General features: G+C 36.6%; 1 protein-coding gene and 1 long non-coding RNA gene across 2 annotated transcripts; one reads left to right on the plus strand and one right to left on the minus strand.

The window, feature by feature from the left end:
* The first annotated feature begins 12,195 nt into the window (after nt 1-12,195).
* Nucleotides 12,196-15,152, plus strand: LOC147530700 (putative choline kinase 2). The gene is made up of 8 exons (XM_086649108.1): nt 12,196-12,669; nt 12,932-13,301; nt 13,681-13,802; nt 13,895-14,090; nt 14,190-14,307; nt 14,400-14,447; nt 14,664-14,764; nt 14,924-15,152. The coding sequence occupies exons 2-8, from the start codon at nt 12,933-12,935 to the stop codon at nt 15,083-15,085; spliced, it is 1,116 nt and encodes a 371-aa protein (XP_086505234.1). The 5' UTR covers nt 12,196-12,669; nt 12,932; the 3' UTR covers nt 15,086-15,152.
* LOC147530701 (uncharacterized) lies at nt 12,693-15,878 on the minus strand. The gene is made up of 2 exons (XR_015227910.1): nt 14,539-15,878; nt 12,693-14,469 (listed from the first exon to the last, which is right to left on the minus strand). It is a non-coding gene; the product is annotated as an uncharacterized LOC147530701 (long non-coding RNA).
* Between the last annotated feature and the right edge of the window lie 56,211 nt (nt 15,879-72,089).

Here is a 72,089-nt window from a genome sequence, read left to right on the forward strand (position 1 = left end):
TTTGGGTGTTTTCTGATGTCTTGATCCATTAGGCTGCCAACAAGTTTACTAGACAACTTCGGATCCGCAGGTTTGAGAACAACATCGAGACAATCGTGTTTCGGTTCGTACTCTTTCAACAGAAACACAGATTTACATCCCAATGGTGCAACCGCATGGACTCTCCAATTACATCCGGGTTTGGAACAAACGGCAGTCACACGACCTGGTTCATTCTTGATATATTTGTAGTTGTTCTTGGTTGCAATGGTATATCGACGAAGAGCGTGTCGAAAAGCTTTGACACCACCGGGAAATATCTGCCCAATCTCAGTAAATATGTCGCCCCATGAATCACATACTAACTTCTTATCATTGGTTTGAGATGTAGAAAGTGACATATCAGTTTCCATACTGCAAAATTGAATAAAATGTTATGAAAATATCGTCAAATGTCTTAACAGGTTGTTTAATGTATGAACATTTAGTGTAATGTCGGGGCACCAAACAGAATGTACTGACATGCGTGGGAATGTTAAATTAACAAGGAGAATGTTTTACAATTATATGAAATGTGTGAGTTTATGTGAAAATGATGGATAACATTTTACTGAATGTTTGGAATATGTGGTATAATCAGGTGGTCCAAGAAGCAATGTCTGATCATTCTATCAAATGTTGGTCAAAGTGATGATTCCATAGCTATGAAACAAATGTGTTAACACATGATAAAGTACTGTTAACATGTAACAAAATGGTCAAAAATTTTAGTAAATGTTAACACAAACTTTAAAGCTGTACCAAAAACCAAAATAATGTACGGACAACGGAAGAACTGTACGGACACTTCAGAAACTAAGCATTAGACAAGAAGGATGAACAAGAGCATAAAATCTCATAAAAAAGAGTTTCATCATCAACAGTTACCTGGATTTATAGGAGAAGAAGATGGTGATTCGAACAAGTTGATGGCTGAAGCAGAGTCTAGAAACGAACAAGTTGATGGCTGGAGAAGATGACTCGATATGATGAATTAAGAAGAGGGTTTGTATCTCGGTTTGTGTCTGTAGGTGATGACTGAACGAAGATGATGAAAATATTAGAGAGAGAAAGGTGAAAACGAAGATGAGATTGAAGAGATGATGACTGTAGAGAGATGAAGGTGGAAAATAGAGTTTGTGTTTCGGTTTAGGTAGAGAGATAAAGTGAAACAGATTTTGGAGAGAGAAAGTGAATAGGATTTTTGAGAGAGAAACATATGATTTGTTAGGAGTTGTTGGATATATATATAGGAGGGCAAAAGAGGGTTTAGAAGAAAATATAATGTCTTAGAGATACGAGTTAGGCCCGGATTGAACATTGGGATGTGTATTTGGGTTTGATTTGAAATATTAGTTGGTTTTTGGGTTTTGGGTGGGTTAATAATCCCTATTGGGTTTTTTTGTATTTGAGCCCAAAATTTGGGCCTTTCATCAAAATTTTCTAATATAAAATAATAATAAAATTTTTAATTTATTCATAATAGTATATAAAATGTATGGTTGAGATCTATTATTTACATCTTATGGTTAAAAATTTAAAGGAAAAATTTGAAATGTTGTTAAAGTTTCGGATATCGAATATTATCCGATATCCATTAATACTATCAGATTCGGATATTGATTTATAATATCCGTCGGATAATTATCGGATACGGATATTCGGATAGTTTATCGGATTCGGATACGGATATGCCTATATTTGATCCGATAAGCTACCGTTTACAGGCCTAATTTTTGTGTAGCATTAAAGACTTCTTGGAGATTCTCAAGTTTTTATTGAAAATAGTTCAGTTTTACACTGAAGACCTCCGTTAACGATGTAGATAGTTTAAGTGAGGGTGAAGTCAGAAGAAAAATTGTTTGGATTGTGTATAGTGTGGTGGAAGAATAAAAAATGGTATTAAAAGAAGAAAAAACTTTTTTTTTGTTGAAAGAAAAGAAGAAAAACTTGTATCTTTTTTATGAAGAAAGGATGAAAAAGGATTTGGAGAAAGTGAGAAGAAGAATATCGAGATAAACTCAATTTAACATTAAAAATAGGAGTAGTTTGGTCACATACAAAAGTTTGCAACTTATTTGTGATGGTTTTTTTTTCTGTTAAGGGTAAATATATTAAGAACTAAGCATCCAGAGTGGCATTACAGTACATGTGTAATAGAAAATAGGGAATACAACTCCACACTTTTGATCTCTCTTTCCTTCTAGCCCGTTTAGCGAGTTTGTCTGCCCGAGTATTAGCGTTTCTCTTGATGTGATTTAGAATTTGGTACTTAGAGGATGACATGTTTTTCATTTGGAAACAAAAGTGGTCCCTACCATAGTCGAACTTTGAAAAAACCTTGTCTTTTAGTGAATTCCATGTCATTATGTCATCCTCTAAATTATCCTCTAAGTAACCATAGCATCTCCCGAAGTTTTATTGTCAATTATAATAGTGACATCTTCAATAAGGCAATTCCCAGGATTACAAGCATTTTTGGATTTTTCACACCCATAGTTTTCGTTGTGTATTTAAGTTAGAATAAACTTTTTTTTTAATTATATCTAGTAACTTTTTAAAAAGAAATTATATCCGGTAATGTGTAGTTAGAATTAGGCACATTCCAACATTTCTAAATTCTAGCTCCAATTGGGTAAAGTTAGACTTTTGCACGTGAAACTGTTTGTCAGAGACGACGACTTTCCCATATCCATCCCCAATTTCCACACTTTCCAACATTTCTAAATTCTCGGATGAATGGGAGGTTAACAATTTGTGTCTAATAAAATATCATTATCAACGTTTTAGTTGTTTTTTGTTGCAAGTCAACGTTTTAGTTGTTGGTGCCCAACAATATCACATGCTAAAAATTGAATTGCTTAGGAAGTAAGTTTCATTGAAAACAAAGTTCATATTCCCTATGAAGATTTCTATCGAAGATTTTCCCAAAGATTGACAAACGAAGAAAAAAAATAAGAGAGAAAAAAAGTAAAGGGAGGTTAGGATTAGGCTTTCATTGATGTGTAAGTGTAAATTAGATTAGGGAATTTGACATACATCCCCACTATTATATGAATATTAGGACTACACTTCCAATTTTTGAAAACTTTTGATATATACCCCCACCTGGACGAAAATCGTCAACTCGGAGTTAAGTTGGGTGTGTGCGGAACACACGCGCCAACCATGACGATTCTACCCTTTTGTAGTTGTTGAAATATTTTGAGAGATTTTGACATACACCCCCACTATTATATGAATTTTTGGACTACTCCCCCATTTTTTGAAAAAACAAAATTTTCTAATTTTCCTTCAAACGATCATCGTTTACCTTTTGTCTTATAAACTTATTCATCTTAGACAAACTAAAAGATCAAAGCGAAAGAAGTATTTGGGATATCAAGCAAAAGAACTTATTTATCTTATATGTCAAATTCTCCGTTTCTCATTACTTTCAGAAAGTTGTTCTTTCTTCTCTCTAAAGACAGGAACAACTGAAACCCCTTTCGTGATTGTCTGTTTCTCTCTCTAAAGGCAGGAACATCAGAAACCCCTTTGGTGATTTAAAATTTCTGGTTTTCTTGTAAAGAATACCTCTAATGGCAGAAGAAGGAAGGTATATCAGTCATCAGTAAGTTTTTTTTGTTGAGTATTTCATTAATGGCAGAAGAAGGAAGGTATGTCAGTTATTAGTAAGCTAATTCTTAACTTTTTTTAGTTGTTCTTATTAGAATTTTCATGAAACCCATTCTAGTACAATCCACCAAACAATTAAAACCACCACCAAGAAATGGTGCATCTACCTCCCATCTTTTCTATAGTTTGATATCTCAAGTAGTTATTTCGCTTTGATCTTTTAGTTTGTCGAAGATAAATAAGTTTATAAGACAAGAGGGAAAAGATGACCGTGAAGGGCAAATTGAAGAATTTTGTTTTTTCAAAAAATGGGGGTGTAGTCCAAAAATTCATATAATAGTGGGGGTGTATGTCAAAATCTCTCAAAATATTTTAACAACTACAAAAGGGTAAAATCGTCATGGTTGGCGCGTGTGTTTCGCACACACCCAACTTAACTATGAGTTGACGGTTTCCGTCCACGTGGGAGTGTATATCAAAAGTTTTCAAAAAGTGAGGGTATAGTCCTAATATTCATATAATAATCGGGGTGTATGTCAAATTCTCCCATTAGATTACAGCTAACAAAGAGTTACATTAGTAGTACATGAATAAGACTAAAGTGTCTTGTGTTGTTCTCTGGTTATTAATCGATAAGTCGATTTCTCTCTGTCTTGGCTTGATTTAGACAGAGTTTCCTTTCTCTAACTCATAGAGAGATAAACTATTAAGAAATAATGATTTATCAATATTCCTTCTTTCGGACTAACCGAGATTGGTGTTTAGTGTAGTCGAGGCAAGAATAAATTCTCTTTCCTTAAGACATTTTACACCCCCGTAACAGTACCAAACGTTAGGGTGAATGCCTTCGGGATACAACGACTAACCTTTCAGAATTTTAAGATGGTACTTCTATATTCTGAAAGCGGACGAACCTTTGTCAGTATTATGAGCTCTTTGACTAATGCGGATGATCTTCTAGATGCTTCGGAAATTCAGATTTCACTCGAGACTTCTTTCTTCCTTTTTCCAGATATTCTAGTCTAACCAGAACCTCTTGAAAATACTTCTTTAATTAGATATTCTAGGCTAACCAGAACCTCTAATTGTTAGAAGGGAAGAGAAGAAGAGAATGAATTGAATTGATATCCTAGACGACCTATGAAAAACTTCTTTCTTCCTTTTCTAGATATTCTAGTCTAACCAGAACTTCTAGAATTACTCCCTTAATTAGATATTCTAGGCAAACCAGAACTTCTAATTGTTAGGAGAGAAGAGAAGAAGAGAAGATAATGAATTGATGAAAAATGAAGTGAGTTTGGTTGGTATTTATAGGAATTGAATAGGTACATTATTTTGGGACACATCTCTAGAGTTTTGGGGACACACCTCTAGAGTTTTGGGGACAAAACTCTTGGTTTTAGGGACAAAACTCTTGGTTTTAGGGACACAACCCTTTGAGAAGAGTTGGTTATATAACTGGGATTTTCGGCCAGAATTTAGACCGTTGGATTTGCCTTGATAGCTCGGGTATAACAGCAGCCGTTAGATGGCTTGATCGGTACCGACTTTATCCCACGCGCTAGCCACGTGTCCGTCAACGGTGGGATCTTGCAAATTCCCGCTTCTGTCCTGACGCGGAAAGAACGCGGATCGTTCGATCTTCGCGGAATCCCGCGGACAGAACGCCAGCCGTCCAGATGCGGATGCGCGTGCGTTGCTTGAATGGTCCCTACTTTAACTTGTCCTCTTTGACGATTCAGACCCTGACTTAACCGTTTTTTCACCCAAACTTTAAACTCGAATTTCTCATTCATCCGGAATCGGATTCGAGTAATTCTTTGCTCTAAATTTAAGAGCTCGACGAGACGAACGCAATGGCCCGTTCGGTTTCTGAGTTTGACGAGTCGGGTCGAGCCAAAATTGGCTCCGATTCCAACAATCCCCCACATGAATGAAAATTCGAGGTTTACTATATACAAACATACTATACTGACATACTGACACTAAAAGAGCTCATATGCGGAACTTCGCTGCATCGGAAGAAGGTAGTCTTTCGACTTTGAACCTTTCCTAGTGAATAACTACAAGGTCTACAAGGACGGCAGTGAACTTATCGTCTTGAACTGAGTCCTGGAAATTGTAAACCTGAATAGCTATCACACAGCTAATCCCTTACCGACTTAGGTTCTCGGTTGTGTTCATTTCGGCCCTGAACAATCACGAATTCATGTGTGCTTTAGAGAAGTCGGCCTAGACGACCTTCCCACGGAACCGGCATCAATTCACACACATATAGGTTATCCGTAATAAGGTATCCTGCTATACCTCACGTTAGAATCAAGTTCTAAGTTTTCGGATTCATTAAAAGCTTAATGCTTAGCCTCTCAATGCAGGCAACACTGTTATCATCCTAGGAATGGGTAAGAGATAGAAATCTCTTACAGTGTTACTGTCGAGTCAGGATATAGCTTCAGTTGCCCTTTGAACCTAGATCGTGGGATCTCCAGTCATCTAGGTAAGGTTTCACCATGCCTTTACTCATTTACTTTAGGCGTTTTTGCCACATTCCCCTTGATGATGCAATTTTCAACTCTCTTGTTCACCCTTGTTCTTTACGGATCCGCCAGGTAACTTAGGATTGAGCATAATTTTAATTTATGCATTCCTTGAGAGCAATTGCTTTACGGTGCTAGTCTATTTATTTTGAATTCTCTAGACTTACCGTATTAGTGCCTACGCAACAACTACTTAGGTTTATTGCGTGCACTGGCTTCAATCACAAACAAATATCCTCCAGGAAGTTCACCTACTTCCTTTGCTTTCTCCAAAACAATGTATCCATCAAGGCCTTTAGGATTACATTGTTGATCCAGCTATGCACGTCTGCCTCTGAGGATTTTGTGATATCGTAGCCCTTAGTGGTTTGTCATATCCACTATTTTGTATCTGAGACTCGAGTGTTGTCCACATATCTTCATTTTCTTTTATGATATGTACAACCAATTAATACGAGTCTGCTCAGATACCTAAGAACTATTTGTTACTATGATAACTCTTTCTTGAATTTGTTCAAATTCAAGTATTTATGCTTATCGTGGTTTTTGAGTGGTTATTCTACCATTCTCTGTCTAACCATGCATTTTAGATTATCAATCATGAGCAACGATTCAATCTGGAAAAACATCGAATCATATCTTCTTAAACACTTTCTTATTCCTAACTAGTATTGTCTGTTCTTTTGAACAGATGATTCACGGTTGAATCTCGTTACTTAGTTTAGGATTAGGAAGAGAAGTTCTTTCCATTTGTGTTTTTCCAGATTTGTTGAGTGAATTGGACATTCACGTCATTACTTATATTCACACACTTGATTTCCGACTCTTGTCACAACTTAGTGAATATAACTATAGTTCTTAACTCAATGAAACCTTATTGACCAAACATTCTTATTGGTTAAATCTGGTTTCCGAGGTACTCTATAATTTCCCTCTTTTCACGTCCATATGACGTTGTATCTTAAGGAGAATATAGAGACTTTTATGCCATTTATAATTGGCATTTTGGTTCCTTTCGGTTCCCCCCACATTTCAAGAGTATTTTCTCTTATTCGTCTACTTGGGTGGAATTTTATAGTATCCATATAGAGTACTGTTCAGATATGTAACAATATCTGCCCCCACAGTTCTAAGGTAACCATTGGATTCTCCTCTTTGACAAAACTATTTCGTACACAATTTCTTTAGTGTAGTGTGTTTAGTTTTGTTCTATAACATGATGATTTATGATCATTAGAACCTTGAGATATAATACAAGGTGAGTTTCTCTTTTAACTCTTTCTTAAGTTATATGTCTTAATCATATATACTCCCTTGATAGATTTAAACTATCGCATGATCATCAAAGTTATCATTCCCTATTTTGTCCTTTATCGTCTCTAGATTTCGTTCATACTCTTGAATCGAAAATCTTACCAAGACCCTTGAATTTATTATTCGAGTCATGTCTAGACCGAATGATGTAATATTCAACTTTACGTTTTATCAACCTTAATTCTCTTGTCTATCCAAGAAGATTAGGTTGCCATGAGGATTTATAAGGACTATTCTGTAATGATACAGAACTAGGGACCTCCTTACAAAGACTTAAGGATTTATATAATAACTCCTGATTTCGAGATCTTTCAGCCAAGGTCCTTCCGTTTAACACATCTGAGGATTCCTTGTAATTCTTAGACAGGCCTAAGGACCTTCTAGAGAATTATTTACCGCCTGAATATGTTATACGAAATAACTTACTTTCTCGAAGACAATTTTAATTCCAGGATTTTTTGCATTCTCCGCCAACTTTGTATTCGAGAATGTTTCACGGAATTTTCATTATCTCAGACCGATGAGTTCTTTCGAACAGTTCATCGTCTCGTAACTATTTGTAATATTCTGTCGTTGACCTTGTCTAACCGTTTAGGTTTTGACATTTGTCTTGACATACTTCTCCGCTAACTTATGCGGTTGTCATCTTCGATTCGTCATCGAATTGAACCTTTAGGATCATGTATTCATCATTGATTGCTCTCTGTATTCTCGATAGACGGTTTCACACCCAGTATTTATGTCGATACTTGGTGGTCAAGGTGTCGCTTAGTTTTCCGATGTCTCTGTTATCGAGAAGATAATTTAAGAGTCATCAACTAAGTCAACATTTATGGTCGCCATGGGTTGAACCTTATTTCTGTTCATGGCTAGTAATAGATTTTAGTGATATACTTCACAAAATCCATCGAGATTAGATTGATCATCGATTTTAATCTCCACTGATCGAGTTTTATCCCTTCTAATGTTCTGTGCTTTCATTATACCAGACGAGTCGCCGTTTGATGAACTATGCCATTCTTGGCGTATATCTTGGCGAAAGGAGATTCATACTCTCCATCTCAGTCGTTTCTCAAGGCCTCAATCTTTTTTACAAAGTTGAGTTTCTACTTTGATTTTATAAAGCTCGAACTTTTCGATTGCTTCATCCTTACATTTTAGTAAGTAATATAACAGAAACAAGTGGAGTCATCGATAAAGGTAATGAATTACCTTTTTCCACCTCATGTTTGAACCGTTTTTAGGTTACAGAGTTCATTGTGAATTAAGTCTAAAGACTTGAACAACGCTTTTGTCATTTTTGACTATACACATGTTTGACATGTACGTCGTGAGTAAATTTCGATTTTCGGAATTTAACTCCAAGCTCATTAATTTCTTTAATGACTTATTATTCACATGTCCTAATCTTTCGTGACAAATATTGGAAGACTCAACAATATACGCATAATTATTAATTTTATTAATAATAGGTGCCTTCGGCATTACATGGGTAACATTTAATTGAAATAACCCCCCACATAAGTGGCCCTTTCCAATATACATCATTTTCTTAAATATGATAATGATATCTGACAGAAAGATTAGTCTGAACCCGTTCTCACTTAAAAGGGAACCAGAAATCAAGTTCTTTTGATTGTCTGGAGCATGGAGTACATCGGTCAAAGTCACCTCTATTTCGGAAGTGAATTTTAACACGATCTTTCCCCTTCCTTTGACTTGGGTGATCGAACCGTTTTCCTTGAATAAGGTTTCTCCTTCGGCTACCTCTGTATAGGAAGAGAATAGGCTTTTGTCACTACAAACGTGATGATTTGTCTTAGAATCGACCCACCATCTCTGGTTGTTAACCAGGTTATCTTCATGTGCCTCTGCACAGAGGTTCATCTTATGAAGTATATCAAACGCCTTTTCGAATTCAGTAATCATTAGACGGTGATTCCGATTTTCGGTGTCTTTTGCTAATGAACCTTGGTTATCGGCTTTTTCCCCTTGACTGTCATATGTGGAGCGACAATCTTTGGCTAGGTGGCCTCGCTTTCTACATTTGTAGCATTCGACAGGCCTTTGCCTTTTCCTCGACTTGCCTCTGTTTTGAGATGGACGCTTCTGCTTCAGAGCGAAGTCAGTTCCCTTGAACATCTCTGGGGTTTCCACGTATGTGGTGTTAGGCTGAAGAACCCGTAGGGTTGTTCTTGTTCTTGCCATTTTTTCTGAAACACACAGAAAATAACCCAGATCAAAATCTTATAACCAGAGAAATAATATATAAAATGTCTTAAGATTGTTGTTCTCTGGTTATTAATCGATAAGTCGATTTCTCTCTGTCTTGGCTTGATTTAGACAGAGTTTCCTTTCTCTAACTCATAGAGAGATAAACTATTAAGAAATAATGATTTATCAATATTCCTTCTTTCGGACTAACCGAGATTGGTGTTTAGTGTAGTCGAGGCAAGAATAAATTCTCTTTCCTTAAGACATTTTACACCCCCGCAACAGTACCAAACGTTAGGGTGAATGCCTTCGGGATACAACGACTAACCTTTCAGAATTTTAAGATGGTACTTCTATATTCTGAAAGCGGACGAACCTTTGTCAGTATTATGAGCTCTTTGACTAATGCGGATGATCTTCTAGATGCTTCGGAAATTCAGATTTCACTCGAGACTTCTTTCTTCCTTTTTCCAGATATTCTAGTCTAACCAGAACCTCTTGAAAATACTTCTTTAATTAGATATTCTAGGCTAACCAGAACCTCTAATTGTTAGAAGGGAAGAGAAGAAGAGAATGAATTGAATTGATATTCTAGACGACCTATGAAAAACTTCTTTCTTCCTTTTCTAGATATTCTAGTCTAACCAGAACTTCTAGAATTACTCCCTTAATTAGATATTCTAGGCAAACCAGAACTTCTAATTGTTAGGAGAGAAGAGAAGAAGAGAAGATAATGAATTGATGAAAAATGAAGTGAGTTTGGTTGGTATTTATAGGAATTGAATAGGTACATTATTTTGGGACACATCTCTAGAGTTTTGGGGACACACCTCTAGAGTTTTGGGGACAAAACTCTTGGTTTTAGGGACACAACCCTTTGAGAAGAGTTGGTTATATAACTGGGATTTTCGGCCAGAATTTAGACCGTTGGATTTGCCTTGATAGCTCGGGTATAACAGCAGCCGTTAGATGGCTTGATCGGTACCGACTTTATCCCACGCGCTAGCCACGTGTCCGTCAACGGTGGGATCTTGCAAATTCCCGCTTCTGTCCTGACGCGGAAAGAACGCGGATCGTTCGATCTTCGCGGAATCCCGCGGACAGAACGCCAGCCGTCCAGATGCGGATGCGCGTGCGTTGCTTGAATGGTCCCTACTTTAACTTGTCCTCTTTGACGATTCAGACCCTGACTTAACCGTTTTTTCATCCAAACTTTAAACTCGAATTTCTCATTCATCCGGAATCGGATTCGAGTAATTCTTTGCTCTAAATTTAAGAGCTCGACGAGACGAACGCAATGGCGCGTTCGGTTTCTGAGTTTGACGAGTCGGGTCGAGCCAAAATTGGCTCCGATTCCAACATCTTGAGTGGGGAAAACACTAAGGTTCCTAATTACTCTATATATAACCTTCCTTCAAATTTACAGTACGATATTTAGAAGTGTGGAGAGTTTGCCAACTAAGAAGTGAAATGGTGGAATGGAATGTGACTTAGTGAACAAATGAACAAATTGTCTGGTGGATTAGACGAACGAAAAAATTGATAGCGCTTTGACTATCATAGTATAAATGGGTAGGCTATGAAAGAGAAACACCCACATCTACTAGTAAATGATGTAACCATCAATCTTAGCAGTGGTAGACGCTATAGCGCTATAGCACTAGACTCAGCTTTGGTGGATGATCAAAGAGACAATAGTCTGATTCTTGGCCAACAACCCTTGGTATGAGTGATAGGAGGTTTAGTCTCCCACCTTCTAGGTCATGGGGTCGAGACACACTGACAATACAAAAAAAAAAACTGCTTCTTGCTCCTCCAAGAATAACTCAAGAATACACAATAACATATAATAGACTTATTATCTGAGTACCTGCTCACCCAATCTGCATCTAAATATTGTTAGGTTAATCCCACATTAGTTGTGGAACGAGCAGAGGGTGTGTTAATAAGTGTGGGAGAAACCTTACCTCTTGAACTAGCTTTTGGCGTGAGAGAGTCCCAAGACCACTCAACATTGGTATCAGATCCCGAGTAATAACAAGTCTCGGCCCAAACTGACGCCACAAACTGACTAACAACATAAGCGAAAGGAGCATCAACAACAACAGGTGGAATAGGACCAACATGAAAAATAGATATTTTACGTACATCAGAAAAAATGCATATAAACTAGGCTAGAGGGAGTCAAATTAGGAGAATTAATAGAAAAAAAAGGTTTGTAATACGACATGACAAGATACAATACATTTATGAGCAATTAGAGCATAAATCCTATAACTCTTAAAGAAGGAAGAAGAAGAAGAAGGAATTTTGAGGAGCATGACCTTTCTGTTTTTGAAAATGGACAAACCTTCGCATCGGAAGTTAGAATTTTGTTCGGGGTTAATCGAAAATATTCCCTTAGTCCTAAATTGTTTGTAATTGAAATTGATTAACACCCAAGTTTGCTATAATGCTAGAAGAAATTCAACTTCAAAGGTAATATTTTTTTTTTAACAAAAACATTAGTAAAAAAACCCAATGGAGGGTATTGGAGCATAACAAAGTCAAGAAGCCCAACCAGTAAACACAATTCGGAGTAGAACACCTCTCCTTTTCCGTCATATAATTGGTCACAATGTTGAAGAAGAAAAACGACTTGTTAATTTCTCTCTCTACACGTGTCATATACGACTTGGCATTTACATGCTGTTAATCTCTTTTCTCTCTCTATAAATACGGCAGAGTAGTTAAAGATTGGTTCGTTATTTCAAGTCAAACAATACTATTCGTCTTCTCTCTCTTTCTCTCTCTGAAAAAGAAGAAAATATCTGTGATTTCTGTTGACTATTGAAAACTAGGGTTTTCATTTTCAATACCAATCAATTCAATCAACTGGTTCTGGTTCTTTCTAAAGGTTCTTAGTTTCTGTTTGAGGTTCATTTCTGTTAATCGTTGATCTTCTTCTTCTTTTCTTTCTTCAGTTCAGGTAATTTTGATGTATAATTCTTCTTTTTAGGTTTTGGATGTTATAGTTATCTTCTTTAAGTTTAGGTATTTTTCTCAAATTCAGTATCTTTCAGAACAGAATTGAAGACCCAAATTCATTACTGAAAACAATTTGATTCTTTCTCAAGAAAGATTGAAGTTTTGTTTTGGATTTTTCTTTGCAATTTTTCTTTCAAGATTACTCAGTCAATTTTGAACAAATAGTTTTCTAGTTTGATTTATTGTATAATTTTCTGGCTCAGGATGGGTGAAGTGAACGATGAAATTGTGACGAACAACAATAGTACTGTAGCAAATAATATTCCAGGAGAAGCAACGAAAATCTTGCTATCGTTGGCTACTAATTGGGGTCATATCATCGATTCAAATGCGTTGGAGGTGATCCCTATCAAAGGTGCAATGACTAATGAAGTTTTTCAAATAAAGTGGGAGACGAAAATTGGGGAACCTCCTCATAAGGTTCTTGTTCGAATTTATGGAGAAGGTGTTGATATTTTCTTTGACAGGGAAATTGAAATCCGCACGTTTGAGTGCATGTCAAAGCATGGGCAAGGACCTCGTCTTCTTGGTCGCTTCTCAAACGGGCGAATTGAGGAATTTATTCATGCGAGGGTATAACGAATTGAATCATTTTTTTTTACTTGTGCACTGAATTTAGGTCCTTTTCTTTTGAATGTTCTCTGCAAATCCGAATGCTTAATATATGGTAGACTTCATAGTTTGTAGACCTTAGGATATTAGGATGCTAGTGTAGGCGGAATCTTAAACTCGGTCATGAGTTAACTCCCAAAGGGTTCACCCTCTCATAGAGGAACCTATGAAGAAATTTGAAGTTCGCTTTGCCAATTTTCTGCAGCTTTTGGGTTGGAAATACTCATCTTTTACTTTTTGTTTTGTTGAAGACATACTCGTCGTTTATTTGGAAGTGAAACATTATTATCATATACTGACTAATAAGAGATCTGGTTTGTTATATTTCCGGGTATTTCAGACACTATCCGCACCTGATTTGCGTGACCCAGAAATATCAGCTTTGATAGCTGCAAAAATGAAGGAGTTCCATGATCTTCAGATGCCTGGTCCAAAAAATGTAATCCTCTGGGATAGATTAAGGTACAGGAAGCCTATCCTAATCCCTAAGTATTAAGATACTCAATTTTTTTGGATGAATAGATAGTACTAAGCTAAATCGGCTCCTTTTTCAGAAACTGGCTTTCCTCAGCCAAAAGTTTGTGCTCTCAGGAAGAAGTTACAGAATTTAGCTTGGACATGATGGAGGATGAAATTTCTATCTTGGAGAAGGAGATTTCAGAAAAAAATCAACTTATCGGGTTCTGTCATAACGATCTGCAATATGGGAATATCATGATCGACGAAGATACCAAATTAGTAACTATAATTGTAAGTTTATGTTAGTACTTCATTTGTTGTGCATGAATCCTGTTTATACTTTCGCAACTGAACTTGGATTTATTCTATCCATTTCTTTCTGATATACAGGATTATGAGTATGCTAGTTACAATCCTGTTGCTTACGATCTCGCTAATCACTTCTGTGAAATGGCTGCTGATTATCATTCTGAAACACCTCATATTTTAGACTTTGATAAGTACCCAGGTAGGTCATATTGAGAATTACTATTTTGTCGATTTCTGCTTCATAGGAAACACTGTAAAAAGTAAAATTTTTCTCAACTGTTGTAACTATAGGTTTGGAGGAGCGCAAAAGATTCATTTGTGCGTATCTGACTTCCTCAGGTAATTCAGCCGCATCTCAATCCTACCAAGACGAAAGAATTCTAATAACCCAAAGATGCACCAAGAGTTAGATTTGACATGTCCTAGCAACCTTTTGAAAACATAGTATATCATTAGTTAGAATTTGCACCTACGAGATGTACCGCTTAATAACAGTATTCTCTTGTGAAACTTCGTTAAATAACAAAAGCATACATTTGCGTTTTGCGACATTAGGCATTGAACCCAGTAACATCGATGTGGAGCAGCTAACTGAAGATGCTGAGAAGTATACTCGTGCAAGTCATCTACTCTGGGGACTGTGGGGAATTATTTCAGTAAGTCTATTTTTCTTTTTTTTTCGTGATTGCAATACAAGTCTGTGTTGGTCATATGGATGTGGGCAGTTAGCGAATGAGAAAAGTATATTTGGTGTCCCGTCTTAATTTCCCCTATCTATTCCCAATTTTGTAATCACCCTTGGATTATCTATACAGGAAAAAGTGAACGAGATCGACTTTGATTACATGGAATACGCAAGGCAACGGTTCGAACAGTACAAGTTGAGGAAGACTCAGCTTCTCAAAGGTTCTTTTGAAACTCCTCTTGCAGCAGATGATAATAGTGTTGTTTTTTCCCTTAATTCTAACTGTATGTAGACATTATTATAGTACCTTCTGTAAAAGAATTAAACATCTTAAACAAGGAGTGGGTAGGGTGAGAAAATTGCTTCTTGTTTCCAAATTCTATTCTGGTTTATTGTGTATAAGAATTCAATAATCTACCAACAATTCCTTGACAAGTTGGTTGTACATCTACCCCAAAAATCCAGAGGTCACAGGTTTAACACTTAGCGAGAGTGGAAATCAGCCATTTATTAACTCTTGCTAAAGGGTATAAATAAAGTACGTGTAGGAATGAGATGACCTTAAAGGTCTTGGTATGGTTTTAGTCATTTATTAACTTGTGTTAAAGGTATAAATAAATTACAAGTAGGAATGAGATGAATGGTTTAGGGCCTAAGATATCTTTGTTGCTTGGCTGACAACTTAAAAGCCAAGGGCTAAATGTTAGTCAGGACTATTTTGAACCATCTACGAGATCTTTTTTACACGCAAACTAATAAACGAAATTTGAAGTAATTTAACTCTGAAAAAATTATTTACCATTGACGAGTTCAAGTTTAACTTATGAGGTTGCTATATACCACCATACATTCCTAAGTAAAGCTCCTCCGATTTGCCAAAACAAATGTTTACCTATTTCCTAAGGTTTATATGAAATTTAGAATAGTAAACTCTGAGGAAATGTAGAATAGTAAACTCTGAGGATAAAGAGAGGAAGAGAAAGAGAGGGAAAGGAAGAGAAAGAGAATGAAATAATTGAGTTTATGTCCACAAAAAAGTGTTTTGGTGGGCAAAAATAGAGAGAGAATTTGTGGTGATGGGTAGTGGGAAGTTTTGTGGTGGAGGTGGGGTGAAAATGAAGATTATGATGTAAAATGTAACCAAGTAATTTCGTCCAAAAATAAAGATACCGTATTAGTGAATTGTAATTGACTAAGTCTTTAAGCCCTGGAGACCATTTCTAATGCCCAAAAGACGCGGTCTAAAGTTATTATCTGTTACTTATCTCATAAATCAACCATTCTTCTAAAGAACTTACATGCTTTTTTGACTATTTCAACAAAAAAAAATACATGCTTTTTTGACAAGTGATGATCCAAATTTGGTCATCAATAGACTAGGTCAATAAATCAAGAAAAAATCAAGAATCAAAAGGGTCGACTCTGCTAAGTCACCAAGGAGTTGGCCAGAAGAGCTCTGCCACTTATGCCCAAAATTAAGGGGAGGTAGAAGCGTGTCTAATACTTTCTCGACTCAAGTCTAAATCTAATCAACGATTTGGGGTGGAAAATATAACAAGAATCTATATAATTTGGAACTCAATAATCCCTCGGGAAAAAACATTCCCCATAGAATCTGCAAGATCCGCAATACGATCTATCAAATACAAGGGATAAATTCACACAAGGAAACTTAATTTCTTACGACCACGAAATAGTAGTTTTATTCTTAGACGGTGGATCTACGCCGCCTCATCACTGCTGTTAACATCAGTAGGTTAAACGAGCATATATAAAGCAACAAGTTCGCCCTAAGCAGGGCAAACTCACGACGCATCATCAAAAAATCAAAGGTTCAATCCCTAATTGCGGCTTCCAAATCAATTCGTTAACTGCAAAAATCCATACTGACCTGAGTGTCGAAGAAGTTCCGAGTTCCTCGCAAGTTTTGCCCCCAGACGAGGAGGAACCGTTCGAGATGAGATGCACCGATCTCTTTATCCTCATTGATAACCTAAAAGCCAAATTTAGGCGTCATCAACAAGTATCGAAATTTATTAACAGAAAACAAGCCCCGTTATTTGTTAGAATAATTAGTATTTACGACGGAGAATTAGAGTATAACTAGGTGTAGCCCGTGCCTTCGGATAGTTTACATTTAAACTCACAGTTCAATCATCATAGCTTGAGAAACACAAAAACCTCTCACCTATCCGAGTTGTAACCATATCCCAAATATGGAAAGATGAAAAAATGTTAAGAACAAAGTAAACGTAAAATGATGAACTTAAAATGATGAAAGAGAGAAAACACAAGTGGTGTTTCACACTTAAGATAATAAAATAAAATAAAAGTAACAATGAACTTAGAATTCCACAAATTAGTTGCAAAATGTTTATACAAGGTATTAGACGTGAAGGACTGGTAAATAGGTTAGAGAACATAATGATTTATTGTTACAGGATATGCACTTTAAACTAAGGGGAGATGTAAGGGCTACGAGTTTGTTGATGTGCTACTTCAATTGTGTCAAGGGTCTAGTGGTCACAATAACTTCATGCATTCTAGCTGCATTCTTTCCCTGACAACCACTGTAGCCACAAACATGAACAGTGTAAATTGTATGTCTTGTGATGAATGTGTTACTATGAATATATACCAACATAAATTAGCTTTTATATCGACTATTTATAAGATTTAAACTTAATACTTCTCATGAGTTCAAATATAGGTTACCTTTTGTCAGAATTTTCCCCTGGTGCTTCCACTTCCACCCTTGGTGCAACAGATGAACAAACTCATTTTTCATGTACGGAACCAGATCGGGTTGTCTAAAGTAATCTCGTCTGGTTCTAGATGAAATCAGATCGGTTCCTTCTGGAAACCAGAAATCTGGCGAAGGGGTTCCTCCTCTTCGTCGGAGTTAGAGAGAGGAGAGAGCGACAAGAAAGAGGGAGCGAGAAGAGAGGTAAAGAGAAAAGAAAGAGAAAAGTGAAGGAAGGTGAAAAAAGAGAATAGAGAGACATGAGAGAGAAAGAGAGAAGAGAGAAATAAGTCGTCGACCGCCGAAGAAATCCGGCCAGCGACTTTAAGAGTGTGTTTGTTCATGTTTTTTTGTCTCCATCTTTTTCTCCGAAAACTAGTCTTGTTTCCCCAAAACACCGACCTTATTTTATTATCGAACGACAACTTTACAATAAGAAATAAAAATATTTTATAAAAATGAAGATATACATAAAAGATCGTTGTTGTATAAAATATTCTTCGTCTTGTAACCTGAAAACTAGACAACCAACCCTCGAAGCGAAATATGTTCAATTTGTAGAAGACCTTCAAATTAGGAAAAAAATTTACCTAACCTCGTACAAAGCCGTATAGATGAAAAAAAGACACCCTAAATTCCACAAGAAAATGAAGATGTTTGCAAAGATTTACTAATCTAACATGTCAAATGATTTCTGGATTGAGGATAGGGTGGGAGAAACGAGAAGAAAAAAAAGCCCTAGCTTAACGCATAAAGAAAAATCTCAGGGAGCACTTACTCAAGCAAGGTCGACTTAGGGGTATATATTTTGTATCCCAAATTCACTTGATTTTTTTAGGTCTCCAATCTTCATCTCTTCATGTGTTATAACATGAGCAAGAAAGATCACCTGTACTCATCTAATTAACTCAAAGGCTTGTTTTCCAAATCTCCAATATGAGCAGTAAGGATAGATAGATATACAGTGCCCTTATATACATGATCAATTCATTCTCTTGCTAGATTTCATCAAACACAATTGCAAAACCAAGTACGAAAACGGAAAGCTTATAATCAAAATCCTCTAAAGATCATCAACAATCTTCCATCATTTATCTCGCTTTCTCCCCGTCCCATACACAATTCCGGGGAAGGGAACCGTTTCTTCTGACGGAAGATATCTCGAGGAGGGTTTCTAACGAAATGCTCCTCGAGAATTTCGAGGTCGACAAACCACATATATCTCATGGTTGTCCGACAACGAAATCTTAGAGATAAATGCAGAGACACAGACAGATCTACAAAGTGGGATCTACAGCAAGAGAGACAGATCTACAACGAGAAAGATCTACATCGAGTGGGAGAGAGATCTATATAGAGAGAGAGAGAGAGTGTAACAGAGGAAGAGATAAAGATAGAGAAGGCAACAGAGAGAGGGTGGGAAAGAAAAAGATAAGACATTAGCAGATGAAGATTAGGGAGTATACAACAATAATGTGAATTTTTGGGCTTAGAAAATATGCCTAAGTCAATCTTGACTAACTAAGTCTTTATGCCTCAAACACTTCTCTTTATCCCACAAAGAATCTGCGCAGACGAATTGTGTTTTCGTAAGTTGCTGATTTTATGGGAGTAAAATTAAACTATCCCTAAAATTTTGTAAAACTCTGCCCTTGCTTGTGCAGTTGCTCCTTACAGCCATGATGCGTTTATCCTGGTGGAATTCCGGTCGAGATATGTGTTCAGACAGAATCTAGAGTTTATTCTGGTTGAATTCCAGTCAAAATATGTGTTCAGACAAAATCTAGCGAGAGATATTAAAACCTTCTCTCTCTAAATCTTGACGAACCACATACTCCTAAGGACAATGTGCGGAGAGCGAAACATGGTATTTTCCTTCACTATGTCAATGATGTAATGAATATGCAACCCACACAAGTTCAATGGCAACTTATTTTTCGTATTGGATTTTAAGTAATATAAATATATTTTCAACATAAGATCATCTTGCATTGTTAGTTCTATCGAATCTTAATGGACTAACAATGCAAGATGGGACTTCTGTCTCCCTCCATTGTTTACAAATGTTGAACTCTTAACTAGAGCATGAGCGACTTTATTTGCGGTTCTCGGAATATGTCGGAATGTGAGTGCTTCAATTTTTGTAGCTTCTCTTTTTATCTCAGTAATTAGGTTCTTTATTTTCCAAGGGATCAAGGCCCTCTCTGTCGTACAAGCTTGGATCACATTGATCGCATCACATTCTAACTCTATTTCCTTTATGTTCAGCTGAATCGCTAGCTTTATCCCCACTAGAACTGCTTGAGCTTCTGTTTCTATAGGATAATTAGTATCAAACCACATTGCTTTTGCTGCTATAAACTCATAATTTTCATCTCTAATTGCAGCAGTTGCAGCCCCTTTAACCTCTTTGTGTGCCCCATCGACGTTGATCTTTAGTTTATCAGATTGTGGTGGTTTCCAAGTCTTGCTCGACTCATCAATGATTTCGTTCTCTATATTGGGACCAATTTCTGTTTTTCCTCTCTTTTGAAAATCTGACCACATGTTAATGGCGTCTTTAATCACCTTAATGCTCTGTGGAACTTTGTTTTCAAACACTTTCTTGTTCCTTGTTTTCCAAATGTACCACAATAGGTAGAAACTCAATTGAACACCTTCATCTTCTATTTTATGATTGATCCAATGTTGGAGTATTTCAACAATTGTTTTCCCTGCCTCAACTCGAAAACCGAGTGGTGAACGAAACCAAACTTCTTTCGCAAATTGCACTCTATGAATAGGTGATCAGTGTCTTCATCCTTCTCGTAACATAGTTGACATAGTTTAGATTCCAGCTAGTTATATTTTAGCGATTTCACTTTCGTTGGGAGGGCATTCATCATTAATCTCTAGATAAACATTTGGACTCTTGGAGCAACATCGAGTTTCTTCCAAAACTTTTCCCATGAGACTTCATACAGCGAAGGAATGGTTGAATTGGAACAAGATGGTGTTTCGTTTATTAAGGACCGGTAAAAAGATTTTGATGTAAAATTTCCTTTCTCTGTGTGTATCCAAATGATCTTATCTTCTTCTTCCAAATTGCCTAAGTGTATCTTCATTATTTCTCTGGCTGAGATGTCATAAAAAATCTTGCTTACCAAGTCAGATTTCCATTGCTTTCGGTGACCATCGATGAGTTCACTTACTCTGTAACTATTGTACACCTCTCCTGTATTTTCTTTTCAGCCTGGCCGAAACCCTCTAATGGTGGGGATCCATGGGTCCTCCCAAATGCGAGTGTTTTTGCCGTTTCCTACTTTATAACATCTTCCGTCCTCGATAAATCTTCGTAATGCAAACATACTCTTCCATGTCGCCGTTGAGGATCCTTTACTTTTGTGCTTCCAAAAGTCTTCATGTTATAAATACTTCGCCACAAGTAAACGTACCCAAAGAGCATTTTTTTCTGTTTGGAACCTCCACACCAACTTGCCTATTAACGACTGATTTACTAGTTGCATATTTCTGATGACCAGACCTCCATGTTTCATATCTTTTTGCAATGTCTCCCATCCTAGATAATGCATCTTACGCTTGTCCGCCTCGTGTCCCCACCAAAAGTTTCTTTGGTATCTTTCGATGTCGTCTAATACCTATTTTGGGGCTAGATTAATAGACAAAAAGTATACTGGAAGAACAACTAGTTCATTATTAATAAGGACTGTTCTTCCTGAATGAGATAAGGAATTCATCTTCCACCCGGATAATTTTGAGGACACTTTTTGGATCAAGAATTCATATGAAGAACATTTGTACTTGGGCTTCATTAAATAATTACCGAGGTATTTGTCATCATATTTCATCTCCTTCACTCCCATTGTTTGCATAATATTTTTCCTCATCTCCATTCTGCAATTGCGGCTAAATTGAATCGAGGATTTGTGAAAGTTGATTTGCTGCCCAGAGAAACATGCATATTGATCAAGGATTTGCTTTAGATGTTGGATGTTTGTCTCAGTCGATTGTCCGAAGAAGAACAAGTCATCGGCGAACATGATATGACTTACAATAGGAGCATATCTATTCACTCGTAAGCCATGATATAATTCGGTCGATTCAGCTTGTTCAACCAATCTTGTGAGTGTTTCCGAACAAAGGATAAATAGATACGGACTGAGTGGGCACCCCTGCCTAAGTCCTCTTCCTCCTCTAAAATTCCCTTTCGGCCTTCTGTTTAGTAGAATTGAATAGGTAGTGGTAGTAACACAGTTCATAATGAGTTCATGAGTCTTACCTTTGATTCCATATCTGATTAATACTTCTCCCAAAAACTTCCAGCTGACCCTATCATAGGCTTTTGCCATGTCCACTTTAAGTGCAAAAGCGCCATTGTTTGTTGAGGTGTTGTTCAAGAAGTGGAACATCTCTTGTGCTACAATGATATTATCGATAATTATATTTGTCTCCCAGGAACAAAAGCATTCTGAATTGGTGAGATTAATCCAGGTAATAGAGTGCTGAGTCTCTTTGTTAATATTTTTGTAACAACCCGATATAAGACATTGCATAATGCTATTGGTCTATAATCGATTGGTTTTTCTGGACTTCGAACCTTCGCAATGAGAGCTATATTGGTATGATTTAACTGATCTGGTAATAAACCCGTTTCGAATATAAATTGAATCTGTTTGGTGACATCTTTACCGACCACCTTCCAATACTTCTTATAAAACAAAGCAGAGAATCTGTCAGGTCCTGGCGCTTTATAAGCCTTCATCATTCTGAATAAGTCGAGTATTTCTTCCTCTATTGGCGGACGACTAAGGTTGTTGTTGGCTTCATCCTCCAAGGGACTTTCGACAACTTTCAAAGATAACGGAATAGGAGTGACTTCTTCTTCCCTTGTGAACCTGCAAAAGTAGTCAATGAATCTGTTAGCAATTTTTACCGGGTCTGCTGTCCAATTTTGATTTTCCATTCTAATGGCAAAGATTTTATTCCTCCTTCTTTAATTTAGGACTGATATGTGGAAGAATTTGGTATTCCGGTCATTATCTTGTATCCATTGTTTTTTGGCTCTCTGACTCCAAATTTTTTCTTCCATTATATATAGTTTTCTAAGTTTCTCTTTAGCAACTTTTTCTTCTTCAATGGCTTTGGTAGTAGGTACTCCTTCCTGAATCTCTAACAATTTCCTCTTGTGTTCTTCAATCTGATTGAATAGCTGTCCTACTGAGGCTTTACTCCATTCTTTCAATTTACCGGCTAATGTTGGTAATTTTTGCATAGCGTTGCCTTCTAGTTTACCCCATTCTTCTTCCACCACTTTGTCAAACTCGGCATGTTCTAACCAAAAAGCTTCAAACCTAAATGGTACTTTACCTTGCGGTCTTACTCTTTTTATCGAAGTATGATCGGCGCATGATCGCTATCGAATCTCGGGAGATGCTTTACATGGGCGTCCAGAAATCCTATTATCCAATCTGGAGAAGCCAATACTCTGTCTAACTGTTCTCGGATATGTGCACCTTCTTCTCTTTCGTTTGCCCATGTATACGCTGGTCCTGGTTAGCCCAAATCGATTAGGTCACATGCTGATATCATGTTTTTGAATAGTGTGGCTGCTTGTCTATGAACCCTTTCCCACCCCATTTCTCCGAACTGCTCCTGACTGCATTAAAGTCCCCTATTGCACACCATGGCTCTTTTGTTTGTGTATGGAACTCTCTCATGAAGTCCCAAAATTTACCCCTATCGAAGATTTTAGGAGGTCCATATACACTCAATAGACTTCATGGTTGTTGTATACCTTGTTCTAGGATTCGACAATGAATATGATTCGTTGAACTGCTCTGAATATCAACCTATACACTATCTTCCCACAACACCCATAATCCACCACTTAACCCTTCTGCCGGTTCCTATACTTCACTTTACTTATCCATTTAACTGATGATGCTTGAGATAACTTGGTTTCAAACAAGCAAACTATGGCTGGTTTGATTGCCTGGAGGAATGAGTTTAAAGTTCGGATTGTCGAGTCATTTCCCATGCCTCGACAATTCCAACTAAAGATAATCATTGAACTTGCGACCTTTGAGAGCTTGCCGCCACTACCCATTGCTCTATCGACCTCTCTGTATTTGTTTTTGCTCTCTTTTTGTCTATATTATCTTTTCCTTTTACTTCCAGAGATCTACTTCTCTTCATTGTTTCAACGATTTTTGTTTTCTTCAAATTTTCATCGACACCAGCGTCACGAGCTAACCTCTCCCAGATGGTTTACGTATTTTTGTTCCCCTTATAGAACCATTGTGAGTCTGCTTAGTAAGACTTGCTTTGTTTTTTTGAGTTTGTTGTTGGATCATAATGTTGTCTACCATCATGGCTTCAACATTCTCACAGTGCATATCTTCATTTGGTCCATTTTTGTTGGCTTCAATTTGTAGTAATGGCCATGTTGCTAAGAGCACTTCAATGTTGGACTTCTTACTGATGTCTTGGGCCTCATGTATAATGCCCATCATGTCCACACCTTTATTAGGGTTTAAATCTTCACTATGCAACTCTGCTTCATCAGGTAACTTCTTTGGGGTTGTGTAACTTGAGATCGCCACAGTATTCTCTCCGATTTCCTCCACTGATTTTCCGCTTGGAGTAGCCTTTGTCTCATTAGAATATATAAATTTCTGTTTAGGTTCACCCTTCTTTCCTGAATTAACTCCATCCATAGTAGATAGGTTGAGAATGTTTCCTGATTTACTAGATTGTGACAATTCTTTCCTTATTTCTGTTGATCTCACCGTCCCTTCAGATTTCGATTGGTTATGGTTTCCCTGCCTGCCGGTGTAACGAGCCATGTATTCTTCTCTTGAATTCCCTCTGAATTCAGCTTTAATTGAGTCGTTTAATCTTGGTTAAAGTAGCAACTTTGCCTTTTCTTGGATGTCTTCGGACCAGCTGTCTGAAATTGCATCTTTGATGTCGGAACGAGTATGACAAGTCTTCATGAAGTGCCTTAGTTTACCACAATAATGACAAAACTTATTAAGTTTTTCGTATTTAATGTCGATTTTACACTTTCTTGAATTTGTTAGATTGACAGTAAATTCTGTAGGTAGGGCTTTGTGAGTATCGACTAGTAATCTAACTCGTGCATACTTTCGCCATTTTGAGACGTCTTCATCTGTTATTTCTTTGGTAGGTCCATGTTTGGCACATATTTTCTCTATTGCACATTTTGTCAAATACTCAATAGGCAAACCATGCAGTTGTATGTTGAAGAAAGCATGCTGAAAAGTATAATCTGATGGTATCTTGTTTTCCTCACACTTCTCCATATGAGCAAGTCACCATGAATGTACCAGGGAGCATTTTCTAGTACTCTTTCTTGATCTATTGTCTTCTCGAATTGCAATAAGTAAGCGGATTCATAAAATTCTTTTATACTAATATCCCCCACCGGCTTCCACGTAGTAATCAACATATCTTTAATTGTATTCAAGCTGTATGTTCTTCCTGAAATCAATTTGATGGCTAGTCTTTTTCTCCAGTCATCTTTGGATTTGGTATCATTCCTACTAAAAGTAACTTCAAGGTTATCTTTCTTTCCCATTAACGCACCCATGAGTTCCACTATGGAGTCATATTCTTTTCCTCCTATTGCTTTTTCCGTTATGTTTGTCAATGTATTCCGGCGAGAACCCATTGTTCTAGAGAGAAACGCCCTTATCGGCGCAGAGAGCTTATCAATAGAACCAAACCCCCTATGTTACCTACAAGTGTGGTTTTATTATTTTTAATCTTGTCAAGAACTTTATTGCGAGAAAAGCTTGCCCAATCACATGTCGAACAACAGACGATCGTGAAGTAATCCCACCCATTATGACCATTATGTTGTTAAGTTGGCCTTAGAAGTCGGGCATATGAAAATTATAGTAGAAGGTGATTACGAGGAAGTTAACTCTGAATAAACTGGGTTCACCGTGATTCCAAAAGAATTAGGAAACTAGGGATGTATGATACAATTTGGAAATACTTAGGTTATTTGATAATATTCTCATTATTAGCACAAATAAAATGATCATACAATTTTGGAACAGTCGATCAACTTGATAAGAAAGAGATTTGTCTCCCTTCTAAATATATATATAATATTGTAATGACATATAAATCTAGTGAATGTAAGATAGGAAGTCAATGGGACGAAGATTACTATTCCCGTGCTTCAAACAATTCCGATGACAACAGTTCTTGTGAAATAAATAATCCAGAAGATGGATTGTGGTAGAAACCGAGAGAGAGAGAGAGAGAGAGAGAGAGAGAGGTATGTGTGAGAGCGAGAGAGAGTTGGTTAATTATTTTCACTTGTATTAAACAATCAGTATACAACTCTATTTATACATTGTAGTATTTGTATCTAGGATTATATTAGTACAAATCCAATTTTATCACTACACTAACCGACCGGGTCTGTCTGACCTAAGTGGGTCGGGTAGACCTGGCGTCTACCCATAATACTCCCCCTCAAGTTGGAGATGGTATGTCAATGAGGCCCAACTCGCTTATTAACTTCTGAAGGGCTTCTGGTCCAAGCGGCTTCGTATATATGTCTGCGATTTGTTCGGAAGTCGGCGTGTAGAGAAGGAGGATAAGCTTTGACTTTATCTTCTCACGAACTAGATGACAATCGATCTTAATATGCTTGGTACGCTCGTGAAATACCAGATTATCAGCAATGTGCAAGGCAATTTTATTGTCGCAATGCACTTGCATATGCGTCGGATGAGCAATTCCAAAATCACTCAGGAGAGACTTCAACCACTGTAATTCACACGTTAGAGTGGCTAGGGCTCGATATTCATCTTCAGCAGATGAGCGAGCTTAATATGTTTTTTCTTAGATTTCCAAGATAGAGTACTATTGCGTATCATGGTGAAGTAACCAGTAGTAGAACGTCTGGTAGATGGACATCCAGCCCAGTCAGAATCACTGTAACCGGATATGACGAGGGAGCTGTCGGAAGATAAGAAAAGGCCTTTTCCTATAGAACCTTTTAGATATCGAAGGACACGGTTGGCAGCGGCCATATGGGTGTCAGTGGGTTTTTATAGAAATTGACTTAGATTATTGACCGCATTACAGATGTCAGGACGAGTTACGGTCAAATAGAGGAGGGAGCCCAATGAGTCGACGGAAAGGAGATAGATCGTCGAGTGGGGTGCCATCGGAGTCCGAGAGATGGGACTTCCGTTCCATGGGAAACAGAGAGATCTTGGAGGCTGTAAGGCCGGAATCTTTTAAAATATCGAGAATGTATTTTCTTTGACATAGGAAAATACCTTTAAATGATCTAGAAACCTCTATTCCTAGGAAATATTAAAGACGCCCAAGATCTTTTAAAGAGAATGTCTTGGCAAGAAAGATTTTTAAAGTAAAAAATGCCGAAGGGTTATTACCCGTAATGACGATGTCATCTACATAGACGAGGACGTACGTGGAGACGGACTTATGAGAGTAAGTGAATAATAAATAATCAGACAAAGATTGAACAAACCCACATTTGAGAAGAACAGAAGAAAACTTAAAAAACCATTGACATGATGCTTGCTTAAGACCATATAGGGATTTATTCAACTTACAAACTCGAGTCTCCCCCTGAACCGAAAAACCAGGTGGGAGTTTCATGAACACTTCCTCATCTAGGTCACCCTGAAGGAAAACATTGTTGACATCAAGCTGATGAAGCGGTCAATTTTTTATAGCGACAATGGATAGTAGGACGTGGACGGTGACTAATTTGGCGACCGGAGTAAATGTGTCATGATAGTCAAGTCCTTCGATCTGAGTGTACCCTTTAGCAACAAGGCGTTCCTTATAGCGTTCAACAGAACCATCCGATTTAAACTTTATCTCATATACCCATTTGCAGCCAATTGGGTGTTCGCTTGGTGGAAGTGGCGTCAATGTCCAGGTTTTGTTAGATTCCAACGCCTCTATTTCCTTGGACATTGCATCGCGCCAAACAGGTAAAGTCATGGCCTGCTTGAATGAAGAAGGTTCTGTAGTAGACAAAATGGAAAGGAGACTTGATTGCAGTCGTAGTCTGCCACTCTGGCAGGAGGACGACGAGATCATGTTGGACGAGTAGCAGTCACCTCACTAGAAATCAGAATTGAAACGGGATCGGCGGAGGTCCCTGTAGATGGTACATTTTATTCAGCGAAGGAGAGAGGCGTAGGAGTACTTGTAGACCGATTTTTGAAGGAGAAAGAGACGGAGGAGTGTGGATAGGAGAAGTCTCCAGCTGGGCCGAATTAGAATGTGCAGCCGAGGTGAGGGGGTCGATGGAAGCTGTTGATGAATGGGCCAGGGAAGGAACGTGAGAGCCCATAGCATTGTCTGGAGGCACCACCGTGCGTGGGTGTTCATGAGAACCGGTTGGAGGAGCCGAAAGCCGAGTTTGGTTGATACGAGAAAGATCCATTGTCGGTATGGAGATGAATGGCTGAATGAATTCAAGAGAAGGTGATCGTTCATGCATGGGGAAGATGTTTTTGTGAAAGGTAACATGGCGAGAAAGTGAAGATTTTGTTTGTCGAAGGATCAAAGATCTGATAACCTTTTTTGGTTATTAGGGTATCCTAGAAAGATGCCCGGTATTGTTCGAGAATCAAGCTTGGATGTGATGTTGTTGTTATGAGCGAAACAACGACAACCAAAGACACAGAGATGATCAGGCTTGGGTGGAGATCCAACAAGGGTCTCATGAGGTGATTTCCCATTAAGAAGAGGAGCCGAAAGTTTATTAATTAAGTAAACCGCAGTTAGAACGCACTCTTTCCCATAAGAAGATTGGTAAATTGGCCTGAATACGTAAGGCACGTGCGACATCTAGAATATGGCGATGCTTTCTCTCCACCACTCCGTTTTGTTGAGGGGTGTAGACACAATTGCGTTGGTGGACCATGGCATGATCTTGGAACCAATGTTGGAGTTCAGAGGACATGAACTCAAAACCATTGTCAAATCGGAGAGTTTGTAAAGGGGGAAATAAAAGGGGTCTATTGCCAGAAGTAATCGAAGATATTTTGTGGTGAAATTGATTGGTTGTGTAATTGAAAAAAATTAGAAATAACTCTTTTAGTATTGGATTTGGAGGCCACGAGAAAAACACAAGTACAACGAGAGAAGTCGTTGAGTAAAGTGAGAAAGTATCAACTTCCCGAATGGGAAGGAATAGAGAAAGGTCCGCATATGTCTGCATGGAGTAATTCGAAAGGACGAGATGAAGTAGCAGTACTACGAGAGAATGGTAAACGAGGTGTTGTAGACAAAGGGCATATAAAGCATGGAGTTTTATTGAATAAATTAGACTTAATACACGGAAAGTTATCTAAAATTAATTGAAAATGAGACAAAGAGGGATGACCTAAACGCCAATGGAAAACATCAAAACTACTAGAAACGGAAAGAACAAATCCTAAGCTCCAAGAGTAGAAAATAGAGTCTGTCGAACTGATCACTAATTTCAATCGTCCGGGTCTTCTTTTGGTCCTAAAAGACACAAGAAAGTAGAGTTAAAATTAACTTCACAGTGGAGGGATTTAGTAATCTAAGAGATTAAGATTAAACTGAACTTAGAAATTGGAATGTGTAACACATTCGTTAATATGAGATCGTGAGAAAAAGATACGGATCCTATGTGAAAGACCCGACATTGTGATCCATCGGGTAAGCGAACATAATAATCCGGAGGTGCAAGAACATAGTTAGAGAAAGAAGAAAGAGTGGAACAAATGTGTTTAGCCGCTCCGAAATCGACAACCCTAAGGTGTAGAGTAGAGGAACATACCCGTTAGATTAATAACCAGATCGGTGGAGGCGCCCATAGGGGACTGATGATCCATGATGTTTGGTTGGATGTTGTTGTTTGAAGTGCCCATAGACGGCCTCTGCTGGTCCAACAGGTTGTTTAAGAAGTTGAATTGCTCATGGGTCATAGTGGTTGCTAAAGGCAGCCCTTGATAAAGGGTTTAAAACGGAGGCAACAACCGAAGGAGACCGATTGCGTGGTGGATAACCGTGAAGTTTGTAGCCAGTGGATTGATAATGTCCATGAGTCCGACAGTTATCACAAAGCGAACGAGGTCGTTTGGGTCTTGGTTTCTTGGTCGATCACAATTGTTCGGCCGAGAGTTATCATAACGAGAACCCACGAGAGCGGCAGCCTCGGTGCCGTTAGACGTCTTATGCATGGTATTTTGTTGTGTTTCCTCTTGTTTCACGAGACTATGAATTTTAAGCAAAGAGGGAAATGGCCCATCAACAAAATTTGACTACGAATAGCCGAGAACCGGTCATGAAGATCTTGAAGAAATGAAGAAATTCCATAGCTCGATCTTGATTGGATCGATCGGTGATGGACTTACCTTGACCACATAAACATGGGTCAATAACGAGAAGGGACTGAAGTTCATCCTAAAGAGCTTTAAGTTTGGTGAAGTAGGTAGAAACATCCAAACCATCTTGTTTTAGAGAAGATATCGCACGTTTAAGTTGAAACACTTTAGGTGCGTTAGTTTGATAAAATCTTTCGTAGAGATTACGCCAAGTATCGACTGCAGATTCATCGTAAAGAATAGATTCTCTAATATCAGGAGCAACAGAGTTGACTATCCAACTTGCAACTAGGTCATTACAACGTCCCCAAGCATACAAGTCAGGAGCAGAGGATGGTTTGACATTGGTACCATCTACGAAACCAAATTTATCTTTGGCGCGAAGAGCCATCTTCATACCACGAGATCAGGAGGCATAGTTATCTCCACTCAATAATGGGGTAATTAAGATAGGAATCGCTGAGTCCGAATGATCAATATCAAAGATAGGAGTGAAGTGATGGTTTATTGTGTGATGTGTTCAGAAGTCTCGAAAGTAGTAGTCATGATGTGAAAAAAAAACCAAAAATATAGAACCTGCCCTTATACCATGTGAAATAAATAATCCAGGAGACGGCTTTTGGTAGAAACCGAGAGAGAGAGATAGAGAGAGAGAGAGAGAGAGAGAGAGAGAGAGAGCGATATAGAGAGAGAGAGAGAGAAAGAGTTAGTTAAATATTTTCACTTGTATTAAATAATCAGTTTACAACCCTATTTATACATTGTAGTATTTGAATCTAGTGGGATACATTGAGATATATACAACTTAATTGTAGTTTATCTAGGATTATATTAGTACAAATCGTATTTTATCACTACACTAACTGACCGGGTCTGTCTGACCTAGTCGGGTCGGTAGACCTGACGTCTATCCATAATAGTTCTGCGCAACAAGAGGGCACAACCTAATCGCTACTTTCGGACTATATTCATTCTGACACTGCTTCAATCTAATGTTGTAACACTCACTGTAACTGTAATCTGTTGGGGTCCCTCCTTATTATAAAAGGACTCCTAGTTGGAATAGGATTTCCCTTATTCCTTGTTTGGGGAAAAAATAGAAGTTTCTATTTTTTCAAGCCTAAAAAGGAATTCCTATTTCTATTGGTAAACCTCCTTATTTATCATTATAAAAGGGAATGAAAGGGAAGAGATTATACACAACAACTTCCAGAACAAAGAGAAGTCAGAGAAAGAGAGATTTCTGAAGTGGTTCTTTCAAGAGAGATTGAATGAGCAGAATATTGGGTTGAAGAAAAGAAGATTATTAATCTTGTGAAGCAATTTAGTTTGTGGTTATCTTCTTCAACCTTTAGTAATCTAGGATTTGTTCAAATCCTAAGGAGTAAGAGATTTTATTTCTTTGTTTCTTTGTTCAGTTTATCCACCATAGGTTTGGTGAAGAGTTGTGTAACCCATTATTTAATTATAGTGGAAGATTTCTGGACTAGGTCCTGTGGTTTTTTACCTTCTAGTTTGGAGGGGTTTTTTGCCACGTTAAATAATCTTGGTGTCTCTACTTTTACTTTCGCATCGTTTATCTTCATATTCCTGAACAAGTTAATTAGGTTTTTTTTTTTCCTAACAAGTGGTACCAGAGCTAAGGTTGGATTTATTGTTCAAAAATATGGAAGTGAATACTAATCGAATGATTAGTTTAGATGGAGAAAACTACTTGATGTGGAAAGCAAAAAATGGAAGATTTGTTATACTGCAAAGACCTAGTTGCACCCATTGAAAATCACGGTACAAAACCGATGAAGATAGATGAAGAAAACTGGAAGGTATTAAATCGTAAGGTTGTTGGATTTATTCGACAATGGGTAGAACCCAGTGTTTTTCATCATGTATCGACGGAGACTTCCGCTTTTAGTCTATGGAGGAAATTAGAAGAATTATATGATCAGAAGACAGCTGCCAAAAAGGCTTACTTGTTCAGAAAGCTAGGAAAATTACAATATAGAGAAGGAACCTCAATTGCTCAACACTTGAATGAGATGAAAAGTCTAGTAAATCAGCTTTCTGCAATGAAGTTAGTTTTGGATGATGAGTTGCAGGCCTTACTTCTTCTAAATTCTTTACCAGATAGTTGGGAGACATTGGTGGTGTCTCTTAGCAATTCTGCTCTTGATGGCATAATGCGTATGAATCACGTAACAGGTAGTTTGTTGAATGAAGAAACAAGAAGGAAATCATCGTCAGACGAGTCTCATTTAGAGGCACTTGTTACAGAAAGACGGGGGAGAGGTAAAAGTAGAAAACCTCATAACCGTGATAAGTCAAGGGGAAGATCAAAACCAAAGAAAGAAGTTAGATGTTTTGGTTGTGGAAAAATGGGTCATTACAAGAGTGATTGCAGGAAACCAAAGAAGGAAAATAAAAAGGATGATGAAAAACAAGATAATGTTGCGGCAGTTGCCTCAGGTGATGACATTATCTTACTCTCAGGTTGTGGAGAGACTTGCTTAAGTATGACTGAGTCAGAACTAGAAACAACATGGTTGGTTGACTCAGGTGCTTCGTATCATGCTACTCCATGTAAGGATTTCTTTAGATCTTACAGAACTGGTGACCTTGGCAAAGTCAGGATGGGAAACTTAGGTTTCTCAAAAATCGTAGGAATTGGAGAAGTGAAAATTGAGACGAGCACAGGGAGTACATTGATTCTGAAGAATGTGAGGCATATACCAGATCTTTGATATAACCTAATCTCTACCGGAGTATTAGATGATGAAGGGTACCACAGTCACTTTGGTGATGGAAAGTGGAAGCTCACAAAAGGGTCAATGGTGATAGCAAGAGGGAAGAAGTGTTGTACTTTATACATGACTCAAGTAAAACTGTGTAAAGGAGAATTGAATGCAGTTGAAAAAGATTCTTCCACTGATCTGTGGCATAGAAGACTCGGACACATGAGCGAGAAAGGACTTCAAATCCTTGCTAAACGACAAGACTTACCGAACGTAAAAGGTATAAATTTAAACACTTGTTCTCATTGTTTAGTAGGAAAGCAACATAGAGTTTCCTTTCAAAGGAATGAATTTGAAAGAAAATCCAGTATTTTGGAGCTTGTTTATTCTGACGTTTGTGGACCTTTAAAGGTCAAAACACTTGGTGGTGCTTTGTATTTCGTTACTTTTATAGATGATGCTTCCAGGAAAGTTTGGGCATATGCCATAAAGACCAAAGATCAGGTACATGCAGTTTTCAAGAATTTCCACAACATGGTAGAACGGGAGACAGGAAAATCATTGAAGTGCATTCGCACTGACAACGGAGGAGAATACATCGGGTCGTTTGAAGAGTATTGCAAAACCCATGGTATTCGACATGAACAGACAGTTCCCAAAACTCCACAACAAAATGGTGTAGCAGAACGCATGAACCGCACTATTGTGGAGAGGATCAGATGTATGCTCTCGGAAGCTAAGTTGCCTAAAAGTTTCTGGTGTGAGGCAATGCAATGAACTAGTTTTTGCTAAGAATCGAACTAGTTCATATTGGATATGATTGATAGTTTGATAAATTGAGTTTATAAAAGTATTTTAAAAGTGTTTTAAAATTATTTAAACTCACAATTTGATATTATTGAATGGGATTCAATGAATTTCAAATTGAGAATCAAATTGATGATTAAAAGTGTTTTAAAAGACTCAATTTGATTGAATTTCAAACTAATCCATGCTTGATTAAGTTGATAGTTATGTTTAAAAAGGTTTTAAACATAAAATTTGATTAATTTTGAATTGGATTCAAACATTTTTCAAATTGATTTCAAAAACCTAGATTTTGATCCAAAATTGGTTTGATTAAGAGTTGTTTTTAAGTTTTGAAAACTTTTGAAAAACAAAAATTTGGAATTTTAGAAGTGTTCTAAAAGGAGTTGTTTTGAGTTTAGGAAACTCCCAAAACAAATTTGGAAAATTTTAAAAGTTTCTAAAAGTTTTGAAAAATTTTAGAAGTGTTCTAAAAGGAATTTCAAAATTTTAGAAAAGTTTTAAAATTGGATAATAGCAACTTAGAGTTGCATAAGAAAAAAAAAAAATTGGAAACTAGCTAGTGTCCGGCCAGGAAGCTTCCTGGCCGGCCAGAAGCTCCTGGATGCGTCCTCTGGACGCGTCTAGGACGCGACCAGCAGCTGCGACAGAAGCTTCTGGACGTGTCTTGGAGACGCGTCCAGAGCAGCTACTGGGGACACGTCTTGGAGACGCGACCAGCAGCTGCGGTGGGAGCTTCCTGGACGCGACCAGCTGCTGCGGTGGGAGCTTCCTGGACGCGTCTAGGATGCGTCCAGAGCACTCGACAAGACGCGTCTCGGAGACGCGTCTGGGAGGTTCTGGGTGTCTCGGACTAGTCCGAGACACCTAGTGCTGGTCCGGTCCAGCACCAGACACGTCTAGGACGTGTCTGGTACATGGACTAGCGTCCTGGCTCCGGCCAGGACGAGACCAGGCCTTGATAGGCCTCGGCCAGGACATGCCGGCCCTATGGGCCGTGCTATGTCCGGACCTTGTCCGAGCCCTTTTGTGGGCTTGGGCCGGGACTTGTCTAGGACTTGTCCCGGGCTTTTTCGAGGCTTTTCGGACCACGAAAAGGGACCATCATTCGAGTGGGAGTTTTTTGCCAAAATTTCTTCCGGTTCCAACCAAGTAATTCCAAAATCAATCCGGGTCATCCAGAAGGTCAAAACGGACTTCTCTTTAAACTGATTTATGAAATCATTAAGAATCGAACCAATATTTTTCCCGAAATTGACCCGGGCTTTCTCGAGCCCAAAACGGAGTTTTTTCTTAAAGATGATTTTAGAAATCATAAAAGATAAAACCGGAACGCACCATTAGTTGAATTCTTCGAATTTAGACTTAAGGTCCGTAATGTGACATGTGATGTCAACAAAAGTATCTCCCAAGATAATCATGCATATATAATCTTTAGCCTTGATATATTATATGATTGCATGTGATGTGAATGCGGGAAACTAGTATGGCCATAGATTTATTTCTTTATTCTTGTTTTAAGCACGGATGGGTGCATGCTTTGTAATTAATTTTAATTTCAAGTTTATACGATCTGCCCGTTAGAGTCTTGTAATTAAAGTTTAGGGTCTATGAGTCCGTTGAAGAAACTCGAGGATGAAATCCAAAGGCGAGTGGGAGAAATCAATGGAGGTTCAAAGATGGCGATCTAAGACAAACCAAAAGGCGAAACAAGAAGAAAACCAAAGGAGATTAGATCTTCTAGGTTAGGGGCCATACTAGGATCCATATCTGCTTGATTTACTTTCTCGCGCCGCATTTACTTACTTATTTACACTTTATGTCGAGGATGTTAGTTAGACTAAATAGTTCACTATAACAAACGCCAGACTAGCGTAAAAGTCCCCAAACCGTAATCTTGAGTAATCGCCTATCCAGATTAAGACACTCGTTGCGCCCTTGTTCGAGGAAGGTGGGTCGGCCTTCGCAGAGTACCTCCTCTACCTTGGGACAATGCGGGTAGGTCTATAGAAGAGGCCTACACGTCTAAATGGTTCTACTCAACGAGATCAGCAAGAGAGTCTTGGATAATCGAGGCAAAAGGATAGATTAGTCATTCATTAATGAAATCTATCAACCAAGAGTCATAAGGTATGATCAGTGAAGTAATTCACTCACCTGGAACGACGGAGTCAAAGGATAGGGCCTTCGTCCGCTTTACTCCAAAGAACTGAGATCTTGGAATCACTTATTCAATCGGGGACGATTTTTATTGAATAATGTGGGAAAACTATGTTTTTCAAAACGATAACGAGTTTTAAAACTTTGCCATTTCTTTATGTAGTTTTAAAGATGACACTAGGAAACGATTTCAACTTTAAACCACACCTAAGGGAGGTGTTGATCCACTTCCTAGAATGGAAGAATGAATCCGAGAATAGTTTTCAGATTCAAAAGGAAGGTCACTACCCAATGTTGACTCATACAAGAGAAGGTCAAAAGCCATTTGCAAGCAATCGTATAACATTCTCTTTGGAAGAGTAATGAATGCTAGCATAACCATTAGGACAAACTAAGGAAGAAATTCCTACAGAAGTCATAAATGGAGAGGTACGAGACCTCCAAGGCAATCTGAAAGTCATCCAAAGGGAAGACAACAGAATACATCTATCACCTAATTCAATATCGATTGAACAAAGATAGATAAATACCTTAGAGAGTCACTCAGGTTGTTACGAACAAACTGAGCAGAACATACGGGAATATCCAGTCTAAGAAAGGTTCTTGAGATTTGGTACAAAGAATCTAAGAAAGAGCTCTTGAGATTCAAAAGGGCAAAAGGATCAGTCAAGTGAGACAAACATTTGATCAAAGAAAAGCAGTTACCGAATACATGATCAAGAGTATTTCTAATTACTGTGAATGTTTCTAAACAATGGCTAGACCATTTAAAAAGAAACTACCTTTAGCACCTGGAGGACAAAAGGAATGGAATTATGAATTCCGGCTCCGTATCCTTGTTAACAAAGTTAAAAACAAGTATCGTAAAATTCCTTCATCAGGTATTTAAGACCAGATGAGCGGCTCAGTGGGAGCTTAAGGGAATTACATAGTTGACTAAAAGAAGTAAAGATCCAAGAGGGAGCAGAAGCGGTAATGCTAGGGATGCTGAAAGGGATCAAAGTCTTCTTTTAGACACTGATCTAGCTTACAACTTAATAGTGATTATTTTCTTCTTCTAGAAACATATGATGTTTTAAACCAGTGGTAAAATTAACTGAAGGTTAACATTGATAATGGCTAAAATCAAGAGATTCAAACTCATTAAACTTCTGCATTGTCAATTAGGTCTTAAGGACTGAATTGACAAAGTCACCCTTTTCAAAAGGCATAGAGACTAGTAATCTATTAGGACTCATACAGTGTTATGCAGACCTATAAGTTTACTTGCAGAAGCTAACGAGAGAAACTTCAAATACGTACTCTGACAACTTCATGAAGTATGGAAACGACAAATCATAAAGTATAAGTCGGAATGTTTGAAAGGTTCAAACAAAGTACAAACCGAAGTAAAAGAATCATTTTTGACAAGAGAGCTTAAGTCATCCAATTAGATTGGAGTGGTAAAAACTTGAGTCAAATACTTGATAACCATCAAAGGAGTTGAGAAACCGTTTCCCAACTCGCTCCATGGAACACATCTGAGGGATGGTGGATTCAGTGGGAGTAATCGAACATTGCTATGCATAATTCGATCAAAGATGGGTTTAAGCCAGTCTTCCGAATATTTTTGGACATATTCTAGAAACGATTGTTTTTGCACTTACCAAAGTCCGTCTAACAGCTAAGCTTGTAAACGCATTATAAAAATTAGCTAAAGTCTGACGCAATTTCTTTAGAAGAAATTTGGGCTTTTTCCACAAGCAATCAAGAGAACAAAGTGTTTGTTGCTCATGATAGTATTCTTATTGTAATTAGCACACCTAGTAGTCTGGGAGAAAAGTACTAATTATTACAAGAATAAGTGGGAGAAAAGTACAAGTCGATTTAATTCGATCATGAGAAAAATCATGGAGGGTCATGAAGAACAATCATGAAACTTGTACAAGACGATTAAATTCGACCAAGAGCAACAAACTGCGGCTCCTCGGAAAAGGAAAGGTTAAAGATATGATCTTGTAAACCCACCGCACAAAAGCGAATGTCATTCGCAGGAGAACTCTCAAAGCGAGTGAAAGTGTCTCTAAAGGAATATCTCAAAGTAGTTGAGAAAATTCCAAATTGTTATTCAAAAGCCCTGAAAGGTCAAAATAAAATCTTAAAGACTCAGAAAATAAAGGTTATTTCTGAAGAGATAAAAGACCTGCGCAGAAACGGAAACTGACTCTAGATTTTGGCTTCTAGCCAAAATCATCGTGGAATCCATATCTCGTCAAGACATGAAGCTTGATAATTTAAGTCAACAGAAGACCTAAATTGGTTTTCCAAAGTAGAAAACTGAGAAGGATGGAAACATTCATGTTTCCCGAAACTAGACAAGAAGAATAAGATTCTTCCAATCAAGTTATGTCCATAGGCATGCTTCAGAAATCTATCGACGGATTAAAAGCACGCAAGAGTTAGAATCTTCGAATCAAAAAGGCAATCAAAGAAGTTTTGATTCCTGAGGAATGAAGAAAATCTTGAATCACGAGTTTCAAGAAGGTAAGTGGGAGAAACAAACCTTCCGGGTCCGTATGCTGAGTACATACAAAAGATTGAGTACGACATAAGATGTTGTGTAACAGTGAACACACTGACTCGATAAAAGGACCACACACAAGGATGAAATGCCATTTTTGGGCATCTGAAGATTTATAAGCATAGATCAAAAGGATGATAGGATTGGAGAGACTCAGTACGCTGAGATGCTTGAGATCCGAAACAGAAAATCTAAGACTCGGAAAGTCTAATAGAATTTCGACCCAAAACTCATGACTAAGAGCGTTGCTGAATCGGAGTTTGAAAAGACACCGATGTAGCAAACAAGCATGAGAGAGAGATTTATGATCGAATACATAAAGTCAATCATATTGGATATGATTAGCATTTGAATATCCAAATTCGGATCTGAAAACCGAAACACTACTTAGAAACATCCTAGAAGGCTAAAGGATGAAGTAGTACAAAAGTTGAACATGTCATCGTAGCAAACTTCCAGACATGGAAGGAAAGTAGGCTAAAAGTGTTTTAAGCCGGGAACTGTTGCAAATACTACATAAAGAATTAAAAGCCTTAACTCTAGTAAAAGTTACTAGAAATTATCAAGGTTGAAGATAACGGTCTTCAAATTAATTGATAATTAGCAAAGTTTAAACGGATTACATCCGTAGTCAAACTAAACTGTCACCTAAGACAAAGTATGAGAGTCATACACAAGTCTAAGGCATGAGGTATAATTTTTAAACCTCGACAAGTAAAACTGAGTGGGTAAAAAGAGTTTTACGGAAGAGGCTCAGATTTACAACTCTCGTTATCAGAAATAATAGAGTTATTTCACAAGTCGTCTAAATTTGGTTTAGTGTTTAAACGACAGTCCATTGATGATAAAACATTCCGAATAGGTTTGTCAGATACGTGATCTGATGAATGAAACCCTATTAAGTGAACTTGGAATATTTATTATCAAATCCCTGGTCCAGGTCATTGCATGGACAACAATGACTCACGAAGACTAGCACGGGAGTCGATGGGATAGCGCAGTTTCATGGGCTATAGGAATAGTACATTCTATTCGACTACGTGGGTGTGTAAAAGGTTTATACACTGGATAACCCTCAAATGAGAAGTACATCACTCGTGATGAACGTCAATACTTCTCATAAAGACAATTAGAGAGATTCCTCAAAACATGAGTGCTCCACTCATCTTATGAAAGGAATGTCCGACTTTGGTTCCGTCAAACACCGCGCCGTAAAAGGAGGTCATAAAGACGGATACTGGGAAGGACAGGATAGACATGAAGTTAAGTGGGAGCGCAAGAATGGATTGTGTCATCCTAAATCACATTAGGTACAAAGTGTCTCAAGGCCACTCGATGAGTAGCAACTGAAAATGCGTGGCCACGCTCAAACGGATTAAGAGTTAATCATTTATATTTTACAGTTGTACTCGGATATCAAGAAAGTCTGAATGACGTGACGTATCAGATGGGATACAAAATTGACACGGGAATCGAGGCATTGCACTTGTTCTAAGTCCAAGTGGGAGTCTGAAGGAGATGTCCTTCGACCAAGTGACAATGCGAATAATTAGTCGGATAGGACAATTGATGTAGAAGATCATCAAGTCCGATTGATTTAGGGATCGTAGAGTTGTAGCTAGAGACCAACTACGATCGTCGAATTACGAAGTAATTCGCGGCTAACTTCGATCGGATCCTACAATGGGTTACACATAAGAGTGACAAATTGATCTAGGATATGACTAGTGGGAGTGAGATATAATCATGGGAGTGTCCCATAAACATATCTCATAGGCCTAAAAAGGAATTAGGCAAAGATAGTACAAAAAGGCCAAAAACAGGGTTTTTGGGCCTAGACCGGTTCGGGTACTTCTAGGACTCGGATTTGGCTGAATTTTGGAGGGTTAGTTGCTGATATAATAAAAATTATATATGCCAATTTTCGTGGTGTTTGGACACCTCCTCCTTAGGGAATTGAGAAAATATCAATAGTTGCTATTTTCGACTATTTCCCTAAATCTTATTCTAAAGGGTGTTTTAGGAAACCTAAAAGGAGGTGGATTCTTATTAGGGTTCTATATAAACACTCGTAGGGCAGAGAATAAGTGGTGTAATTTCTCTCTAAGCTTTCTTACTCTACCACATCAAGTAGAGAGGAGAAAGTGAGCTAATTCCCAAGTTATCTTCTAGTCAAGCAAGAAGAAGGTCTTCTTATTATCAAACCACCATTGGAGTGCTAGCGAGCTTTCAAGGAGGGAGATTAAATACACTATTCGGTGTCCCAAGTAGAGGAGCTACGTTTGAAGCTCTTGGTATTCTTTAATCAATTCAACTAGTTCGAGGGAAAAGCGATTAAGGTAATCTACTATCTCCATTAGTTTAATTACTAGTTTTGCATGATGATCTTGGGGATACTAGTGTTTGACATTAGATGTCGTTATCCGCTATAAACACTAGTATAAGGGTATAAATCCCTACATACTGCATGTTATCTGATCAATTTATCACCTTCAGCACCATTAGATGGAGATGTAGCTGAGAGAGTGTGGGCTGGGAAAGAAGTCAGTTATGGACACCTAAGGGTGTTTGGTTGCAGGGCTTTTGTTCTTATACCTAAAGATCAAAGAGCAAAGCTTGATGATAAAGCCAAGCAATGCATCTTTTTAGGCTATGCAGATGAGAAATTCGGATACCGGTTACGGGATCCAGTCGATAAGAAGATTATTAGAAGTAGAGATGTGGTCTTTCTTGAAAATCAAACTATTGAGGACTTCGAGAAAGTTGAGAAGCATGAGAATCATAGTAATGATCTCATTGATCTAGATCCACATATCTCTTCTAAGGTTATGCATGGTAATGCAGGTGAAGAACAAAATCATGAAGATGAAGCTCATGAAGATGTTCCTATGGGTGATGATGTTGAGCAAGGAACGGAAGCTCAACATGAACCACCAGTTGAATTGAGAAGATCGACTAGAGAGAGAGCACCATCTACCAAGTATCCTCCACACGAGTATGTGATGGTTACAGATAGTGGAGAACCGTAGTGTTATGAAGAAGCCCTAGATGATGAACACAAGAAGGAGTGGTTGAAAGCTATGCAAGATGAGATTGAATCATTGCATAAGAACAACACTTTTAAGTTGGTTAAAAAACCTAAGAATAAGAAAATTCTTAAGAATAAGTGGGTGTTCAAAATCAAGACCGAAGAAAGAAATTCACAACCACGGTATAAGGCACGCCTAGTGGTGGAAGGATTTGGGCAGAAGAAGGGTATTGATTTTGATGAGATTTTCTCCCCGATGGTGAAGATGTCCTCTATACGGTTAGTATTAGGATTGGCTGCAAGTATGAACCTAGAAATTGAGCAACTAGATGTCAAGACCGCTTTCCTTCATGGTGACTTGGAGGAAGATGTGTATATGGAACAACCAACAGGGTTTGAAGTTAAAGGTAAGGAACACTTGGTTTGTAAGTTAGAGAAGAGTTTATATGGGCTGAAACAAGCATCAAGACAGTGGTACAAAAAGTTTGAATCATTCATGAAGGATCAAGGGTATCACAGGACGGCTTCAGATCATTGTGTTTTCGTTCATAAATTTCCTGATGGAGATTTGATTATACTTCTACTTTATGTTGATGATATGTTGATTGTTGGTCAGGATGCTAATAAAATTAGCAGGTTAAAGAAGGAACTAAACAAGTATTTCGATATGAAAGACTTAGGTCCAGCAAAACAAATTCTTGGCATGCATATCTCTCGTGATAGGAAAGCTGGAAAACTTTGGCTATCACAAGAAAGATACATTGAAAAGGTTCTAGAAAGGTTCAATATGGACAAGACAAAACCTGTGAGTTGTCCATTAGCCAGTCACTTCAAGTTGACTCGTGATCAGTGTCCATCAACTAGAAGTGAGAAAGAAGAAATGGAGAAAATTCCTTATGCTTCAGCTGTAGGAAGCTTGATGTATGCAATGGTGTGTACAAGACCGGACATTGCATTTACAGTTGGAGTAGTAAGCAGATTTCTTGCTAATCCAGGCAAAGAGCATTGGTTAGCAGTGAAGTGGATTTTGAAGTATCTTAGAGGTACGTCTAAAGCTCGTATTTGTTTTGGTAATGATAAGCCAGTATTAGTCGGTTACACAGATGCAGACATGGCAGGAGATGTAGACTCTAAAAGGTCCACATCAGGCTACTTATTTACATTTTCAGGGGAAGCAGTGTCATGGCAATCTAAATTACAAAAGTGTGTAGCTTTATCTACTACAGAGGCAGAATATATTGCCATTACAGAATGTTGCAAGGAGATGTTATGGATGAAGAGACTGTTAGAAGAACTTGGTATGAAACAAGATAATTATGTTATTCATTGCGACAGTCAGAGTGCCATCCACCTCAGTAAGAATTCTAGTTTCCATTCTAAGTCCAAGCATATAAATGTGAGATACCAGTGGATCCAAGATGTTCTTGAAGACAAGGTGTTGAAGATCGAGAAAATCCATACTGACGACAATGGTTCAGATATGATGACAAAACCATTACCCAAAGGCAAGCATGAGCTATGTAGCAGCGTTGCAGGTTTGGGGATGGTAGGTCCCTCTTCATAAGTCGGGAGGGGGAGTTTGTTGGGGTCCCTCCTTATAATAAAAGGACTCCTAGTTGGAATAGGGTTTCCCTTATTCCTTGTTTGGGGAAAAAATAGAAGTTTCTATTTTTTCAAGCCTAAAAAGGAATTCCTATTTCTATTGGTAAACCTCCTTATTTATCATTATAAAAGGGAATGAAAGGGAAGAGATTATACACAACAACTTCCAGAACAAAGAGAAGTCAGAGAAAGAGAGATTTCTGAAGTGGTTCTTTCAAGAGAGATTGAAAGAGCAGAATATTGGTTTGAAGAAAAGAAGATTATTAATCTTGTGAAGCAATTTAGTTTGTGGTTATCTTCTTCAACCTTTAGTAATCTAGGATTTGTTCAAATCCTAAGGAGTAAGAGATTTTATTTCTTTGTTTCTTTGTTCAGTTTATCCACCATAGGTTTGGTGAAGAGTTATGTAACCCATTATTTAATTATAGTGGAAGATTTCTGGACTAGGTCCCGTGGTTTTTTACCTTCTAATTTGGAGGGGTTTTTTGCCACGTTAATTAATCTTGGTGTTTGTACTTTTACTTTCGCATCGTTTATCTTCATACTCCTGAACAAGTTAATTAGGTTATTTTTCCTAACATAATCTCCTTTCATGACAACACTCATTTAACATAAAACAAGTTAATTAGGTTATTTATCTTCATATAAAGCAAACCCTAAATTACTTTTCATACAATGATCTTATGTAACACAATGCAACATTTAACATACTCCTATACTATTACCCCCCCTCAAGATGAAGGGGTTTGGTAGAACCTTCAGCTTGTTCCGAAAAATATTGAATGGAGTGGTAGGGAGACTCTTTGTTAGACAATCAGCAAGTTGGTTGGAGGAGGAAATGTATTGCAACTTGAGAAGATTTGATGAAACCAATTCTCTTATGAAATGAAAGTCCAAGGCAAGATGTTTAATCTTGGAATGAAAAACGGGATTAGAAGCAAGAGCGAGTGCTGAGATATTATCACACCAAAGGTGGGGAGCTATGGGCAAATGACAGTGGAGATCACGAAGAAGGTGACAAATCCAAACTACTTCAGCAGCACAATGAGCCAAAGAACGATACTCCGCTTCAGTAGACGAACGAGAGACAGTCGGTTGCTTCTTAGCTGACCATGAGACAGCAAAGCCATGAAGATAACTTGGCCACTTGTAGAACGACTATCGCTCGTGCTACCTGCCCAATCGGCGTCAGCAAAGCCATGAAGATGCAAACGAGGAGCTTTTGTAATAGAGATACCATACTGTAACGTTCCATTAACATATCGTAAAATTCGTTTTACAGCTTCAAGATGAACCGATGTAGGCTTGTGCATATAAAGACACACTTAGCTAACGGCATGACAAATATCAGGTCGTGTCCACGTTAAGTATTGTAAAGCCCCCACTAAACTTCTGTAAGAAGTTGGATCTTCCAAAAGAACACCATCAGATGGTGAAAGCTTAGTATTCGAGGCCATCGGTGTAGAACATGGCTTAGCCCCTGCCATATCAGCCTTATTGAGAAGATCTAAGGCATATTTAGATTGAGAAATAAACATATCTGAGTCCTTCCGATGTACCTCTAAGCCTAAAAAATAATGCAAATCACCAAGGTCCTTCATAGCAAATGAAAGGCCTAGTTGTTGAATTAAAAGTTGAATAGCATTGATAGAATTTCCTGTAATTAGGATATCATCAACATAGACCAATATAAAAATAAGAATTCCGTTGTTCGAACATACAAATAGGGCCGAATCAGATAAAGATTTGGTGAATCCAAGAGCCATAAGAGAGTCAACCAACTTCTCATACCAAGCACGGGGTGCTTGTTTAAGACCGTAGATAGCTTTATGTAACTTACAAACATGATTTGGAAAAACAGAATCTTGAAAGCCCTGAGGTTGTTGCATATAGACTGATTCATGAAGATCGCCATGAAGAAATGCATTACTCACGTCTAATTGGCGAACCGGCCAATTAAAATTCACAACAATGGTAAGAAGAACACGAATAGTTGTAGGTTTTGCTACGGGACTAAAAGTTTCATAGTAATCAACACCCTCTTGTTGAAGAAAACCCTTTGCAACTAACCTTGCTTTAAACCTCTCAACACTACCATCAGCTTTCTCTTTAATTTTATATACCCATTTACAACCAATAACATTTTGAGAAGGATGAGGAGAGACTAGGGACCATGTTTGATTATGTTGTAAGGCTTGAAATTCGGAGGCCATAGCCAATCTCCATTGTGGATCTTTTGAAGCTTTGGAGTAACATGAGGGTGTAGCAGGAACAGTGGAGAGGAGGAAGGCAGAAGGTATAGGATACTTTGTAGAAAGAAGAACTTTAGGTTTAAAAATGCCTGCCTTTGCTCTTGTTATCATAGGATGTGAGGATAGAGAAGAGGTAGATGTAGTAGGTGTTACATGGGTGTTGTTTGGAAAGGTAGGACGAGACAAGGAATGACTAGCAGCAAGAGGAGAAGTGGACGTATGAGAGTGATCAGTATTTTCATGAAAAGTAGAAATGTCAGTTGAAAGTGGCGCACTAAGATTGAAGGGGTTCTCCTGAGAGTGAGATATAAGAGAAGGGTCAGAAAGCACATGGGAAGAAGAGATTTCAGAAGCAAGTGGGATGAGCTGGGTAGAGAAAGATGGCTTGAGGGGATTGGTTAATGAATTATGACCGTTCTGTACATGAGGAAGGGGTGAGTGAGAAATGAGAGGAAGGGATTGGGAAGAGGAAATGTCAGATGCATGTGGAGATGCATGTGGTGGAGTGGGTTGTGTTGAAAAGAAAGGGGGGTGAGGTGGAGGTACATGAGAGGAGGAGGAAAGTTGACTGTTGAAATTGGTAGGAGAGGTAGGTGTAGTACCAATAGGAGTTGATGGGGAGGGAAAATTAAAATTTGAATTAATGGGAGGAGGTACCATGTTTCCATGTGCAGAGACAAGAGAGGACGGGTTGGCTGTTGAGATTGTGATGGGAGAGAGAGCCGTTGGGACTTGAGATGAGATGAGTGGAATACCCATTGGGTTTGAGGAAGAATCCAAATTATCTGTGGACACCAACGGACTACTAGAAGTAGTAGCTGTTGAGAGAGGACCAGACACATTATTTAAAGGAAGCAAAGGAGTTGATATAAGAGTTGGTAAAGTGGACATTTGCTCAGTGTAAGAGGGAGGAGAGTTAGTACAAAATAATTCTGAAGTTAGTGAAACTGAAGAAGAAGAAGGTGAACTAACTAGTTCTGGAAATGGAAATCGATCTTCATTAAAAACTACATGGCGGGAAATGTAAATCCGACCAGTTGAAGGATGGAGACATCAAAAACCTTTGTGTGAGCTGCTGTATCCTAAAAATATACACTCAAGACTTCGTGGTGAAAGCTTAGAAGAAGAGTAAGGCCTGAGCCAAGGAAAACAAGAGCAACCAAATGTCTTCAACGATTGATAATCAGGTTTGGTTTGAAAAATCTTTTCCCATGGACTAAAAAATTGAAGGGATCTTGTTGGTAGCAAATTTATTAAGTGATTTGCTGTTAACAGTGCTTCTAACCAATACTGAGGAGGAAGGTGGGCTTGTATTAGAAAGGTTCGAGTAACATCTAAAAGATGTCGGTGTTTTGATTCAGCTACTCCGTTTTGCTCCGGAGTATGAGGACATGTAAATTGATGGTTGATGCCTGATTTAGCTAAAAAGGCGGCAAGTTCCTTATGAAGAAATTCCCCTCCTCCGTCAGTACGAATTATTTTGATTGAGTGACCAAGAAGATTTTCAATTTGAGTTTTAAACTCTATAAAGACATGGCGAAAATCTGATTTAAGAGATAAAGGTAAAATCCAACAAAATTTTGAATAATCATCAATTATGTTTACATAATACTTGTAACCACTAATTGAAGATGTCACTGCAGGACCCCAGAGATCCATGTGCAATGTATGCAAAGGAGTGGAAGCACTATTGATTGAAGGGAAGAATGGAAGCTTTTTGCTGCGACCAAGTTGACAATCACTGCAGAAAATTGGCTTGAGGGAATGTGCTGATGGAAGAAGATGCTTGAGTTTTTGCAAAGTCTGAAAGGAAGGATGACCGAGTCTTCGATGCCAAGTCAAAGTAGTAGGCGAAGAAACTGAGAAAGCTGAAATGGGAGTATGAACTGGAGTGCCTGGGTGAAGGGAAATTGGGTAGAGGCCTGCTTCAGAGGGCCCTTGGAAGAGCGTCTGGCCCGAGAATAGATCCTTTACAACATAACCAAAAGGGTGAAATGTTAAAGAACAACAATTATCCGAGGTAAATTTGTGAACAGACAACAAATTGTGACTTGCTTTAGGAACATGTAAGATATTTTTTAGTAGAAATTTTCTATTGTTAAGAACAAATGAAGATTGACCAATGGTTTGTATTTTCATACCTTCTCCATTAGCCGCTGAAATGCGTTCATTACCATTGTAGGTTGAGGTTGATGCTACATTCGATAAACCTGGAGTAACATGGTTAGAAGCCCCTGAGTCAGCAAACCATGGATTGTGACCGAAAATATTAGCAGAGGCTAACATAGCAGCAAGATTAGAAGGAGGAGCCCTTCCTTGATAGGCAAAATTCAGACGTTGATAGCATTCAGAAGCTAGGTGACCAACTCTATGACAGATTTGACAGGTAGGTCGTTCCGATTGAAAGGAGAAAGGAGACCTATTTTGATAGTTTTGATGATTCTGAGGGGTGGACTGATGATTGAATGGAGAACGACCTCTACCTCGGTTGTGATAACCACGACCTCTCTGATGGTGTTGATAACTAGAGTTTTTGTGGGTTTGAGAGAAAGAACCATTAAAATTTGGTTTGGGCAGGGAGTTAGTGAAGAAAGCTTGAGTATTCATAGGGACAGTAACAGAGGTTTTGATCTTTTCCTGAGATGGTTACTTCTTCACTAATCAATAGATTGTGTAGTTCAGCAATGGTGACTGGTGGATTACGAACACGAATCGCAGTACAAAAAGATTCATACTCAGATGGTAAACCCATAAGGATGCTAACAATGACTTCATTTTTGGAGGCTGGACTTCCAGCTTCAGCAAGACCATCTGTGTATTTTTTTATTTCTGATAAAAATGTAACCATTGAAGAGGTACCTTTCTTACACTCTCTTAATTTTCCTTGAAGTTGGATGATATGAGCAGTTGATGCTGCTGCAAAACTCTCTTCCAAACTTAACCATAACTCTCTTGAAGAAGAGGTTCCTACCACATAAGGTATGACTGAATCAGATAAAGTGGAGTTTATCCAAATGAGGAGAGTTTGATCTTCCTCAACCCAGTTAACATAGTCTGGGTTAACAATATTGGCTTGTCTCTTTCCCTCATCATCAAATTGAGGAGGACATGGCCTTGATCCATCAATCAAATCTGTAACTCTATATTTCTGAAGCACTGGTAAGAATAAACTCTTCCATGCTAGGTAGTTATCACTTTGAAGCTTAATAGGTATAACATTTCCCATTGTATTAATTGACAATGATGTTATCCTTGGAGCATCCATTAAAACTAAAAGATAAAGGTGCAGAAAACAAGTTTAAGATACTGTAAAAGTGGAGGAAAAAAAAAAATTTGAAGAATAAAATCAAACTTGGAAAGTGTGCACTGATACCATAATAGATAAGATGTTTTTCATATATTTCAAAGGAGGTTACAAGAGCTTTATATAGACCAGCTCATGAGAAAGTAGGGCAACATATAAAGCAAACCCTAAATTACTTTTCATACAATGATCTTATGTAACACAATGCAACATTTAACATACTCCTATACTATTAGTTACCACAGCCACTAGCGCCACAATCATCATCCACGTTATCAGTTCAAGTGTTTTTTTTCGTAGTGTGGGTATCTTAGTGAATAAGGTTAGTTAATTCAATGGGTCATTTAAGAGATAAATAAAAGATAAATTTATAGGTTTTTTCTGAATTAATAGTTGTTGGAACTGCTACTTGTTTTGGGCTAAAATTATACATTTATACCAGACTGTGGATATCTATTTCTATTTGAGATGGTAGTTGTTAGAGACATGGACAAAATTATATGGTTAAATGGATAAGAAAATATACTTTAAACACTTACTTTAAAATATTAAACTACCAGTCACTGGAGTTTTTACTCTTTTTTTTTTTGTTGAAACTGGAGTTTTTACTCAAGCACACCAAACAATACAATTGCAGAGCTCATTTATACTTTTCATTGAAAAATCATAAATTGTTTTTTTTTTTTTTTTTTTTTTTTTTTTGATGAACAAAATCATAAATTGTTTAGTATTATTTTACGTAATTTGTTGTTAGCATAGAACGACAATTTTACAATAAGAAATAAAATATTTTACAAAAATGAAGAAATACATAAAAGATTGTTGTTGTATAAAATATTCTTTATCTTCTGATCTGCAAGCTGGACAACCAACCTCGTAGATAAATATGTTGAATTTGTAAAAGACCTTCAAATTAAGAAAAAGAAATTTACCTAACCTTGTACAAAACCGTATAAATGAAAAAAAAAAGACACCTTAAACTCCACAAGAAAATGAAGATGTTCGCAAAGTCATTACTATGAGATAGAAGATAAAGAATGAAGAATTGAGTTAAATGAATTGGAGAAGATGGGCTTAACTAAATTAACGACTTACATATGGGTCGACCTCACTGCTGGATATGCTAGGAGCACTCACCTAAGCGTGTAGTTCTCACGTGTCTTGATAGTTAGTTAGAGTTAACTAATCTGTTTTTCGTAGTTAAACTATAACTAACTTCTCTTTCTTTCTCTAGTCTATCATCTTGATTAATATAAGTAGAGAGATGATTGTAAAGAGATTGATCAAGAAAGTAAGTAATCAAGAAACATTACTTTTCATGGTACCAAAGCCTAAAAGTGATTTTCCACTCGAAATCGAAAGTTAGAAAACCTAATCGGGACAAAAAAGAAAGGAGTTGAAACTTCTGTCATCAAAGAATCAACTCTTCAATCTCATCAACAAGCAAAAAGGAAAAACAATTGAATCTTCTGTGTCAAAGAATCAGAGACGCAATTTCTTCCAATGGAATTCCCCTAAATCCAGAGTACGAACACTAATCCAGGTCAGATTAGTCACAATGCCAATATTACAAACTTAATTTCTAATAGATTTGGTGGTTCCAATTTCTTGATATGGAAAAACCAAATTGAGAATGCCCTAATAGGCAATGACCTAGTCTGTTATATAGGTGGTACCTATGAAGAACCCTCACAACTTACTGTCGTTGAAGGTAGGTATATGTTCAATCCAGCCTATCTTCAATGGAGGAAAAGTGATAGTTTTGTAAAAGCATGTACAAAAGCAACAATCAATCAATCAATCTATAACATCAGATATACTAGGATTGAAGAAATCCAGAGATATATGGAAATACCTAGAAATGATCTATCTTCAAGAATGAGGCTAAGAAATCATCATTAAGAAATAAACTTCAGAATATCAAGAAAGGAACTGCATTAATGTTTGAGTACTTGAGTAAGATAAAGAACATAGCTGACTCTCTTATGGTTGTAATTGATGGGTCAGTGATTCTGAATTATCTAGAATAGATTTACAAGGCTTAGGGAAAGAATACTCCCAATTTGTTATAGCTATTCAAAATAGAGATGGAGTTTTGAATTTTGTAGAATTAAGAAGTAAAGTGACTCATCATGAACACTGGCTGAAGGAACAAGAAACAAGTGATGATAATGAATCTTACTTTGTCAAAAAAATTCAAAATAAAAGTGCTATGAGATCTCTATTTCAAAATCCTTCTCAAAGATTGGTAAGTCAAAATCAGTCTTTTGAAGGGGAACAATCAAGAACATTGAATAGACAAAATACAAGATCAAACTCTTCTCGGTCAAGATGTACTTTCTTTGACTTCACTACAGTTTCATGTGTTATCTGCTATAAATGGGGACACACAGCCAGACAATGTAGAATGAGGTTCAAGGGTTTTTCAGAACCCTCTTGAAGTAAACTACCTCAAAGAAACTTTGCAAATTTACATTTGCAAGAGATTGAGGAAGAAGAAGAAGAAGAGGAAGATGAGTTTGTAGACCAGAACATTGAAGAAGAAGAAGAACAAGCTCATTACAGTATTGTAGAATCAAAACCCACTTTTGAAGAAGCAAACTTCTTTTCTCAGCATGAAAAAGACATGAAATGGATTGCAGATACTGGAGCTACAAGTCACATGACTTACTCAAAAGGCAATCTCAGTGACAGTATACCCTATAAAGGTACCAGTGGAGTTCTGATAGGAAATGGGAAGTCCTTGAATATTGATAACACAGGACAAGTCACTATCATGGTTGGCACAACATCTTTTGAGCTTAAAAAGGTACTTCATGTGCCAAATATTCAAAAGAACTTGTTGTCCATTTCAAAGTTTACCAAAGAAAATTTTCGTAGTATGGAATTCCTACCATGGGGTTTTCTTATCAGAGACTTGTGGTCTAGAGAAATTTTAGCTAATGGACCAATGGTTAACAACCTATACAACATTGACCTCACCATCAACCCTTACCATAACCATCAAGATGAATTTGAAGAAGCATATTATGTCAGTGCCTCAGCCAAGACTTGGCATAACAGGCTTGGATATCCTTCTAGAGATGTTGTTCTGGGTTTAGAAAAGAACCAAATGATTAAATTGACTTCAAGATATTTCCATTCTGTTTGTTCTTCTTGTCAACTTGGCAAAAGTCAAAGATTGCAATTTCCTCAGTCTGAGAGTATATCCACTGGCCTCCTTCAATTGATTCATTGTGATATTTGGGGGTCATCTCCTGTTACTACAAAAATAGGTGTAAGATATTATGTTTTGTTCACGGATGATTTTATTAGGTTCTTTTGGATCTACCCTATGGAAAAGAGGTTAGATAGCCTAGGTTGTTTTCAGCATTTTCAAAGACATTATGAAAAGTTGTTCTAAGTTGCTATAAAGTGTTTTCAAAGTGATGGAGCACTTGATTTAGCCAACGGAGACTTTCAAACTCACTTGAACAAGTGCGGCATCCTCTTTAGAAGCTTTTGTCCTTACACTCCAGAGCAAAATGGGAAAGCTGAAAGGAAGAACAAACACATCACTTCAGTGGGGAATTCCTTGCTATTTCAGGCCTCTATGCCTAAGCATTTTTGTGTCATGCTTTTGATACTGCAACTTACCCCATCAACAGAACACCTAGCAAGGTACTTTCCTATAAAACCCCCTATGAGGTTTTATTTCATAAGCTTCCCAAATTACTCTATGATTAAAGTCTTTGGATCAGTCTGATATCCCTATTTAGGTGACCTCGGGTCTGATAAACTAAGTCCTAGGTCTGTAAAGTGTGTCTTCATTGGGTATAGTCCAACTCATAAAGGGTACAAATGCCTTGACTTGTCCACTAAAAAAGAATACATATCTAGGCATGTCATATTTGATGAATCCTCTTTTCCTTTTGCTGAGATTAACATCTCAAAGTCACCACCCTCTGTATATCAAGCCTGGATCATGTGCCCATTTCAATGCCTAAGATGGATTAAGGCACATCTAGGGCGGGGAAAAAAAGCCCGTTGACCGTGAACCGCCCGGTATCCGCCCGAATCCGGAGACACCCGAGACTGCCCGAAATATGGTTAGGTCAAGCTCGGACCGACCGATTAGAGTTGTCGGGCTGGTCTCGGTTTTGAAGCTCTGACCGGTTGCACATTACCTAACACGGACCGCCCAGACCGGTTTTCTTAACTACCTGTAGATCAAGACATTAGTAAACATTACCAGCCGTTGAATTAAGGGTTTTATCCCTGGATAAAAATAGGTTTCTCTTGAGGATAACCTTATTAACCTAGTTGCCTTTGTCTCTTTCATCTCCGTTCTCTCTGTGTTATCTCTCTCTCTCTATCGACTCCTCTCACTGTTTCATCTCTCTCCATCGACTCATTTCTCTCTCCCGAATCCTCTCTCTGTCTCGTCTCTCTATAGACTCATCTCTCTCTCTCTCTCTCGACTCCTCTCTTTGTCTCGTTTCTCTCGACTCCCATGTCTGTCTCATATCTCTCGTTCGTCTCTAAATTGAAGAAGAAAACGAAGTTGAAGAAACGATGTTGTTCTTATTCTTACAGTTAGGATATCAATCTTGTTTTCTTCAAAAAGTTTACACGAAAAGGAATTAGATATTTTGCGAACGTTTTGTATATTTTCTTAGCATTTTTTTGATTCCAACAGCACATTAACATTTTGTAATTTTCTTACTTACCCATGAAATCATTTACTATTTGTAATTTTGAAAGAGCGAATTTGATCCAGTCGGCAACGCCCTCAAATTTATTGTAGAACTTCTTTGGTTTCGCATAAATTGTGAAAAATTTACCAATATTTTCTAAACCCTAACAAAAGATGATCACGTTACATGTTTATTTACATAATAAATAAATATTGGATGATACGAAAGCATCAATGTAAAAGAATAAAAATGTAAAACTTAGCGAGATATCTATATACTTCTATGGTAGATTCTTCAGAGATTAGAAGATGTCGGCAGAGTTGCCAAAATTATGCAAAATCAAAGAAATGCTATAAGAAAATTTATGAAAATTTTTAACAACGCACATTATGCTGTTAGAATTAATAAAATGCCACAAGAATATTGAAAATGTCAATATATATATATGTTTACATGCATATTTTTAATGAAAAGAAGATTAAATTTTTATTCTAAAATATGATTGTGTTGTTAAAATCAGTAAAATGCTCAAAAACAAGATTGAATTTTTATAAATTTGTAGCTTTTTTCGTACTGATAGAGTAATGACGGAGGACATCTCGAAAGACTTGAACCCCACCCTCAAACTCTTGACCGACGTGGGTGAAAATTGGACTCCATGCATTTTTCTTAGTTATTTTTTCATTTAAGGTAACAACTATAAGAATTTGCATCACTGAAATCCATTCAATAATTGAATAACAACAAAAAAAATCTAGAAAAATATTTAAAATGTTGATCTCCTAATTTAAGTAATACAGGAGAATCAAGAAAATGCTAGAGAAATGTTAAAAATTTGGTTAACATAATGTAAGTAAGTTAGAAAACATATGATACATTGTTATGTTGTTGTTACGTCGATTCATCACCTAAGTTGTTTTAAAAACTTAGAAGTATTTTTTAGTGTAAGTATATAATTGTGTTTTTAAAATCAATAAAATGTTAGAAAAAAATTTAAAATTCTGTTATATCTAAGAATGTTAGAATCAATAAGATGCTAGATAAATAATCGAACTTTTATTCACCTACTCTAAGTAATTCATAACATATGCCACGTATATTATGCTAATAGATTCTAATAGAATCAATAAAATGTTAGAAAAATATTGAAAATCACAGCAAATAAATATCAGTTTACATTATGTTTTTTATGAAAATAAGATTGTAGTCATGGGAAATTCAACTTCTTTTCTTACAAAAAAAAGTGATAAAAAATATTACAGTTAAGTATGTTGTTAGAATTAAATAAATGTTCAAAGAAATTCGAAATTTAATCAACATACATATAGCTTTCATAATGATTTTCAACACAAAATAATTTGTAGAGATGTAAATGTTGTAAGAATATAAATAGGGAAGGAAAACTCGTTTTTAAGACAAGAATGACTGATTTGGTATGTTGGATTTAACAACTACAAATTTTGGAAATAAATTTTGAGAATAAATTTTGACCATAAATTTTGTCTTTTTGAAATTTATGGAAATAGTATATTTATTAGAGGGTTGATTGAGTGAGCTCAATCTCAAAATATGAGCTTGAGCTCCTATTGGTTGATTTCCCTTAAATTCTGCATGGCTCCAATTAACGAGCCCTAATTATAGGACTAGCTATAAGTACATGAATAAAAGCCCACATATATCCAAATAATTACAAAACAGCCATGTTCTAAAACAAAGGATTGTCTTTTTTCCGCGTTCCACGTATGATTTCTCTTCTTCTCCCTATGAACCCTACTTCAATATTATTTATGTCATTTATGTGGATCTAGATAATCTATTATATAAAACAGAAGGAAAACGATGACTGGGACAAACATCCTTTTTTAATAAAGGATATTGTCTAGAAGCCTTTGTCAAAATTTAAAATATAGTCCTTCTTAGAAATAAAATAATCAATTTGAAGAAAAATAAATAAATGCGTCCTTAGAAAAAAAATAACTAACTTAAGAGAAAAGGAAACATAAGATATTTCAGGGATTAAAAAAAGAAATTAAAATCTCTCACAATAAAATAATAACTAATTCAAAGAAAGGAAATAAGAGAAAATAATACCAAAAAATTATGGTATCCTGAATATAGCAACATTAAATATGAAAAGTCGGTGAAACTATGGTTAGAATTTCGTCACATTTGTGTTCGTGCCCTCGGGCACGGGTTATACCCTAGAGGCCCTAAATAATCTATATGATAAAAAAGAAGGGAAAACAATGACTGGGACAAACATCTTTTTTTAATAAAGGATATTGTCTAGAAGCCCTTCTCAAAATTTAAAATATAGTCCTTCGTAGAAATAAAGTTACCTGTTTACAAAACAATAATCCTTTCCTTCATAGAAATAAAAGTTATAATTTAAGAAAAAAAGAAACAAAATAAATTTCAAGAGTTAAAAAAAGAAATTAAAATCTCTCTCTCTCAATAAAATAATAACTAATTTAAGAGAAAATAATAACTAGTAAAAATATCTCTCTCTCAATAAAAAATAACAATAAATGTCGTAACATTTGATTGATACAAGTGTCCGTGCCCTAGGGCACGGGATATACCCTAGTTTGAAATATTTTGTCAAAAATTTAAGTGACAATTTACTATAGTCTATGGAGAAGAATCTATCCAGAAAGTCTAGTTTTCAAGCATATATTTTTTAACTTATTTAAAATTACTAAAGACCGGTCTTATGGAAAAAAAAAATCTGAGTAGAAAATTTTAAAAAGAAAATATGAATTTTTACTAATTTTTCGATTGCAAAAATGTTAAAAAGAAACATAACACTCCTTTTTTTCTTCATCTCCTACAACCACGATCACCATATTCGGCCACCACCACTGTTTTACTACACTTTTTTTCTTTTTTCCGTTCACCACCACTTCCATGTATAATTCTCTCTATTCCTAATCTTCTTCTTCCCTCTCTTTCTCTTTCCAGTCTTCTCTCTCTTTAATTTCTCTTTTTTTATCTAATAAGAATAGAAAAAAAGAATTAGCTACGACTTTTAATCAAAATCTAGGATATGTTGATAATGAAATAGGTCATAGGAAGAGAAAAAAAATTAAATAGCAAATTTAAAGAGTTATTATTTTCTTTTCGATAAACATTAAAGAGTTATTGTTTGTTGGTTATAAGTCCATGTGTTAAAGAGAAAGAAAAATTCGTGGGTGACCAAATGGGCAAAAGAAAATAACATATGAATGGCAGTTTTGTACTTCTTTATACATAATATGGATTGTTATTTGTGCATATATAACAATCCCTTAAATTATGGGTGAGTATTTGAAGTGGAAAATATTCTCAAAAAAATTAACCAATAGGAGCTCAAGCTCATATTCTCATTGATGAGGTTGAGCTCATTGAATCGGCCGCCTATTTATTAACTCAACCACAAGAAATCTTTGGTCTACTATAGGTTAAATATATTTATAAAAAAGGCAATAATGAGAGAAAATAAATGGCTTGAAGTATGGGCAGAGCCGTGTCTTGAGGGGGGCGGGCAGGGCTTTCGCCCTGGGCCCCCCACTATAATGGGGCCCACTCCTCTCATTTTCTATACACTAGACAGGTTATTTTTTTTTCTCCCGGGTTGCTTTGTACATGTGGCATAAATTAAGGACTTTCCTCCAGACTTTTACGCGCGTCAATCAAGGAACTTTCCAACAGACTAGTAGGCTTCCTATTTAATCTCTCTAACTTTCTCTCTCTCTCTCTAACTTTTCTCTCTCTCACAATTAATACATACGGCTACTTTAGAATAGGAATTTTCCAAACCAAATTAAGATGTCATTGTTCATCAAAAAAAATTAAGATGTCATCCTTCCCACATCCTCTTTCCAGTTGATCTATGACTATATCGTTATATTTATAGGCTTTAATCGATATAACCATTAAAAAAAATTCTTTTTCTTTCAAACTTCATCTTTGAAACTAATTGAGAAATTCTTTTTTAGCTATCTCGCAACCACAGTCTACTTTAATTTGTTCGAGTTTTTCTTTCGATATTCATTAATAACAAATTCAATCACCCAAGTATGTATTTTATTAGTTAGTTTTTCATCAAATTTTCAGTACCATGTTTAATAGCTTTAAATATTTTCCAAGATACATTGTTAATTAATTACTAAATTATTTGTTATCTTTTTAAGGCCGAATTATTTTGAGTTTTCTTTTTATTTTACGTATAAATTTTTTATATTTTATTTATACACTTAGCAAGAATTTGGCCCCGGGCCTCCAAATTCTCAGACACGGCTCTGAGTATGGGATCCACCAAAAGGTACACTTTTGGACCAGGGTCAGCCCTGAATTTTTAGTGGCCCGAAGCAAAGTTGTAAAATGTGGCCTCTTCAATTATAACGAATTATAAGTAGCAAAAATATTTCATTATATTATGTAACAAAAAAGTGGTGATAATTACAATCAATTGACTATTGTTCTTCTTACATTTTTAGATGCAAAATCACTAGTAATTGTCGAATAATCAAGTGTGTTGGCTATATCTTTCTCAATTGACAAAATGACCAACCCATTTAACCTTTCTTGTGACATTGTAGAATGAAGATAGGACTTAATCAACTTCAACTTTGAAAAACTTCTTTCCGCGGAAGCAACAGTGACGGGTATGGTTAACAAAATTCTGTAACTCACCCATGAATTTGGATAACATCCCTTTATATCCTTCAAATAGTTTAACACTTCAATTGGTCTTTTAATATCCTTTGGTATAAGACGCCTCAACACTTTGAGTTCTGAAAATAAGTCTAATCCATCTATATCATTCGAGTCATTGTGTTTTAGAAAAGTTTCAAGGCTATCACATGAACATCTGAAATGACCACCATCTTTAGAATTTAACTTGTGCAAATCAAACAACAAACCAAAAATATCTTCGTACTTTTGAAATTGTTCGAATCTACTCTTGAAAGAAGAAAGAGCATGATCCAATATGTATAAGAACTAATTAACTAGAAATGATTCTTCAGCTGACATTGATGCATTTTCAGTTATATTCTCATCAAATTGTTTCTTTCTACGTATAATGCGTTTTTCTCAGAATTTAGCTTCAACATCTATATTAACTACAATCTCTTTAGCTTCAATCATGGCTTCTTCAAATCCCACTTCTCTATAATTTTCAAGATAACAATTAAGTCCTTTCAACTTCTCTAATGCCCAAAAAATTCCCATTATTCTCTTGACCGATCCTCTCATTATTTTCTCGAAAGGCTAAACCTCTCTTAGCAAGAGTCTTTACAAGACCAATTATTCTCTTTAAAACCTCTTTCCAGTGTTCTTTTTCTTTGTTAAGTTGTTCTAGTATATGTTTGTCAATTGTTTCAAACTTTCAACTCTTCTCAACCTCACTTCCAACTCACGCCATTTAATTAAAGCTTCACAATGGTCATCACTACCTTCATGACTTTGAAGTCTTCCTGTAAGATTTCTCCAATCTTGAGATCCTTCATTAGTTAATTTACCACCATTCCCATGAGTATTTAATAACTTACAGCAAAAATAATAGACCTTGTTTTTACATATTGAGTACACAAGCCTCACCCTATCATATTTATCGCCATTAATAGCAGTACGATTATAGTATGTAGGAGAGAAACGTCTATCATGTACATCTGAAGGAAAGTCAAAATCAATAATTCTTACCAAACCTTTTTGAACCAAGAAGTCTACCAAATTTTGATTTATAATATCCCAATGACCTGGATCAAAAATATTTAAAGGACCGTTTTCTTCATGAGTGGAGTCTTCATCATTTGTAATATCATGCATAGGTTGGTTGAGATTATCATTCATATCATCCTCATCAACGGTGTTATCATCTGAAATATCCTCTTCCATATTTTCATTGTTCTTGTCTTTATCGTGTTTAAAAAACTTATCAAGTGCACCCGCTTGGGACTTCACTAATTCTTCTTCTCTTCTTTTTTTCTTCTTCTTTTTTCCGACCCGGATATATGCTTTCTAAATCTACTTGGAGGCATGATTAAATCTCGGAATCTAACAATGGTGACGATAATATACTAAATATTTATATAACAATATCCAAAAATAAATAAAGAAAGAATAAAAATATACAAAGTAACGATTACATACCTTAACCCCGGTTAGATTCTTAATAGGTAAAACACAAAAATTCCAATTCTTTGATCTCTAAATTGAACCTTCCACCTTTGAAGTTTGAATACTAGATATATTATAGAAAAACATGTGAGAAAAATAAAATAATATTAGGTTTTGATATTGTAATTTATTACAAACATTAAACATATATACAATATATAATATACAATGAGATAGAAAAATAAGTGTTTAATAATTATCTTGTTAGAAAGTTGTCTTGACTACTTGGTTTTGAAACTTGAATATTAGTATATTAGGTGAGAAAGCACTACTATCTAATCTCTAATGGCTTCTTAAATTGATTATTGTAAGTTTTGAAGATGATAAAATCATAAAACACTACTATCTAATCACTAATGGCTTCTTAAATCTTGATTCTTGAACTTGAAATAAACAAAGAAGAAACAAAAGAAAAGTTAGGGTTTGAGTTAGAAAGTAATTTGAGGAAAAAGAAGTTGAAATGTATAATACTAATGGCCCAGCGCTTTGGGGAAAGCTAAATAGTTTCCGGGGTGTGAAATTTTAAAGGGAATATGTAGAATTTTAGAAATTTTTCGGAGAAATAAATTTTAAAGGGAAATAAAAAAAACACTCCACCTCACCTCACTCTCTCTCTACCTCACCTCTCTCTCTCTCTCCCCACCTCACCTCTCTATCTGTCTTCTCCGACCAGTTCGTCGGCCGGAAAATTCATCGAATTATCTTTTCGCATATATAAAAAACTAGATATGATTTATGTTTCAATAAACAGATACAATCTCCAATGCAGGTAATTCATCGAATTTTAGCCACCTTGGCACATCGGCCTCATATCCAAAGAAAGCAACATAATCTTAAATATCTCTCTCCTGATCTGGTGAACCAGATCTGGTCTGTTCGAAGACCTCATGAAGGTCTGCGAACAGACCTGGTGAACCAGATCTGGTTCACTAGATCTAGAGAGAGAGAGCAGAGATTTTTTTTTTTTTTTAGAGGGATAGATAAAAAAAAAAGTATGTTTGAAGGTCGCCGGCCGGAAAATTTTCCGGCCGACGACCTTCGACGGAGAAGACAATGAGGTGGAGAGAGAGAAGTGAGGCGGAGAGCGGAGGTGGAGAAGCTATTTTGCTTTCCCCCTAAATAAAATTGTCAAACAAAATTGACCAATTTTTGACCAAGTCTTCACACCCCGGAAACTATTTTGCTTTCCCCAAAGCGCTGGCCAATACTAATTTAGGTTAGAAAGTTATCAATGTTTTGAAATAAAGAAGGATTCCCGTAAAAAGCAATTTGGGGATGGGGAAAAAGAGTTTGAAAGAATAAAAAAGGGTTATTTTCCTAATGGCCCCAACTTTGTGACCAGCTTCCAGCCTGGCCCCTACTTTACGAGAAATACCCATATGGCCCCCTTCCGTTATAACACCGTCACTCTCTCTCCTCCATCATGTTTTCTCTCTCTGCCAACTCACGCCACATCATCTGTTACGCCACCTCATCACCTTCTCCGGCAGAGGTCGCCGGCCAGCCATATTTCTGGCCGGCGACCTTCAAATATTAAATTTTTTTTCTCTCTCCTCTCTCTCTCTCTAGAAATATATATTTTTGTTCCTCACCCTCTCTCTCTCTAAAACTCCGGCGAAGGGGTTTCCCTTTGCCGGAGCTAGGTCTGTTCGAACAGACCTAGATCTGCTCACGAACAGACCTTCAAGGTTCCTCAAATCTCCAGTTTTGGTTAGAAAGGTTCCTCTAGAAAAAGACACTTCCCCTTCTCTAGTTTGACCTAACGATAAAGTTAACGTCGTTAGGCCAAAATTATTCAAACTAAGAAAAATTCTCTTGACCGATTGAAAGCCCGCCACTCTTTCATCTTCTTCATAACCTCTGTTTTGATCTTCTTCTTCAGTTTATCTTCTATCTCTGTAAAATCTATCACCTCTATCACTACCACCATGTTCATCTTCATTTCTCCCTCATTGTCTCCTCTTTCATCTTCCTCATAACCCTAGGTTTAATTTTTTTCAATTTTTGAAATTATATTGTTTGAATACTTGAATCTACTAGTTAGCAACACAAGGAAGAAGATTTGTGGGCCTTATTTGGAATCATTTCGTCTGAAATTGGGTAAAAATCAAGAGAAGAAGAAAACCCACAAGTGAGCTTTCCGATTGCACCAGATTCAAAAACTACCAGTGGCAAATACGGTGGGCTCGAGCCGTAAATGTTGCATATTCACCCTGAGCCCACTGAAAATTGGGCCAATCACTACTAGACCAATTTTTGGTGGGCTCGAGCCGAAATATGCAATAATTGCGGCTCGTGCCCACCGTAAAATGTTGCATAATTCGGCCTAAGCCCACAGAAAATTGGTCAGTAGCACCAGTGGCATTGTTTCATCTTCTTCTTCTTCAGTTTATCTTTTCCCTCCCTGTAAAATCTATCACCTTTATCACTATCGTCATTTTCATCTTCATCTCCCCCTCATTCTGTTTCGATTTCTCTCTAGTTTTCTCTCCCTCTTTCATCTTCAGCTCTTCCTCTTTCATCTTCCTCAAACCCAAGGATTAGTTTTTTGAAAGTTTGGTTATCACCAAAGTGGAAGAAGAGGAATATTTAGGGGTTTGAGTTTTGGAGAGATTTAGAGTTGAGATATGTAGATTGCTAAATGTGGTGATATACACCCTTAAAGTGAATTTTTTAAATCATTACATGGGAGGCCCTTTAACCAAATAAGGTCAATGACTATTTACCAAGTCAATGAATTCATGGGGAGACACACGTAAAATACTTGACCTCCAACCACTTGAGTCAGACGGGAGAATATGGATAACTGTTTTTTGAGAAAGTATCATTTTGGTTTAATTCTAATGGCGAGAAAACAAGATATTAGCCAAATGAGAAGAAAATAATGAAAACAAGGAACTATAAGCTGCTTATGAATATTCTTTATGAGGGATATAGATTTTCGTTGCGTTACTGTTCCGCAAGCAAGTATAATGTCACTAATATGTCATCTGCTATTTCATTTTTATTTTTTTGTTGAAACCATATAAAATAAACATGAAGGCTTAATACAAGCTAAAGTCGAGGAAATTGGGAAACACGTTCCGAATACGATTACAATTATTTATAAGCACCCATTTGACTAGTTTGTCTGCATAGTTGTTGTTGGTACGTGAAGTGTGTGTGTAGATGATTTTCGTGAAGCAACTACTATACCTTTGTATTTCATTGAGGTGACTTAGAGATTGTCAATAAACTGATGAAGTGTTTGTTGTTCCTCTGGTTATCAATCGATAAGTTGATTTGTCTCTGTCTTGTCTTGGTTAAGACATAGTTTCCTTTCTCTAATTTGTAGAGAGATAGACTGTAAGCGAATAATGATTTATCAGTATTCCTTCTTCCGGATTAACCGAGTTAGACAAACGTTACTGTAGTCGAGGTGAGAATAAATTCTCTTTCCTTAAGACATTTTACACCCCCATAACAGTACCAGACGTTAGGGTGTATGCCTTCGGGATACAACGACTTTCCTTTCAGAATTTTAAGACGGTAGTTCTATATTCTGAAAGCGGACGAACCTTCGTAAGTATTATGAGCTCTTGGATTTATGCGAATGATCTTCTAGACGCTTTAAAATTCACTCGAATTACTTCATTTTTCTTCTAGATATTCTAGGCAAACCAGAACCTCTAGAATTACTTCTCAATCAGATATTCTAGGCAAACCAGAACCTCTAGAATTACTTCTCAATCAGATATTATAGGCAAACCAGAACCTCTAGAATTACTTCTCAATCAGATATTCTAGGCAAACCAGAACCTCTAGAATTACTTCTCAATCAGATATTATAGGCAAACCAGAACCTCTAGAATTACTTCTCAATCAGATATTCAAGGCAAACCAGAACCTCTGATTGTTAGAAGAGAAGAGAAGAAGAGAATGAATTTGATGTCCTAGACGACCTATAATTATCACTTAACTCAAAACTTCTTTCTTCCTTTTTCTAGATATTCTAGGTAAACCAGAACCTCTAGAATTACTTCCCAATCAGATATTCTAGGCAAACTGAAACCTCTAATTGTTAGAAGGGAAGAGAATAAGAGAAGAGAATGAATCGATGTGAATTAGAATGGATCTGGATGGTTTATATAGGAATTGAATAGATATATAGTCTTTGGATCATGCTCGAAATCTGCCCAACAGATGATGGAAGCAACTGCTAGATTAAAATATTAGAGTTGTCCCACTCAGTGCCCGACGCGGAGGAACTTCGAACCGTTGGATCTCGCGGATCCAATGATTCTATACGCGTCCCAACACTGTCCCGCTTACCATAACACGCTACCGTCAGATCTCGGGAATCCGCGCGGACTGAACGCCAGCCGTCCAGATTTGGACGCGCGTGGTTCGCTCAAACGGCCCCTGATCTAACTTGTCCCGTTTGACGTTTCAGACCCTAACTTAACCGATTTCTCATCCAAAATTTAAACTCGAATTTCTCATTCACCCGGAATCGGATTCGAGTAATTCTTTGCTCTAAATTGAAGAGCTCGACGAGACGAACGCAATGGCACATTCGATTTCTAAGTTTGACGAGTCAGGTCGAGCCAAAGTTGGCTCCGATTCCAACAGTGTTTTGTTGGAGATGGTTATTAATGGTTTTGGTGTAGCTTTCAATATGTAGAAAGTTAACATTCGTATCCTTAGCCCATTTGATGCCTTGTAAATTAAACTTGCTTTGCATTCACATTTGCATTCCTCCGCGTTTCTACCTCTCGTTGTTTCTGATAGAGCACCTTGGAACGTCCAGCGGAAGTCATAGAAAATACATCTGATTCATGCCCTTTCTCCGATGGTTATGAATGAAGCATCCGAGTTGAGTTTGAGAAATGGTGGTGATTGAGGGTGTCAAACTGATTGGGTAAGATTATGTTGCTTTCTTTGGATATGAGGCCGATGTGCCAAGGTGGCTAAAATTCGATGAATTACCTGCATTGGAGATTGTATCTGTTTATTGAAACATAAATCATATCTAGTTTTTTATATATGCGAAGAGATAATCGCATGAGTTGTTATTTTGTTGTTGTCATTAGTGGCATTACTTTCTTTCCAGGTTAAAATCCAATCTCTAACAGAGGTAATGGAGTCAGCACGAATATTAAAGTAAAACCAAATCAGCCTAGCATAAGAGCACTGCATGGTTTAGAGCTTCCAAGCTATTACAACAATACAATAAAATTGATTTCCGATAAATTTACAATACGGTGTACAACTGGTAGACTATTTGTACAACATTTCCAGAGAAATAATTTAATTCTAGGAATGTTATCAATATTTCAAATATGTCATCTACTATGTCGTGTCGTATTAACAACACTGATATTTCAGCAATGGATTTATTATGGATTTTAAACAAACTTTTGGTTTGTTCAGCTATCTAGAGCAGGGCCGGCCCAAGTGAATGGGAGGCCCAAAGCGGCTAATAAAATTGGGGGTCCTATTATAAAAAAAATCTTTTTTTTACTAGTTACTGTCGTAGGTTAAATTTATACAAATTTTTTCGCAATATCTAGTTACAATATATTTACAAAATTAAAAACACATTATCTACATATTTCATAGTTAAAACGAAAAATCATCTTCCGAATGGTCTTGCTTCTTAATATTTTTTTCGCATTGGCTTAGTGACAAAATTACAAAGAAGTCGCCGATGCGTAGTAAATTCATATTACACTATTGGTGGATTCTATTTTTATTATTAAATTTAGTTTTCCTTTCTTGACTTAAAACATTGTTTATCTAGATTTTAACGAAATACATAGCCAGAAAGAATAAAAAGATTGAAAATAAAAAACTTTTACTTCTTGTTCGGGTATAAAATGTATGGAAATTATGCATTAAAAAATAAGAGAGAATATGAATATGGGAATGATTAATTGATTTGGACAATTATATAGTGGCAGTACTCAAAAACAAATGTGGGGAAAGGGGGACTTGAACGTGGGTTTATACGAGACGTTTGCTGAGCAACTAAGGCACCATCTAGGCCTGTAAACGGTAGCTTATCGGATCGGATATAGGCGTATCTGAATCCGATAAGCTATCCGATAACTGATAATTATCCGACGGATAATATAAATCAATATTCGAATCCGATAATACTAACGGGTATCAGATAATATCCGATATCCGAAACTTTAACAAGATTTTAAATTTTTCTTAAAATTTTTAACCATTAGATCTAAATAATAAATCTCAACCATATATTTTATATATTACTAGGGTACATCCCGTACTCTAGGGCACGAACAATTGTATCAATCAAATTTGACGACTTTCAATATTTATTATTGCTATATAGGTATTCTACTTATTGTTTATTTTCTTTTATTTCATTTTTTTTCTTAAATTAGTTATTTTATGAGAGAGATTTCAATTCCATTTTTTAACCCTTGCAATATTTTTTGTTTGCTGCTTTTTTCAAAGTAGATATTTTATTACTAAGAAGGATTTTTTTTAAATAAGTTATTTTATTTCTAAGAAGGACTATATCTTATATTTTTTTTAAATTGTTCAGCGTGTCTCGAACCCTTGACCTCTAGGATGGAAGGTTATACATCTTACCACTCCAACCAAGAATTTTTTACTATATCTTATATAGTCATCATTTTCCCTTCTGTTTTATATAATAGATCATGAATAAATTCAAATTTTTATTATTTTTTTATGTTACTGTCGGATACGGATATTTATCGGATCGAATATTAGTGTATCTGTATCCAAAACCGATAAGCAGATACCCGATAAGGAATATCCAGATCCGTATCCGATATCCGAAATTTCGGAAAATTTTTAAAATCCAAATAGGGATGCGGATCAGATGTCGGATATTCGGATATCCATTGACATGCTTACACCCATCAACTTCTCTGTTGTTCAAAATCTGGACAAAATTTACTTATATTAAACCTAGGCAAACATTAAGCCCTTCCAGAATCGGAGGCCCAAACCGACCGCTTTGGTTGCTTTCGGCCTGGGCGGCACTGATCTAGAGCTATTTCCTTTTTGGCCCAATATTTTGTAACCTGCTTCCTTTATGACCCCCTGTTTTTCGTTAATTTAAGAAAATGGCCCCCTTTTGTTAACACCGTTATTCAACTTTTATGGTTAATTTTTTTGTTTTCATATTTACCCTTCTTATCAAAATGATTTTGTAAAATCAAAATTGACCCCCTTTTAAATTGTGGGGCAATTCCCAAAAAATTATAGCTACTTTAGAACAAACTAGGGGACCAAAATGGAATACATACAAATAAAAATTAACACCTCGTCTCTCCTCCATCCCATCGCCTCTCTCCTCCACGTCATCTCTGGCCACATCATCATTTCTCCGACGAAGGTTGTCAGCCAACCAAATTTTCTAACGACCTTCAAACATATTTTTTTCATCTCTTCTTTTCCTTGTTATTTTTTCTTCATCTTTCTCTCTCTAACCTCTCTCTCTCTCTCTCTCTCTAATCTCGGTGTCTCTCGTTAATCTCTCTCTTTAACCCCTCTCTTTCTCTCTCTATACAACTCCGGCGAAGGGGAAGATGTTAGATAGAGAGGGGTTAAAGAGAGATAAGTTAGAGAGATAAAGAGAGGTTAGAGAAAGAGAAAGAGATTATAGAGAGGAGATTAGAGAGATAGACAGAGGTTAGACAGAGACAGGTTAGAGAGAGAGAGAGAGAGAGAGAGAGAGAGAGAGAGAGATGAAGCAATATGATGGAGAAGAGGAAGATATTTGAAAAAATTACTCCCTCAGTCCCAAAATGAATGACCTATTTTGAAAACCAACTTATTAAGGGAACATCATTAATTGTTGTTTGACTTTCAAAAATAACATGGTTTACCAATTGTATCCTCATTAACTTTTTTTTATTTACAATGAAAAAATTGAACTTACCTTTAAATAAAATTGTCATTAAATTTATAGTAATGGGTATTATTGGAAATAGCGAAAAGTTCATTTCTTTATTTTTAGAAATAAGACTCTAAAATGAGACAACCTAAAATAGAAATTAGGTCATTCATTTTGGGACGGAGGGAGTATATTTGAAGGTCGCCGGAGAATTTGGCCGGTCGGCAACCTTCGCCGGAGAAGATGATGATGTGGAGGAGAGAGGCGATGAGATAGAGGAGAGAGATGATGTGTTTTTAATTTTTTAAATGTATTCCATTTTGGGCCTCTAGTTTATTCTAAAGTAGCTTTAATTTTGAGTTATTTCCTTTTTTATTTCTACTTTGTGACCAGCTTCCTTTTTGGCCCCAAACTGTTCATAAATTCAAATTTGACCTCCTATTTTAATGTAAATGCCATAACTACCCTTCCTATAAATATTTTGGATTAATTACATTTTGGCCCTCAATTTGAGACCAACTCACCATTTTGACCCCCATAAGTGTGGCAGTTCCATTTGGCTCCCAACTTCTTGTTTGGCCCCCAAATTTTTCTAAGCCTCCCCATTCTACCCTCATGGAAATTTTGTAATTTAATTCATTTGTTTGTCTCTTTGTCCACCTCACCTCAAATTTCCACATCACCTTCTCTACATAAGTTTGTCGGAGAAGGTTGTCGGAAGAAGTTGGCGGAGAAGGTCGTCGGCCGGCAACTTCTTCGGACGACCTTCATTTTTTTTATCCTCTCATTATTCCCCAATCTTTCTCTCTCCATCTTCTCTTTCTCTTTAAAAACTGCAAAAAGTAACTTAAATAAAGATAAGGCTCTTCCGTTGTTTCTCTCTCTAACTTCTCTCTCTACTTCCTCGTTCTCACCACACACAGACAGACTTACCTTCTTCTTCACCACCATGGAAGCTTCTCTTTGCACACTCCAATCCTCAAAACCACCAGCAGTTTCAAGATCCTAGAAAAACATTACCTGAAACATTACTTGAAACATTATATTAGAAAAACCCTAGACAACAAACCAAACCCTTGTTCCCAATTTCTCATTGAATTCTGCAATTTCGATATTCAATAGGGGTTTTGTATCTGATAATTGAGTTAATTAGTTATTTCCTAAGATTTAGGGTTAGGTTGGTAGTTGAGTTAGGAATAATCTAACTTTGTGGACTTCAGATATGCAGGTTTATGATCTAATCTCTCTATTTCTCTTCGGTTTATCATTTTTCATTTTTACAGAGAAGAGAGAGAGAAAAAAAAACATGGAAGAGAGAAAGAGAAAAACATGGAAGAGAGGGAGAGAGAGAAAGAGAAAGAAAAAAGGGAAGATAGAGAGAAAGAAAATAAAATAAAACATTGATCGACTCTTCTTCAAGTTATAGGAATCGTTCCATCACTTGCCGGAGGAGATGATCCATGGCAAAGTAGAGGTTTCTTCTTAAAATTATCAGATTCTCTTCATTCAAGTTATGTTCTATATCAGAGGAAGATAATGATTTAATTTTTAGTGATAAGATTCAATTAGGTCAATTTTAAGAGATATTAAACCTGTACCTAAACAAAGACCTTGTGTTGGAAACCCCCAAAAATGATGGTTTTTAAAGAAACCTGTTATAAATGTTAGATTTATGGTGGATGACCACCACACATTGTAACTCCCACCACCGTAAGTTCTCCACCATTACTTTGTATTCAAGCACCATTATTATGTGACTCTCCATTGGTTATGTAACTCATCGAGAGGCCTATATAAAGAGGTTCTTTGCTAATAAATAAGATGGATCAAACCAATGTATCATAGTACTCAATATGCCGGTACCAAAGTAGAGAAATTCTCTACAAACATATGAATGCAATTCTAGTTCTTCTTGTCTACAATCTCTTGGTTGATATATTTCCATTATCTTTCTTCTTCCCTCCTTTATTTTTCACAATACGTTATCAGCACGAATTGATCAAAATACAAACAAACGAAACATGGGTAAGTTTGGTCAATTGTAATTGGTAAATCAAAAGGTATTTGCACATTTCTTTGTTGAATTTTTAAGCTTATTATTCTTATTTATCTCGAACCATTGATTTTGTGATTGTTGAGGCATAGTGAATCATATCAAAAGGATATTAGAGTTACATAGCTGATAATGAAAAATGGTTGGTATTTCAAACTAATATGAATGTAGTGCAATCTATTCTATGGTAAGGTCAAGGTAAGTTATGCTTCAAAAAAAAACATGGTATTAGTCTCATAACTAATGTTTTTTTTTTTTTTGAATTGTTCAGCGTGTGCCTCGAACCCTTGACATCTAGGTGGAGGATTATACCTCTTACCACTCCAACCAAGGGTTGTTGGCAGTCTCATAACTAATGTTTATTTTTGTATGAATACATCATAAGTGCATATTTTGATTTGTTAAAGAAGATTTCTCCAAAGAGGAAACTTAACCACCAGAATTTGATTAAGATCAAATTGAAGCATATATTGTATATGAGATAATCAAACCTGAAGTTTGGTGTGTCTGAAACATGTCTTCAAATCTCAAAATTTCTACAAGAGTTTGAAGTATAAAATTTCCACGAGATGATAATAAATCAAATCTCTAAAGGGTGAAATTATATACCACTATAAGTTGGTTAATTATCACAAAAAAAAAAAAATAAACCCTTGCAAAACAAAATTTGTTTGCTCATTCCTGAAGAATGAGAAATATTGATGTTTTATTATTGAAAATATCCATTGATTCTTAAGAGATTACAACGGAATTTGTGGTAAGAAAATACTACAGAAATTCAGAATATCTATTCAAGTGGTTATAATATCTTCTTTCATGTGATGAATTGTAAATTCTTGAAAAAATAAAATTTGTTGAATATCCGCTTTCATATTACACCTGAAGTTGTAATAACCAAAGAGAAAGTGATTATGGATTTAATAAATAAAATAAAATAAAATCACATGAAGATGATATATCTCACATGTAATTAATCACACCCGAAGTTGTGATAATATAACAAATTGCTCACACCTGAAGCTGTGATCAGATAGTAATTTTTGTCTAATGGAAAATATGATATGAAAATAAAAATCAAATTTGCCTAAAGCAATTAATTTTTCCTTCGTCTTTGTCACATCCTTGAAGTATGTGCTCAGAAATAAGACGGAAATCTATCGACATTAGGGGGAGGAAGTCCTATATTCAATGTCGTAAAATACTTGAAAATGATCGAGTTTCTCTCATTTGGAATCAATATACGGAAAACTTGCTACCTCGAGATATTAATATTTCTCAGAGCTTAATATGCTTATATCCAGATAAAGGTAATGGAAAATGATCAGAGTTCATCAAAGTGACATATACTCTTTGACACTGAAGGAATAATTTTTCCTCCTGAAGAGGCTATCAAAATATAAATGAATGTGATTCATATTCCTAATAAAATTTCCTGAAGAGGATATGTGTAAAAAGAGACACCGGCCTTTTACAAAGGCACATATATGAGATCACTATACTATGTATGCTGTGAAAATTTGAAAAATCAAATAAATTATTTCAGACGATGTATTTCTGAATATAGTAGCTACTGGGAGCATATTGATCCGGAATTACTCTAAGTAATATTGGTCAACTTTTGACGAGATACTTCATTACTTGTGGATTTTCTTACAAAATAAATAAATCTTCAGACATGAAGTCGAAGCACCAATTAAGAATTACCCTGAAGGTAATAAAGTAGACATGTGTAAGAAATGTCTTTAGTCTATAAAGGATTTGACGTCTACTTATAAAATTTCAATATGAATTACAAATCCTTGAATTATATTATGAAGTATTTATAAATCCTATTGCGACTCCTAAAGAGTTTATCAAAGTTTGACAGTAGAGTATTGAAAAAGATTATTCGAGTAAAGAAAATCTTGAAAACGAACATATTCTGAAATACTAAATGGCTATAAGCTTCAAAGCAACTCATATTGTCTTAACTTATCATATGTCATGAAAATTCAGGTCTTGAAGTACCTAATATAGTACAGACAATACATTATGTGTGTTGTAATGTGGTTTTAGAAAACAACCATCATTCATATATAAAATGTCAATCGCGTTGTACTCTTTTTCCTTCGTCAAGGTTTTGTCCCATCGGGTTTTCCTTATCAAGGTTTTAACGAGGCAACTATGCGTATTGAAGATCGTTATAATTTGTTTAAAAGTTGTAGTCTTTTTTCCTTCGTTCAGGTTGTGTCCCGTTGGATTTTCCTGACAAGGTTTTGGCGAGACAACTAGTCATCGAATGATGAGTTTAACACCTATTATGTGTGTGAGGTGGATTGTGCATAAAATTTATAATGCACATTGAAATGTGATTAGTACATTTATTTTAAAAAATATTATAATTATCTTATCGATGTATATGACAAATACGAATCACTTAAAAAGTGAGTTCAACTGAAATCCGTGGAGGATTTAACAAACTTCAATCTTAAGTGTGTATAAATTTCAACAAAAAAAAAGTGTGCATAAACTTTGAAGCATCATATGGATGCAACATGGAATGTCAAATGGTACTTATTATATTTTTGTGTATATATGTCAAAAGGAAGCTGACAATAGAAGGTTGAACAACGCCCTCAACCTTCATGAGGGGGAACAAGTTTATGAAAACACTGCATACTATATTTTCACACTGTACTCTTTTCCTTCGTTAAGATTTTTTTCCCACGGGGTTTTTCTTAACAAGGTTTTAATGAGGCGGATTATGTGTACATAAAAGATGTACACGAACAAAGAATTTGTACTCTTTTTCCTTCACTATGGTTTTGTCCCATTGGGTTTTCCTAGTAAGGTTTTAGTGAGACAATTTCTAATGTGGTCGACATCCAGGGGGAGTGTTATAAATATTAGATTTATGGTGGATGACCACCACACATTGTAACTCCCACCACCGTAAGTTCTCCACCATTACTTTGT

This window comes from Eschscholzia californica, unplaced genomic scaffold (genome assembly GCF_041429995.1).
Source record: "Eschscholzia californica isolate CP2 unplaced genomic scaffold, dmEscCali1.0.p SCAF_6, whole genome shotgun sequence".
NCBI lineage: Eukaryota > Viridiplantae > Streptophyta > Magnoliopsida > Ranunculales > Papaveraceae > Eschscholzia > Eschscholzia californica.

Excerpts from the sequence above, each read along its gene's own strand:
- LOC147530700 (XM_086649108.1), top strand. The coding sequence starts at position 12,933 with ATGGGTGAAGTGAACGATGAAATTGTGACGAACAACAATAGTACTGTA. Across the intron at positions 13,302-13,680 it reads AGGAATTTATTCATGCGAGG|ACACTATCCGCACCTGATTT; the intron begins GTATAACGAATT and ends CGGGTATTTCAG. Across the intron at positions 14,765-14,923 it reads GACTGTGGGGAATTATTTCA|GAAAAAGTGAACGAGATCGA; the intron begins GTAAGTCTATTT and ends TTATCTATACAG.